Source organism: Haemaphysalis longicornis, unplaced genomic scaffold (genome assembly GCF_048455015.1).
Source record: "Haemaphysalis longicornis isolate Haplotype H1 unplaced genomic scaffold, Haemaphysalis longicornis Haplotype H1 scaffold_4, whole genome shotgun sequence".
In the NCBI taxonomy this organism is placed as follows: Eukaryota; Metazoa; Arthropoda; class Arachnida; order Ixodida; family Ixodidae; genus Haemaphysalis; species Haemaphysalis longicornis.
In genome coordinates, this window is record NW_027526361.1 from 38,216,316 (window position 1) to 38,288,404 (window position 72,089).

The window sequence follows — 72,089 nt, forward strand, 5'->3', positions numbered from 1 at the left end:
TTTCTTGGAATGAACTGTGCGCCGCATTTAGTTTTTTTCGGGGCAGTGGCAAACATGGCGCTTCGTAAAACGTCTCTGAATACGGCTGGAACGCTTTTTTTTTTTTTTTTTCATAAACCGCCTAATTCAATTAGAGCTTTCAAACTTTTTCCGGACACCAACCCTAAACTGTCCGTTATTGCTTCTATATTTAAACTCTGAACAGAACTTAGCTGTCCTTTTCCAGAACTGCAAGAAACGTGCGTTATAACGCTTTAAAATGTTTTGTTAGCATTTCTTAAAATAATACAACTAAGACAGCTGGGTAAGCATTCACCAAAAATCGGCCATAAATTGTCATGAATTCCGCACCAGTATGAAGCGTCTGGCACGAAAATAGTCATTAATCATTGTATACGCTTCGTAAAACGCCTCTTAAGGGGCAAAGCGCACATTAAGTAACTTTCCCTGAAGCGCCTAATAATCCTACCAAATTGAAACTTCGTCAACCCATAGCATCTACCGCTTTTCCTTGAATTCTGAACGCTGTGCTGCATTTACTTTTTTAAGACACGGAGAGTAACATACGTATAATTGTTGTATTATAATTATACATACGTATAATTATACATACGTATAATTGTTGTTAGCAATGCAAATGCAAAGCATTTGCATTGCTAATTTTCGGCAGAGCCTGTAATTTCCCCATAACCCGTGAAGTTTTCGCGCACAACACCCATACCATGGCCGCTGGCCCCTGCAAATGTAAAGTTGATGCCAGATATACTAAGTCCAGGACACCTTGTAAACAATCTACGTGCACCGTGACTGACATGTGCGTCAAACACTACGGGCAGTTTGATCAGTACTTTTTTTTAACAGCGAAGCCGTTTAGCAAATCGTAATTTTTCGTGTCCGCACTTAAAAATACCAAGAAATTGCCGAGCGAGCGCACGTGAACGCGGGCCTCGCGGCCACCGCCCGGCAGTTAACAAAACCACGATAGTGCCTAGCGTTCGTGTGTGCGTGCCTTGCGACGACCGCCCTGCGTCCCCTGCGCACGTTTGTCAAGCCAAGCATACCCACTCAGGGAGATTGGCCAAGATTGGCCAAAAAACTGCAGCGCTCGCCGTAATCGTGGAAACACTTCCTCAGAACGAGAAAGACAGGTGGTAACGTACAGCCCTCCAAGGCAATGTCCATTCATTATCACTTGAAAAAAAAAAAAAAACGAAAGAATCTGACACTTATAGCGACAATGATGGAGTAAAGGTCGTGAGACCAAGCCAAGAAGAAGCAAATCGGCTGCAATCGTCGTTATGGTCGTGAAGGTTGCGTACAGCTTCGCTGTCTTCAATTCTTACGCATCACTGTGAGCTTCCTTCAGTTTTAGGGGCGAAGCTCCTCTTGCTCGGGCCCTGTCCCGGCCGTACACGGCAGAATGATGATGATTGTGGCAGGATCCCCCTAGGGATTGGCCAACCAAAGATTGGCCGAAGAGGTCAAAACGTTCAACGCGTTCGTTGCTACCCAACAAGGAGGAGAGGAAGAAGAAGAGGTTGTCGTTCGTCGCCTGCGAGCTCAAGACACTTACCGGGGGTACGCGACAGAAGACGCTCTGCAGAAGGCGACGGCCAAGGTGGCTAAAATGTCACACACCGAATTCGCAAACTTACCCATTGAAATTCTCATCGTCCCAAACAAGCCCTACATAATCACCACAAACATCAACGTCGTCGACGGGCTTGTCGACGGAGCGGTGGAAGTCTCAAGCTTTGCGAGCGAGGAGTGGTGGTCTTGACGCGGCGGCGCCCGGTTTCGATCCCACGACTCTCTGGCTGCGACGGGAGGTACGTGGCGCAATTCCCACTGCGCTACAAACCGAGACGCGAGCATGGCAACGAACGCGCCTTATGTCCTTCACTCATTCAGATGGTGCGCGCCGTCAAGAAGAGCTATAACAATGTTTGACTGTTTTACCGATAAGTATTTTAGATTCACCCTCTCATCATCAGTCACTTCGTGAAGATGGCGAGTTTTTTTTTTTTTTTTTTTGCGGAGGCAAGAACAAGAATGTCTGTTTATCATGATTCCAACGCACGTTTAAGATCTCCGGTTTGTGTAAATTAGCCCTAAACATTCCTTTACGGAGCACCATATAGCCGAAGTATAACTTCGGCGGGAAAACCGCCCGAACTCTGAATTCATATTTATGAACTCGTTTACTTGCGATTACATTTTTGAAAATTCAACACAACCCTCCACGGTGGCGAGCGGCTAAGGCCTTGTGCTGCTGAGCCAAAGGACGCGGGTTCGATTCCCGGCTGCGGTGGCTGCTTTTCAGATGGGGGCGAAAAGCGAAAACGTCCGTGTGTCGAGATTTAGGCTCACGTTCAAAATTCCCAGGGGGTAGAAATTATTCCGGAGCCCTCCAATACGGGGCGGCTTACTCCCCATAGCTAGCTTCGGCGGGCAAAACACGCAAAATTTGAAATGTGAAAAATTCAGTACAGCAAAAAACTTTTATTTTCAGGCAGAAAACCAAATCCGCAATTTGAAGGCGAAGTTGTTGCTTGGTAACGGTCGAAATCACCGGCATCGCGCAGTAATAAATCCGTGCTTCGCTTCGTATCCTTACCGACACAGCATTCCTCTTTATGCAGAGCGGATGGAGAAAAATTTCGCCCTGCGCGTTTTCGCCCTGTCCACAGGGCGAAAACGCGCATCAAATGTAAACTTGTTACATAACTGCTTTCTTGAAAGCGAAGGGGGACAATGAACCGAAAGGCCGGGGAACTTAGCACGTGTTGCGCCCAGTTTGGCACCCTACATTGGGGGAGTGGGATTCAGGGGAGGAGAGAAAGGGTTTCCAGGGTGCAGGGAAACGCGTATATCGCTTTCGGGAGCTTCTTATAGTCACAATACCAGCTTCGATGTAAAGTGGCTCTAGCGGGTAGTTTGTTCCACCAAACAGCGTGATTACGAAGAAGACAAGTAAACACCACGGGACGAGACACCGCTCAAGAATATCTGGTTTTAATGGGGGCATCTAGCAAAGGAAGATAAGCTAAAAACGCTACCCCCCCCCCCCCCCCTTTCTCTTGTGTACCCCTTTAAGTGTTTAACCTCCTATGCCCTATGAGTTACCTGGACCAGTTTCGACGTCTCTTTGATAAATAAAAAAAATTACATCATCTTCCCGTAGAAGAACCCTGAGTAGTATGCAAAGCAGCCATGGGGTCGATTCAAGTGCCCATTAGTTTTCAGTTCGTCGTTTCCGTTAGGTTGAGATCACTTTTTAAGCTAGGATTAATCGCTGCACAACGGGGGCGTAAATCATGCGGAAATCAGCTCCGGAGAAAACGGAGGTGAATACGCAATGCGGAGGGCCCTTCGACACCCGAAAAGCGTTCGCCGCTCTCGCTACTCCAGCGCGTCTTCTCGACGGCGTCCCAAGGGCGGGACGCCGTCTATCACTCTGTTATTTCTACATAATCTATATTTCTATATTATAGTACATGTAATCTATATAATCTATATATCTATATTTCTATATAATCGCTCTGTTATGTCCTTGAATACTCAGCAAGGTGTCGCGTAGGCGCGAACATCCTGCTCTGCAGATGCATACGTTGAAATTTCATTAAACGAAGATATTAACACATTGCATCATTGATTATTGAGGAAATTCAGTATGTTCACGCTGCTCTTCCTTTTGACTGCGGAGTCTGTTGCCGTGGGATTTTTATTACCCTAGCCATGCTCGGCTCCGATTACTATGGAAACCCAATATTGTTGTCATATCTAATTCTTTCAAATGTTTAAGCGCAATACCATCTTAATAAATCTACATCCTAACAAATCTACACTATAGCGCGCAGATAAGTTATTATGCCCGAGAGTACGCGGAATAAACTATAGCCAATAAAACGACTTCCGTATGAATAGCGATATAATTGATCGCCGTGTATGTACCTGTATTAAAACGACGTAGTCTTCTAATCACTCAGTGTAAATATCTTGAGCAAGAGTCCCCCACCTATTTCCACTTCCAACCAGGTTCGGCATACGTAAATTGGAACCTCTTTCATTGCTTCACTTTTCCGGGTCCCTCTTCCTCGCTGTCCACATAATTGCTTAATCAGAATCTATGTCCTTCTCCCGTACGCCTTTAGCCACTAAGAGAGGAGAGCAGGAGAGTCCCCAGATTATGATTACAAGGAACGTATAAATGGATGTACATGCTTAGGGTCTTCTCTTCCGTCTTTTCTTTGCCTCTCTTTGTATTTTCTTCGTGATGTCTTGCTTCCAAGGGCGTACTGCGACGTCCAGACGTGGGTGCCTTGGCCTTGCATTTGCTGTAATTATACTGCGTGCACATTCCGTTCCTTCGCGTGGTACTGTCTCCGTATGACAGGGGAGCTTGGGTCACCGCAGCCCATTGATTAACGGTCGTTTGAATGCACACACCACTCTTGGAACGGAAACAGCGCCCGCATGACGGGACCCGCAGATGAGAGTTTGCGGTTTCGTATAACAGCCACCCTATCAAGATGGCGGAGATGTGTGGGTTGGAGGCACAAGGCTGCGTGAATCCTTTAATGGCACGGCAATCAGGCGGGAACTCGTCGCCTTCTGGGTGCTGTCCTTGCCTTTGTCTTTCGCGGTGACGTTTTACTCTCGTCTTGAGCTCGTCTTACTCTCGTATCTGCAAGAAAATACTTCGAATGTACTTGCGGCTGTAGCCGCACGATTATGATCGCTCTGATCGGTGAGTGAGTGAGTGAGTGAGTGAGTGAGTGAGTGAGTGAGTGAGTGAGTGAGTGAGTGAGTGAGTGAGTGAGTGAGTGAGTGAGTGAGTGAGTGAGTGAGTGAGTGAGTGAGTGAGTGAGTGAGTGAGTGAGTGAGTGAGTGAGTGAGTGAGTGAGTGAGTGAGTGAGTGAGTGAGTGAGTGAGTGAGTGAGTGAGTGAGTGAGTGAGTGAGTGAGTGAGTGAGTGAGTGAGTGAGTGAGTGAGTGAGTGAGTGAGTGAGTGAGTGAGTGAGTGAGTGAGTGAGTGAGTGAGTGAGTGAGTGAGTGAGTGAGTGAGTGAGTGAGTGAGTGAGTGAGTGAGTGAGTGAGTGAGTGAGTGAGTGAGTGAGTGAGTGAGTGAGTGAGTGAGTGAGTGAGTGAGTGAGTGAGTGAGTGAGTGAGTGAGTGAGTGAGTGAGTGAGTGAGTGAGTGAGTGAGTGAGTGAGTGAGTGAGTGAGTGAGTGAGTGAGTGAGTGAGTGAGTGAGCAGATGTGGTGCGTGCAGTTATCCTAGTCGGCTCGAGAACATGTGCACACTTCTCATCAGATCAACCAGTAACTCTTGAAACCACGTAGCAAACTACAAAGGAGCTATATATATACTATGCGGAAATCAAGAGAAGGGGGAAAACAAAAGGGGGAACCCAAGACGGGCAGGTGAAATTTGAGTACTAACGAGCATTTATACATTCTGTCACAAGCCGGCTACAAGCATCCGATAAGTCCTCTCGACTTGAGAAGAGGGGCCCTACTTCAGTTTTACTCCGTAACGTAGACGCTCGGACCTGTGTCGCAAAGCCTTGTTTTCTGTGATCGGCTAACCGACCGCACACATATTACATATGGCGCAAATGGCATTGATGATCTGCTTGACATCACGGCCCTCGCCACTAGCCATTCTAGTAAGGAATGAGTAGGAAGGTTGCCATGCTACCCGTTATTGTACTTATATCCACTTATATCCACCTGAAAGCATAGTATTGACATTTTCAAAGTTTAGGGTGTTTAACTCTTTAAAACTATCCGTGTGTGCCAATAGCAATAACCCCCCCCCCTCCCTCCCCCTTCCCTTCCCTTCCGTGAGTAGAAGGAGCAGCTCAGTCCGGGAGGGAACTGCCTGTTATCTACCCCAACGACGCAGCCGCTGACTGCTTAGTACAGTCGTAACATTACCTGGTGTTGATAACCTGCCAAACAGTTGATAGTCTACTTTAGGTTATCGTAATCCAGAGAAAAAATAAAACACGGCCTCATCTCAGACAGTGTAACTTTCGAAGAAAAGCTTGCTTCAACTTGTGAGCTGCGAACCCAAAGTCAAACAAGATTCTTGTCTTCGCGCATTTCTAGCTCTGCCTTTCAAGCACGACCCCACGCTTTCCGTTCGAGTTCTCGGTACAGTATTTCTCTGGTATAGTACGCTGAACATCCGATGACAAAATCTGCTTGAGATCTGACTCGCGGCATTTCTTGAAACCTGACAGCGATGCTTGTCTAGTCTCCCTAATAAGAAAGCAGTCAATGTATAAGGTCCTATCTGGCATGTTTTGGAGAAGGAAAGAGAACGGCCAGGTTTTCCTTTGAAGCCGCTTATCTTCGATTCTGTTTCCGTTTCATCGGCATTCCTCTCTGAATCATGGCGGCGCAAAAGGTCGCCGAGTGGGGAATCCTCGGCGATTCTCAGAAAAAGAAGTGCTGCGCCCGCTTCTACTTTGGGAGCCTGGACAGGAGCTGCTTCGTAACACCTTTTGGCTCGAGCTACTGGTCGAACAAACGGCGAAGCGCAAAGGCGGCGCCTCGGGGCAGTTACGTACCGCGCAGGAACGCGAAGGGGCGGTGGGCGTACGGGACGGTAATTGCAGCGACTGCCGCCGTGCTGCTTCTTCGAAACGGTGGAGCCTCGCGGCTAACGTCGTCACGGACGCACCCCTTGGCTGCAAGAGCCTTGTTTGCTCTTGGCCGCTGGCGTGCTGAAGTTTGCCGTACGAGACGCCTTGTTTGCGTGACGTGCGCGGATGATGTCTCGCCGAGTTCAAAACCTCCATCAAAAGCCGCCACGACGCCGAAGACCTGCTCCTCGATCGTTTTCAGAAGGAGCCGTGCACGGGGACTTGGCCAAAAGAACTTCTTGCCAAACAGACGTTTGGAATTTTACACGTGTTTCTCAATATATAAGCTGTTTCTAAAGATGGCGCCGTGGGCTTACCATTGACAAATGTTATCTCAAGGCTTCTCTGTGGGTAATTAAATGCAAACAGAGTATACCTACCGTGTGCACGATTACATGATTTCGAGTTACTTCAGTCATTGCCGCAGGCGTGGCGAAACTTCTAAGATTTGCTATCGATTTCGACAGCTCTACTATTCGAGTTATTGGTGCCAGCACCACGTGAACGTTTCTATTCGCTTTTGTAAACGTATTATCTTTAAACGACGCACTTGCTCTGCTGTACTCTCGTTCTGTGCAGCCGCAAGAGTAGATAGAGGCGAGGTAACACAAATTAGTGTAAGAAAAGGAACGTCATTAGCAACCCTGCAGATGTGCGTGCAAGTGTGACCTACCTTACTCACCTACCATAAAGCGCCACCTCGTTTTAAGAGGCGTACGCTCTACTGTGTCCGTACCTTCATTAGAAATTTATTCTCGTTGACACGGGCAAGAAAACTACTTAACACACGAACTCATCTGCAAATGATATATGAAATTATAACACACGTGTGGCTAAAAAGCGCACGGAAGGGAGGCATGCGAAAAATCTTCCGCACCTACTCAGTTATACAGTTGTCTAGAATGTGAGCGGTGTCGAGGAATAAAATGTTGCAAAACCTACGCCCTAATTACACATAAAGGCCTCTTCTTAGGTTCGATGAAAGAGCAGGCGGCTATGTAAAGTTGTACTCATTTTTAAAATACCCCTATCAGTGAGGTCTGCGCAAAGCAGGGTGTAGGTTACAACAAAATTCATTATCAATGTTCCCACCTGTAGCCAGCAATTCATCACTGAGTACAGTAGCAGAAGAGCGACCGAGGATTACGATGGGAAAATGAAAAAGGAGGTTCTTCCCCCGCATGTCGCAAAGTGAAGACTTGTCGGGGCACCATTATTTCTTAGCGTCAGCTGTAATATTCTTTGTGTACCATGTTCCAAGTGTCCTCGGCGTCCGCACGAAGCTTTTCTAGGCGATGGCAAGTCGTATAGGGGACATGCAGTGAGTTCAATGCATTCTTAGCTGCATTAAACTTGATCATGGTACGGCAACTAGCCATGCATTCACCTGTCCGGGACCCTCCAAACTATGAAGTTGGCTTACATCCGATGCTGACTGCTGTCATTAATGACAGATTAAGCTTTAACTCACAAACGAGACGCGAAACACTGAGATCACGTAAAAATACGGTAAACAAGGACATCAGCTTGGATTGGATGAACTTTTAGGTTTTGTTGTGTTGTTTTGGCATTAGAAAACGCCTGGGCGAAATATATTTGCGTTCCGGTTACACCCCCCTCCCTCTCCCCAATGTCCCCACCCCTTCAATCTTCCAAGGCAGTGTGCTGGTCGCCCCTGTTATTGTTCTGACGCAACTCCTCGCCAACTTGCACCAATTAACACAAGGCCATCCTGCCGACGGCTGAGTGTAGGTCTAGCTCCTCCTTCACGCGAATGCTTCTGTGAAGTCAACCGCCACATAGCGGTTTCTATTCCCGGCCGCTCGCAGTGTCGGAAAACCTGGCGTACATGGACTACACCTGCGTGCAACCATGCCGATGGGGTGCAACCATGCCGATGGGGTGCAACCATGCCGATGGGGTGCAACCATGCCGTGCACAAAGATGAGGACTAGAAGCTATGAATGGTGGCCGCCGAAGCCTTGGTCAAGCTCTAGCCGACGGACTCTGTCTATCTACAAGGCAAGGGGCTCTGCTGCTCCGGGACCTTGCTGAGCACCAAGGTAACTGAGTCGACTGCATACATACCCTGCATTTCAGTGCCGTTTCCACCCCCTCCTCACCTCAAATAAAAACAACCGGGCTTCTTCAAAAAATGCCCGCACCACCAGAGGAGTTTTCGAGCCCATATCCAATTTAAACGCTCTGACAACCTGCCGCACTACCTCATCGTGGAGTCTCTCAGCAACGAAACACCAGTTATGGATACGGGTCTTTATGGCAAAGTTCATCGAGGCCATTTTTGGTGCAACCTACGAGGCCAACAATCTAACTTCAGAAAACATGTTCAATGCTAGTAACGCTGTACAGTCAAATAATCTTTCCGGATAAACTAGAATCGCTGGTATCTAAATAAGAGTTTCCCTTTTCGGAACACTGAAATCTTGTGAAGCATCATCTCAAGTGCAGCCGTCGATAACAAACTCAAGCACATCAACGCAGCCACTGTTTAAGGCAGGCGGTCGGAAGAAGCAGAAGAGGCTGCAATTTTTGCAATTATTAGTACCAGAGCAAAATTTATCTTCACCCACTCCAAGACGGCTGTGCGTAATTTTGCGAAGAACAAAATTCACGAACCGGTATCTCAAATTCTATTACGAAATCAGTTCGAACCCCGTCAGATCCAGGTTATCTGGATTCCTGCGCACTCGTCCCATCCAGGGAACGAGGCGGGCCACAGTTTTGCCCGTGAACTCGTCAACCGGGCTGTGGACCAATCGCGCCTGCGAGGGTCAAAGAAGCGTACGGTTACTTTTCAAGAGATTACGTGTCACTACAGAAATGAAAGACTAGTTTACCCTGCCCCTCATTATTCCCTAACGAAAATCCAGCAAGCGACATGGAGCCAACTTCAATCTCATATTTTCCTGTATCCTTTTAATTGGCCCCAATGTACCCACGTCTGTACACCCCAAAACGCAGAATGTGTGAGGCCGAAAAAGCCGACCTAGCCCACATCCTATACGAATGCCCTGAGCTCCAACCTAAAGCCGAATGGCATCTGTCTAACCAAATGGAATGGCAGACTGTGGTGACCAGCTCCGAGCGTGAGACCGAAATTCAGGCCGTGGACTGGGCTTTGGAAGTCGCCATGAAGCAAAGTCTTCTGGCCACCTCACGGAGTCAAGAAGAAGCCCATCATTAATCAAACAATTCAATGATTGTCGAATAAATAAAGTTGTTCCTCCTTCTCCTCCCCCTTCTCCTCCTCCTCCTCCTCCTCCTCCTCCTCCTCCTCCTCCTCCTCCTCCTCCCAAACTGAGCTTATGAAATCGCGTAAAAATAAGGGAAAGAATGACAGCAGCTGGGATTAGATTACCTTTTAGGCCATATCCTAAAGGACAGCGTGGCCAAGGGGTCTCAACCCGTCGTAACACTGTTGAATAAGACAGCTAAAAAATTCAAATAAAGCATCTCATACCAACACTTCTTCGCCGGAGTCCGTCACCGCGAGCTTCCTCCGCTGTTAAAAGATGCTTTGCATCTCAGACAAACACAGCTGCTTCTAATTCGAACGGTATGGACGCAGCACTTACACATGCCCCGGGGAACTACCACGAGCCAAATACTCCCAACGCGGCCATACCACCGAAAACTGCAATATTAATGAATTTACACGCCCCGACTACACCGCACCCCGCCCAGCGTATTCACGATCATGCAAAATGTTCAAACAAGAGAAACTAATGACTAATCATTTACCTCAAGGTAACGGGAAACGTCATGAAGAAGTCAGGTCTACAACTGATACGAGCTGCGGTACGTCCGGCAAGCACTCTCGAATAATGAACAGTAAACTGCATCTAACTGAAAATACGTTCATGCAGCCGATGTGTATAGACGATGGTTACTTGTGGGTGAGAAACTTGGCGAATTGCCGAGCATCAGAAAATAGAACATCGGCAAGCCTAACTGGCGAGGGAGATAAAAAAATTACACCATCTTCCCGTAGGGGAACCCTGAATAGTATGCGAAGCAGCGATGGGGTCGACTGAAGTTCCCATTAGTTTTCCGTTCGTCGTTTCCGTTAGGTTGAGGTATGTAGCTACCAATATATTTACCGTTTGGTTTCCATGGTAACTACCACACTTTTCACTTACCGGAACTACGAAATGGGAAATTGCGTTGACCCCATGGCTGCTTCGCATACTACTCAGGGTTCCCCTAGGGGAAGATGGTGTAATTTTATTGGAGGGGGGGGGGGTGTTAGAATGGAGAGGCATGAAAGAGAGAGAGAAAGAGAGATGTTGTACGTGGTGTTAGTTTGTCTTTATTTAGGCATTATCATCATCATGTTCAACGTAGGTGACATCGAGCTGTGGTTGGCGTTCCGCTGTGATTATGACCGCCTTATGGTCTGTGAAATGTAAAGTCAAGGACTGATGTAGTGGATGAACCCAAAAGTTGCTGAAGATGAGGTCGATGCGCGTTCCCCGGATGGTTGTGGGCTGCTTGTAATCACGGCCCGCCGTGACTAGCCGACGCACGCCGCTACCGACGACGATGAAACGTCGAAGGCGCGTGAAGCGTGCTCGTCTCGTGCCCGCCCAGGAAGACACTGGCAACACTGTCGCTCCAGGAGCCATTAAAGGGTAAGACACCACCGGGCGTTCAGCAAGCCGAGCATGCGCAGTGGGGGTGTTTACGGCGCAACAGCGACAACAAGGGAGGGACATAGCCCCGACCATGAGATGCTTCGCATCTAAAACAGAAGTAACGCTTAGGAAATGGGAACGAGGGCACATCGCAGCTGAATTGAAGACAGAGAACTGGACATCGGATGTACATGTACGCCCAGATGACGACCGGTAGGCCAGCAGGGTAACACAGTTGCAAACCGATCGAGAGGAGAGAGTAGGAGGGGAAAAAACCTTAACTTTTTGAAAGGACGAAACAGAAAAGTCCGGGAACAAAAAAAAAATAGCGCAGGGCAGGAGCGGTTTGAGGTTCGTGGTTGAGGCTTTCGCTCTGCAGCGACATGAATAAGGGGATGATGCTAATGATGCCGACGGCTTTCAAAGTTCTGACAAAGCAGAAATCGTCACCCGGATTTACACTGCTTCAGCATAGTACATAGTTTCGCAAACCTGCGCATATGAAAATGAATCCCCGTACCAACAATATTCTTGAGAATCTGTGAAAAGCATCATCTTTATTGCGAATATTCCGGAATCACTTTCCTACTGTATTTGCAGAGTAGTCGCAGTGGCAGTAGCAGTAATTTCGTGGTATGGGTAGTAGCAGTAGGAGCAGTATCAGTGAAAAGCGTCTTTTTTTTCACTCCCGAACACTGATTGCTTAGGGCACCATAATCCAATCTACCTGCCAGTTCTTCAAAGCTACATTTTAGTATTTAATGAAATGGCGGGCACTGTTCTTACTAAAACAAACAAGCTTTACGAAACACGTCGTAAATCTCAAGTCGAATCTCCCCCGACGAAGCCTGGCACACGGAATGCCGAGCTTCAAATTGGCTATTCTCCTTGAGTACACAAAGAGCTCGCCTTCTTTATTACCGGTCAGAAGACATCATCCTTCGCCTCCATCTTCGCATCGCGTGTAGAGATATAAGTGATTTTCTTCCCACAGTCTCTGGGCGGCGCCTCTCTCGGCTTTGTTCATTAAAGCGGAGGGAAGAAAGCAATCTCACGCCGCAGAAAGGTGAAGCAAGATCGGGCTTATAACGAAACCGTGCAAAAAGCCGCTGCGCAATCCAAGCGGCGCGTCCAAGAAGGTCTCAGGCCCGCTGCAGCAGCAACGCCTCCTAAGGCGCGAGCCGTTCAAACAACGTCCTGGCAATGATATCGCCAACTCTATCTCAGAGAGATTCTGAGATCGAGTAAAAGTACAGACGTGAGCGGGAGGAGCTCCACCAGTAGCGAAGAAACCGAAAGGCAGAAGGAAGATTCATCAGCTTCCTCCTCTAGTCGGTGTTGACCGCATCTTCCATGCGTATCTATCTGCCCACGGGAGCGAAACGTAAGGTTTATTGCGCCGCCCTCTCTCCGGCGCGCGCGCGCGGTGGACCAGCGGCGCACATTTCTTATCGGCCTTCTTCCTTTAGGCTTCATTTAGCCTGATTTGCCGACAGGACCACATGCCTGCACCATCGACGTCGGTGGCGCCCATCGCGCCCGAAGCAGCCTCCCTCCCAGCGTGCTTCTCTTTTCATCCGTGGACTTCGTGTATGAAGTAGTTCCACTTCCCGCGATGTTTGTTTATCCGCTTGCGGTTCCGCGATACTAACAGCAATCAGGGGGAAAGCTAGGGCGGCCGAGTGCCGTGCTCTGCCTCTATAGCTCCCTCTCTTGTTCGTTGCTCCTCATCTTCTGCAACTTTCGCCGCGCTGACCTTTCTCTCGTCTCTCTCCCTCCTTCGCTTCATTTTTTTTAAGCAGCCGGCTGACCCTGGCGCGTGGTGGGAGTAATTGACCCACACGTTATCTTCGGCGGTTCCCCGCCAGAGAATATTGACTCCGTGGCTTTACTCACGCCTCGCGCTGTTTATCTTTCTCGCCGACCTCGAGGGAAAGAAAAGAAGAAAGTAAGGGATACTGCACAACGTCGAACCAGGCTGCGGCTAAGCCCGGTGGCTGTCCTCCTTCGGTTGCCTAACCAGAGATATTGGCGATGACAAGAGCGAGCAAATTGTACCGTGGTTCCATTCCCTCGCCTTTTCTTCGTCCCCTCCATCTTCCCTTTCTTTCCTCTCTCTAAACAAAGAACATGTGTTTCGAAAGCTTTCGGCCCTGCTTATTAAAAGGCGGCATGCGTTTCTCTGAAAGTGTCCAAGCTGAACGTGATCCCGAAATACAACATTATTTTCAGAGGCGCAAGAACAAAAGATGACTACAACGATTACCAACAATGTGAATGTGTAAGAGAAGCGAGTAAAATGAAATGGGATAGAGGTGGTAAAGGACAACAGAAGAACAAGAAGACGAGTACTTAATAAAAAAATGCCCTGCTTCGAAATAGCCAACTCAATTAGTATCGAACCGACTGTAAGTTGTGGCTCCAGACAGACAGGTTACTCTTTTTTTTTCCCCCAGTGCGAAAAGCTTGCGAACGCTACGAACGTCCTCTTTATGTATTCCTTTCGTGAGCAAACACTATTGCCGTACTTCGCCGGCTTCGCGTGAACGGGTTTAAGCATCGTCCGCGAACCCTCCGGTATTTTCCAGCGTATAGCTCGCTAGCGCAATAGTTGATGCGCAGCAGAGAGACGGGGCGACGACATTAGGCCTAAGTTCACACTTTGAGGTCTAACGTCGTCAACTGGTACCCGGAGCTCGACGTAGAAAAAGCGCGATGTTGCTTGGTACTTCGTAAGGCTGACGTTGATGGTTAAGTACCGTAAAGCCTAAACGTGACGCTTCGACGTCTAACGACGTCAACCAGTACTATTGGGGAAAAAAATTTATTTCACTCATTCCCCATAAAGCTGCGGGTACCGATGGATGACGTAAGACCTCAACGTTATACCTAAGCTTTGCCTCTAAATAAAATGTGAAAGGAACAGACGTCGACGACGCACTCAAATAGATTGACACGTGCAGACAAGGTTCGGCGAATGACATTCCACGAAGTTTGGCCTTCGTGTATTTACGAAAGAGCGCAGCCTTTTCTAGCAACATCCGAACAGATAGAGAACGTCGATGAAGCCCGAATTATCTAAATGAGTGACGAGCGCACTCAACTCTTTCTCTATCAAACATGACAGCCGGGCGCGGTCTGACGCCAGCGAGAACAAATGGAAACTTCACTTTTTACACAGGATAAGATATGAAGAGGGTGGCGGGGTCTTTTGATGTTCCGTCTTTCGCTTGTTCGCCGGAACCGTGCCTGTTTGAGACCACGACAAGAATATTTAAGCTCCATTGGCGGTGGCTGTAATCTTGTCATTGAGTTGTATATATGCGCTGTACATAAACCACACACTGATCCAAGTTTATTCAGGATCGTTCCTCCCGACGACTACGACACGCGGCGATGGATCCAAGGGAACCAAACGACCTATTATTACTCCGACCGGTAGCGAACTTTCGAGTCATTGTCCGCCTCTTAAGAGTCCAATGACAGCGGCAATCATTGAAGTGATTCGTGATACATGTGGGGGGAAAAGTCGGCTTTAACCTTGGGTCTGTAAGAGTCTTCTGCGACATTAAGATATGAAGACGCTCTTCAGGGAAGAAGACACGTTGATTATCGTATATATTCATATTACTCCTGCCTAGGAAATTCATTTTAATGTTGTTTACTCGTTTTAAGCTCTGGACAGGTGTTTATGATTTATATTCTATTTGTTACTTTAAAACATGTTGCCTTTGCCTCTGACGCAAGAAGCCATAAATCCCAAGCGAATTCCAGTACCCACAATACCTTAAATGCTACACAGAACTATCAGTTGTGCAATAAACAAGAATAAGAATATTTGACCAGTTCGTGGTGAATTGTCCTTTAAAGATTGAAAAAACTGCCTTTTCGTAAGCATACATTGTGAGATAACAGCCCATAATGTGAAAATCGATGGGTGGAGTTCCAAAATTGTAATTCGAGTATAAAAACAACATCCACATTATTTTTACAGAGTTAGAACGTTCGCAAAGTAACGCATCAATAGCTAGTCGTCCTGCAACTACCAGTTGTCCGTAGTCTAAACATGTTTCTAACTAGATGCAGTGCTCAGTTTAATATACATTATGTCTACATTTTTTCCTATATCAAATACTTTTTTTATGATCGGCGTGCGGGCAAGATGAAGTTCAATTTTCCCTTGGTCTTCCCAAGATTACTCCTCTACGCCCAGACTGGCGCGGCATCACGTAGCAAAAGTTAGATTCGCTTCTTGTATAACTCATCTCCCGTCGTCGCCGCGTTCAAATTGAACGCATTACGTGATTAAGCGCACGAACGGGAAGCCGTGACCGGCCTAAGACAGTTGGGTGTCCGTGCCAGCTTATACGTTACTCTTCGTTCAAGGAGGGAGTGTCCGTGTGTTTGGCGTGTACACGGGCTCTAAGCGAGCACGTACCAATTTACCGGTTTGATACCTCGCCCCTAGTGGATTTTCGTGCCGGAACAAAGAAGGGGCACGCGGAATGAATGAGCTCGTGGCTTCGCGGAGAAAGAATTAATGCCGAGCCAAGGGAAAGAAACAGAGGAGGTTGTTTAAATTTTAGAAAGCCTAGATTTCTCTCGCTACCTCCGGCGGCTTTCCCGCGAGAAACAGTTATCTCTTCATCTTGCGCAGAGAAAGACGCTCCCGTGCGCCGCAAGGGGAGGCCGATTTATTTTCACGGCTCCGACCCCCAGCAGGCATTCTCTTATTTATCGAGCCAAATGATCTCTCGCGTCTTTTCTTTGCCCGCGCGTCTTTTCCTGCAGCAGATTGTGTTCTTTAATGCGTTTACAGAAAGCTCGATGTGCGGCCTTAAAGTTGCATCGCGAGGCCAAGTCAATCGCTCAGGTCTGTTGATGGACGGCGCATTTCCCCTACACTAATTATATCGCAAATAGAATGGAGGGAGAGGAAGACGTGGGAAGGAAAACAAATTAACAAGTGAGCAAGTAGAGAAAAAACGACGCCTGAGAGGCGTCGAAAGCGTCAGCTGGGCAGGCGGCGAACCTCATTTGTAAATGTCATGCTTTCTTGGGCAGGATCAACACGACGACGCTGCTAGAGTAAGACTTACTCCACACAAAAAAGCCCTTGTCTACTTCGGGCCTCTACGGCTGACGTCACCCCAAGTCCGCGTTTGCAGATTAGATCAGAGTTATCCCCGCATTTCGGATCGCAGTCGGCCTCATATGGTACAGTCGATCCTATATAATGCAGTTCGTATAAGAGGCGGATGCGCAAGTGTTCGCAAACACTGGCTCATGGGTGAGAAGCAAACAAATTTAAAAATTAGCAGGGCCTCTTATCCGGCCAGTTTTCGCGTGAAGTTTGCCCAGCCGGTGTGCCTCAGCCTCCTACAAGTGCCCCTCTCCGCCTATCTCTCTCTCTCTCTCTGTTTCTACCCGCGACTCCTTTGGGGACATCCATCAGCGCCATTTGGAGAGGCCACCCGCTGTGAGTGGTGGCTCTGAAAGCGTTATTAGCGCCGTCCCCGAGTGGTTAAGCGGCACCCGCCTGCCTTCCACAACACCTCGTGTCGCCCCCCTTCTTCCTCGAGCAGGACGGCCGCCTGCATGGTGTGCATTCCGGACCTGTCAGCGGCCGGACCATCGCGAGCGCGATTGGATTTACGGGAATAATGGAGCGACAGGTCGGCGGCAAAATACTCAAATGCGTTCGTTTCGAGGGCCGCGTTGCGCGACGCCCGGTGTTGGAGCGAGAGTCCTTTCAGGATGGCGCTTAATTCCTTCCTCGCCAGGGGAGCGGGTACTGAAGTGCTTCGCCGCTGGTCTCCCGAGCCAGAAATCTTCCTGACAAGCCTTAATTCGGGCTGGGAGCGGCTGAACTACCGTCTCGATGCACGTGCCACAGAAATCGCAGGCCGAAAAGCTTGTGAATATGTCTCCTGATGGGTGCGGGGTTATAATCGCGCGTTTAATGTCTTTGAGTCAAGATGGCAATTGACTATGTTTAAGTCGGCAACAATGTGGACGCACTGAAAAGTAAACTGCTCTACAAAAATAAAAACGCTTTCATTAGAAGGTGTTCAAAGCGCCAAAAGATCAACGCTGTTTTTTAATGTGTGCGCGCCTGCGTGCGTGTGCAACATGCGTGCTTTCGGGCGGGCGTGTGTGTGCGTGCGTGTGCGTGTGCGTGTGCGTGTGCGTGTGCGTGTGCGTGTGCGTGTGCGTGTGCATGTGCGTGTGCGTGTGTGTGTGTTTTCTGCGTACAAAATGTGTGTGGCGTGTGGTTGAGTTAATTATGCATAGATCTTTAACGCTGGTTATCACTTACACTCGGTCGTTCTCGTCCGGTTTGAAGTCTAGAGGAATTCCCATGCATGAACCTTTTACCGAGCCAGGGTGAGTGTGAACAAGTGCTTGTTCTCCGGTGCCAGGTGCTCGTTACCAGTAACGTTATTTCTGTGGGTCCGAAATACAGTTGTCCAGCGGGCTTTTTGAGCTTCGACTACATAGAATGCCTCCTTAGTCTAATACCAAAGTCGAGCTATTATGTTTTGATTATGTTTAGACGCTACGCGACGAATTACAGCGATGTCAGCAGTAGTGACAGTGCATCCTGTTTCGTCATCGATGGCTTGCAAGATTACAGCAGAGTATTCGTGGGGTATTGTTCAGTTGGGCCGAGTCTTTCTGACAGTGGCCGATTTTCTTTTCTCAGTGCTTTGTTTGCGCAGTTAAGTAGCGTCTGTTCTTTTTTCAGGTCGTCACGAATCTGATTAAACGCAACGAGATTATCTTTCACTTGTTCCCCTTGTCACGGAGCACGTATACTCCACGTGCCAATTTTTCATTCCTAGGCATAAAAAACGCTAAGTACAAATCTTGGCAGCAGCAAAATGGGGCGGATACAATAAAAAGAGCGACAAAAAAAGTAAACATGCGTGTTCGAAAACGCACAGTTACGCAGTGGCGTTCCTGCGCAGATTATGCTGCTGGTAAAAACCTCAATTTTCTTTCCCTTTAGATGTGTGCTCGGAGCCGCGCATGCGCCGTGATACCGGCGACGCGCCCACACGGATATGCACGCGTGGATACACGGGCTAACGAAATACACACTCCGACATGGAAAAGTGCCGCTATAATAAACTATTGACAGCAGTCAGTGTTAAAGTAGGATGGAGGGTGACTGAATACGAACACATACTGCGGTGTTTCTTGGATATCTCCCTACACCGCAGCTCTTCCTTAACAAGTGTAGTCTGCTCGCGATAGCCAAGTACATGAGCTTGAGCGATCTACTGTCACTGACGAGGGGGTAGTTTTTTGAGAACGGGGATCGATGTAGCTCTCCAGCGAGCGGCACCTGGTGCGGGGTGTCTTCAAGGAAGGATGATGCAAGCCGACAAGGCCGCACACGGGGAGGCATTGGCCGCAAGTTTCAGCCCGCTGGTGGTCCGTATGGCGGAAGCCTTGGTATCACCCAAATAGAAAAAAAAAAAAAGAAATTGTAATGCTTGCAGCATATCTCGCCGAACGTTTGTAAAATACTCAATCTATTTTATTTTCCTAAATTCAGGGCGCACGTATTAGGAGAAAGAAAAACGTTTCTAATCAGGCGCTCGCACCACATGCGGAGTTTGATCGGCAACGCGATACGGCTTTTCCTTTCTACTCGTATTCGGCTTAGGAAAGAGAACCAAAGAAGAAGAAAAAAAAACAGTGAGAGAAATAGAGAGCACACACATATGAAGAGGACTGCGATTTCGGTTGTCTGATCATGAATTCTCTTCGCGCTGCGTGCCTCGGACCGCAAGAATTGAGAGCGAAACCAAAAGTACCCCAAAAGCAGCGGAAGTTCGGCGGCGCTTTACTGGGGAGCCTGGGAAAACACCCACCATCGTTTGTCTGCATGCGACACCGTCCGGGAAGAAAGATTAGGGCTTTGAAAGATGAGCATTGGAGCCATTTATCGTTGAGCCAGGAGCCTTTTGATTTTAGCGAGTGTCGCATTGACGCTAATAGGTCCCCCAGGCCGGTCCCAGAGCGCCACTTCGACTTTGACCCCCCATCCCCCTCTTAAACCATCACGGTCGCGCTCGCCGCCTTCGACGAGAGGAGCCGGACGAAAGTGGAACGAAACGCAGAAACCAAAATATTGAAAGAGAGAAGAGAAGGACACGAGGAGAGGCGGTGAATTCTTAACGCGACTGCGGAAAGCACCAACGTATAGCAGAAATAATATTTCGCGCCAGGAGGGAATCGAACAAAGTGACACCGCGCAATCCGTTAAAAAAGGCCATATTTCAGCCGTGTATGGGCCTATATGCTGCCTTCCATCTATTTCTCGATACTGTCTTATGCGGGACGTTCTCAACTTTTGGTTGCTCTTTGAAGCACCTGGAAAACTAGTTGTGTGAAGCTGCTTGGCGTTGTTACACATGTAACGGGTTCCTCAGCGTCAATTTAGCCAATCCTGTGACGTTTTCTTTTTAATAGTTTTTTAAAGATTTGTAGTTCCTAGCGTGGATTATGGCGCAATTTATTGCGTGGAGTAAGTTATACCTCAACTTCTAAAATTATTTTATGAGTTTTTGCTCACTCACTCACTCACTCACTCACTCGCTCGCTCGCTCGCTCACTCACTCACTCACTCACTCACTCACTCACTCACTCACTCACTCACTCACTCACTCACTCACTCACTCACTCACTCGCTCGCTCGCTCGCTCACTCGCTCACTCACTCACTCACTCACTCACTCACTCACTCACTCACTCACTCACTCACTCACTCGCTCGCTCGCTCGCTCACTCACTCACTCACTCGCTGATCTATCTTCTGTCCCCCATTACCCCTTCCTTTTCCTGCCCCAACCACCTTTGTACCACTACCTCAACCCATATTTCTACTTTCTCTCCCTGCGATACATATTTGGTGCAGACTGGGAACCTCTTTCCCTCTTCCAGTCACCTCCCCTCCCCTCACCTCACTCACTCACTCACTCACTCACTCACTCACTCACTCACTCACTCACTCACTCACTCACTCACTCACTCACTCACTCGCTGATCTATCTTCTGTCCCCCATTACCCCTTCCTTTTCCTGCCCCAACCACCTTTGTACCACTACCTCAACCCATATTTCTACCCCCTCCCCTTCCCTTTCTCTCCCTGCGATACATATGTGGAGCAGGCTGGGAACCTCTTTCCCTCTTCCAGTCACCTCCCCTCACCTCACTCACTCACTCACTCACTCACTCACTCACTCACTCACTCACTCACTCACTCACTCACTCACTCACTCACTCACTCACTCACTCACTCACTCACTCACTCAAATTGGGGATGAGTGGTGGCCAGAAGGATAAGTGATGCGAAGGAGGCGCTATAGACGACACTAGTGGCTCTATCGTATACCAAGGGGAGGAACCCGCAACAGAGGAAGTCAGGCAAGTATGGGAGGAAATATTATATAATTCCGGTACAAACATTCGGATTTGGGTGACCCGAAATAGCTGTAGATGGAAATAATTGCCTTAGCACTGAAGCGGGAACCCAACGGGTGTCAACGATGATGCGAAGAGGATGATGATAACAATGTACCTTTTAAGTCAGTTTGCACTGACTTGGAAACGGAATGTCGAAACTTTTCAGTCACAGTCACGGATGGTGCGAGTATTTTGACGATGACGCTACATTATAGGGTATGTTGAATGTATTTCTATAGGGCGCCCTTACAAACTTCCGGACCAACTGGTACAAATTTGGCTGCATTATAAGAATATTGCATTATAAGAATAAGAATATTATAACAATAAGAATAAGAATATTAAAAGAATATATAAATGTGGAGGCTGGCTTTCATATAGGCCCAGCTTTAAACAAATCTTGCATTTTATGAAATTTTCGAGGGTGAACTTTCCAGCACTTCAAAGCATGGGTACTACCTGCAAAATCAGTCGCATATTTGTGTAGCTAAGAAGACGAAAATGGGACACATCGGTAGTTGGGTTGCCTGTTATAAAAGCGTAAATGTTTGTTATAAATGTTATAAGAGCGTAAATGAGCGCAAATAACTCCGATCGAGCGATGCGACAATCTCAAAAACAGAATACTCTTTTTAATAAACCAGTACATTTTTTTCTTCTTATCGGCGCGCTTATTAAGGCACTTTACAATAACAATGATTAAAACGATTTCTTTGGTTAGGAGGTACGAAACTATGCTTAGCATTTTGAGGTTTTCTAAATCGTAACTTTCGCTTATTGTTTGAAAAAAATTCAGATTATGTATGTATGTATGTATGTATGTATGTATGTATGTATGTATGTATGTATGTATGTATGTATGTATGTATGTATGTATGTATGTATGTATGTATGTATGTATGTGTATGTATGCATGCATGCATGATGTACGTATGTATGTATGTGTATGTATGTATGTATGTATGCATGCATGCATGTATGTATGTATGTATGTATGTATGTATGTATGTATGTATGTATGTATGTATGCATGTATGCATGTATGTATGCATGCATGCATGCATGCCTGTATTTTCTACTTCATTAAAAAAGAACTGTAAAAACCAAATATTTTAAACGCTGTTGATGGCAAGTGTACGTGGAAGGTATTGCGTTAGTGCGCGAGTAAGACTTTTGTATTGTAGCTGTGCATTATTTGAGCGTTTCTTACCCTGACTTCTTCCGTCGAGAGCGTCGTGCCTAGGCAAGGGTTATGATGCACGAGTGTGAGTGCCTCGTGCCGACCTTAATGAGATTGTGGTGCTCGGTGGTTTACAGGTGTATGTACCGGGAACTGCAACGACCTCGTATATCGCAGTTCATTTCATGAGTGTCAAGCTGCATCGTCATTGCTTCGTATTAGTGCCGAGATATTAGAAGATATTTTATTTTTATCCGCTGGCAAGCACTTGGTGGGAGTCTTTCTTACATCGAGCAATTTCGACAACAGATCGAGACACTATTCGATGATTATAAAGTTAGTTATTTTTCACCCGAATCACAAGAGAAGTGCGTTTTTTTTTTTTTTTGTAAATTGCGCTCCACGAAATTTTTGTGTGCGCCAGTCCTGGATAATTTGCCCGTGCCATAACGATTACTCGCTTCGCCCCCCACGCGTCCTGCAAGTTCTCAGCGCTCAATTACTTTACTCAGCCATAGCAAGGTGTATGAATAAATTTAAACTTTAATACGCCATCCAGCCTGGGGTCGCCGCTCAGTGAAAATTGGCCATAATCTAATTATTTGTGAGTCCTGAGCTACGCATTCCCGCGGTGCCTCGATACGGCCCCGCCGCCTCGTTAAGCGACCAAAAATGGCTTCCCAGCCCCATTCGATATTACGTGTAATCACATAAAGATCGAGCATAACTTATGCCGCCCTACCAAATGTCAACAGCGGCCACCGGGGTGGTCCGACCTGACTTAGGTAGTGCCTGTTCGATAACACGTTGCGGAAAATGGGACGTGGACATGGGCAAGGGCTCTCTTCTCTCAGCGGATTTATGTAAGCGCTTATCATTGGGCGAAGCTGGTGAATGCCATTAGCGTCCATCGAAAAGATTTCCCCTTCGCGCAGAGATGATGCTGAGGTTTACGTAACGATGCCTTTTCATCGTAATGGAAGTCGTCAGGTCGCTTCGTTTTCTACGTTACCTTTCATTGCCGCAAGCAAGTGAATAATACCTGACTAGTCATCGATCCTGCTTTATATTACAGAAAATGTGTTACTGTGGAGCTTTCTCGGTGTGCTACCTTTTTTAGCACGTAGGTCTTAGGTATGTCTTGACCCCTCGAGAAAGCGAACACCTGAGTCTTGCGGCGTATTGAGCCATCTGAACGAAGTGCTGAGCGCGAACACGTTGGCACGACACCTGTGAGGTCGCACTTGTTGCGCTGCCAACTGAATTTAGAGAAAGTGCTGGTATATATAACGAGTAAAAGTAAAAATGTCTTGATTTGCAGGGGTACCTCTACGAATGGGCACCGTAGCTATAGCACTATCCGTAAAACTTTGAGACATTTTATCCTGTTTTTGCATCCCGGCCACAGCGGCCGTTTTTTGGTAGAGGAGAACAGTAAGAAGCCTTTGCGTCAAGATTTCGCCAAATCATAAAGCCTGCCGGGGGTCAAAATTAATCCGGAGGTTTTTCGTTAAGGGGCGCCCCACAGCTCGAATTTGAATTTCATTCAAGTTTGCTCGACTTTCATTCGAGCTTGCCATTCGGTTTTATTGTCAGTTTAAATGTAGGGCCCAATTATCTGTCTCACCTGAGGCTTTGATCAATTACGGAAAATTTGCTGACAAGCCGATCACCCTGAGTTTGGCCCAGGCGGTATCCGAGATAACTGTAAGTATGGCTGAACAACGTTTATTCACCTATCAATTGGAAATAAAATTTCTAGTATAGTCGATGTAAGGAACGCTTTGCGAAGAAGAGGAGAACCTTGTTTCCGCTTCATCACATATCAAATTGCGTTTTTACATATCCGCTGAAGCTGCGCCTCGGATAATAAGCGCAGTTCAGTGAATATCGACATTTTAATTTAGAGCACCTGGGGATCTCCAACGTGCGCGGCCGAGATCTCATACATGCTGGCGTTTTTTTTTTTTTTTTAGCTTTCATTAGAAAACCAGCCTTTTGTCTTTGAACTCATACAGTTGCGCTCAGTAGCGCGAAGCTTTTGTAACTGATCTACAGCGCCTGGTTCCGCCTTTACACCGGGCTAACATTAATGGCAGATTCTGTAGATACGTTTTTTTTAATATCAGTCATAAACTTGGGGAGCCATAATCATATCTTCTACCCAACTATAATGATGCCTTGAAATCTAAGGTTTGACGAAAACTCGTCTGGTCGGGTTTGATACATAGTTGAAGAAAGTGGTTATCGCCGACCAAAGGCTTAGTTAAAAAGGATAAAAAGACGTTTCGGCTTTCATACGGAAGCCTTGTTCACTGCGCGGAAAGGCGCGAAGCTCGAAGCTTTTAAGAAGTGCGTCGAAGTAATCGCCCCAGGCATCTTGCATACGTAGGCGGGAGATTGCCTGCATTGTGGTTCAGTGTTTTTTCCGTAGTTTGAACAAGGCTTCCGTATGGAAGCCGAAACGTCTTTTTAGCCTTTTTAACTAAGCCTTTGGTCGGCGATAACCACTTTCTTCAACAATATAATGATGCCTTGCGGAAACGTTTCGCTCATCTCAAATGCATTGGCCCAAGTAAGTCGCCCACCAGTCTTCAAGCCGAAGAAAAGTCACGAATAATCGGGCTCCTTTCTAAGGTCCTCATTCGATTCGCGCCGCGTAGCACTGCCGTCGTAAACGCAGACGATTCGAACGCCACCATCCGCTATCCGCCAAGCCTGGTACGTACGTCATCTGGACGCATTCCCCGCTAGTTTCCTCATTAAACGAACATAGCAACGCAAACCCGTGTCGTTATCCGTAATGGTCGTAGCGAACCCTTCCTACAGCACAGCCGGGCCGTCTTTACGTTTAACCTGCGCTTTTGTTCTCTTGCATCGAGTCTCTCTTCGAGTTGCGATCCCTCTACCGGGAAGACGAGTGGTCGAAACTCCGGCGGTGAAATTCTCGGTGATATTTGTATGCGGCCCCAGGCCGTTCTCTAATGGCTGGCTTTCTGTTGACGGCCCTAAGGGCCTGCGAACTGGCATGAGGTCCGGTCGGCCGATCTTTACTACACGACTGCACGCCCGGTTTCCTTTCCACCGAATCACTCGCAGTACAGCACGCCCAGTGTATACGCGCTTTGTTTCCGCTTGCCGGGCGCCGGCCCGCACATATATTCCTCGGACGGCATGCATTCGAAGATCTTGCCCAATACTCCCGTCTGGACGGGGCGAATGCCTCTTGCCTGTTGCCTCCCTTGACGGCTGTACGAGTGCTTTCACTGCTTTCCGGCGGTAGCATGTGTCCCAACCCCTTAATGTGCAATACGCTGCCTTCTTTAGCTCTTTCCACGTTTCTTCATCTTTTTTGCATTGTGGCTTCTCGTTACTCCTTCGATGCTGGGCGTGGAAATGAATACTAATCGCAATCATTGAATATTGATTTTGCTGTCCATTGTCTGGGTTGCGAAATGACCTTTCCTCGGTTTGCCATTAAAGAGTTCGCCATGGAGGCCTTTTGTCTTGGTTTTACTTTGGGAAACCAGAAGTTAGACCCCTAAACTTCCCAGATCTCACCAAACTTAGTATACCGAAGAATCATGTTACGTGAGGTACGTACTGCGGAGTCGCGGCTAAGGAAGCAGATGCCGTGGGAAGGGGGTAAAGCAGTTGAAGTAGAGCCAAAAATCAGAGAAGAGCCAGACGGGTCTTGAAGTACCGCTGGAGGTAGCAGTTTTTCTTACTCAAGGTCATCTTGAGTTTGTTTTGCCATCAGTGTCTAATCTGAGCGCAATGCATGTCCCATGAGAGCAGGAGTTGGTTATCGACGCGAGGGTGATCCCCTGTGCGAGCAATCTCCTTCGTGTGTTGGCAGATCATAGCATGAATAGCGTCACTCTAGATGTCGGGGGACAGATGGCCTGTTGCAGTCGCATCCAAATCCACAAAGATCCTTTCGCCACTGCATTAGTTTTTAGCCCAAGGACAGTAGGCGCTAGTGTGGTGATGATACTAATTCAAACGAATATTAATTTTGAGAATCTAAAGATCACCCACAGTTAGTCTTCAGGGTTCTTCCTAGTCACCTTGAGCTGTCCTGAGTTCATGCGATATCTAAGCCTGTATCTATTTATTTTCCCGTTCAAAGTCATGCTGGGGCAGATGGTTCTGTGCGGAGAACGAAGAGAGGGTTATTGACGAAACAGACCAATTTACGGCCTAGTGGAACCACGCAATTGTATCCCCAGGTGGGATGAGGGTAGTTAAAATCAGGGTGTCGAACCGGAACCGAACCGAACCGTAAACCGGAACTGAACCGATATTTTTGCCGGAACTGAACCCGAACCCGAACCATTATTTTTTGAGCGCGCTGAAACCGAACCGGAACTGAACCGAAAAAAGAAATAACGGTTACCGGTTCATGCCGAAACGGTTCGACCCTCTGTTGTTGATATTGCACAGTCAATGCAATTCAGGCCTTTTTTTCTTTCACGTACCATCAACTTCGTACTTGCTCGGGTACTTTCCCCTCCCGACAATTGAACACTATCACGCTCTATGTAACAACAGGGGAAATGAATTAGCACCATTGTAGCAATGATCTGTTGCTGCTGGAGGCGCGAGCGTAGTGCAAGCTGACCAAACGAAATGTCATTCTCGGCAGCTTGCAGGGGATATAAAACGACTTTGCCCTTCTCTAGTTGCGACTTCATTGGAGCAATCAGGCTGCAGGAGTGCTCCACTGCGCAACAGCGAAAGCTCACACCCGATGTGTGCAAACTTTTTGCATTTCATAATTTGTTTAAAAGGACCGACACCTGCAAATTATTAATACTTGACAGGTGTGACCGCAGGAGCTGCTCAGTGGCTAAGCCGTTTGCTAAGCCGTTTGCCCAACTCGCTACATTGCTTCTACTGCGACTCGTTCCGGAGGGGAGTACTGCTGTGGACGAATTAAAGAGCGTCTACCCAAAAAGTCCCATCTCATGCTCCGCGTGACAAATTTCCCTTTCATTTTGTAACCGCATTATCTGTTATAAGATTCCGCAATGTAGCACACGGAACGATGGTAGGGGTTCAGGCGGTACGATGACATACTGATTGTAATGCACACTTTCGGTATCGCAAAAGGAATTGCAGTGGTCAGAGCAATAATGCAGTGACTGAGCATTAACTAAAGCTTACTTTTAACAAAAGTGTGGCTAACACATTCGATAAGGTGACAGCTAACAAATTATTCAGGGTGACCAAATATTCTAATTCATTGGTAGTATTTATGTGCCTGTTGTAGGATTTTTCTGTTTTGTTACAAATATAAAAAAATGTGCGCCATTGGTATTAAGCGCTGGTATTTGAACGCGCCAGTACGCAGGACTAAATTTAAGGCTTCAAGGTTAGCGTGATGGGTGATTGCATAGCGACGATTGCGATTTCAACAAAAAAGGAAAGGACAGAAAATATATCCCACCGTCATATGTCTTGGCGGTGGCTTTATGAATAGTCGCTGGTACAACATAATGTCTGAGCGAGAAAGAAGGTGGTAAATCGTCGCCACTTCATTTGTTTTTCTAATATCTCGTGATTGTTTAAAGTTTGCTTTGCAATTGCGCCACTGCCCTTGGGGAACAGCAGAATTTTGAATTTTTGTTTGTGTTTTGACTTGACGGTCGTTTTAAACTAGTAAATGTTTTTTTCTAATTTCAGTGATAATTCAACTCGTCGAACCGGTTCGCGAACCGGTTCAAGCTCCCGAACCGGTTCGTGAACCGGTTCGGTACGTGATTTTGTCGAACCGGAACTGAACCGGAACGAAATTATTTCACCCGAACCCGAACCGTAACCGAACCGGTATTTTTTTCGGTTCGACACCCTGGTTAAAATAAAACAGAAAAAAAATCCCGGGCCATCTCCACTAACGTGAAACCAGGGGAGGGGCGAAGCATGCAGTTTATTCGTGTATTCTTGGCGCCTTGTCGTTTTTGCCAACGGAGATGAAACCGTTGGGGTAAAGGTGTGCAGCGTTGCTGTGCAAGTCTCGTGTCTTTGAAGCACGAAGCGTTCTAGCGCGAGGAGTAGGCGAGTGTTGCGGTGTTTTTTTCAGTACGCGTTATAAAGCGTTTCAGTGCGAGGAGCAAATGCATGTCCCGATGTCTTTTTAGTTCCCGTTACGTTATAGCGCGAAGAGTAAACGAGTGTCGCGGTGTTTTAGTACCGTGACTACATGAGACGACGATTACGACGACGACGACGAGAGGGGACGCCGACAGCCAGAACCCATAAGGGGCATCGCCCCTAAACGGGCGGTACGCACTTGAAATGGGCATGAGCGCTGGAAGCGACGGCAGAGGTAATGAGAGTTATTAGCGCGCCAATATCTATTGACGAGGGTTAAATGGGGTCACCACAGAAGTTAGTGCAGGTGCATTATTCTAGCCTCTGTCTAATTAACTAAACGGTATCTTGTTTGGGGATAGTGGGGTCCTTGTGCACATAAGTGACTGTGATGGAGGGTGTGGCACTGTTACCCCAGGTGCCTTGGCAGCTGTGAGTGAAACTAAGCTGTGGATACTTATTATTTCCCCGCAGGAAGAACGTGCCCCCGGATTCTTGTGTGGCTGCATACCAGAGTGAGTATGTATGAAAGCTATATGCTAAAGGAGAAGGTGTTTCTTCCAACTGAGCGTTCGCGGCAGCTCCACTGCCCGACGATGAGACACCGGGATGCATGAAGATGGTACGTGCCAATTGATTAACCGTACACTGTTCATAAACGTGATGTCTTAGGCTGATTTGGTACAGGCTAATGAGGAAGGCGATCATTTTCTAGTGAGGCAAGACGGGTATCGACGTCTTAGAGGATGGATAGAATAGGGGTGAAAGTGGAGAGTCTTGCGGGAGGACACGAATATCTCTGATTCAAGGAACTCGACTGACACGTCCCGTATAACCCCCAGAGCATTACCGGTGCTGTGGGCCTTGTACGGGATGGAAGTGGGCGATTTACCCCGGATGGGGAGTTGACAATGCGCTGGATGTTTGACAGCCACTGAGCCGCAATATACTTGCATCACCAGCAGATTTGGACGGCATCGAAGCTTAATGAAGGTCTGAATACATTCTAATATGGTCAATTCGGCCACATATTAGACTGTTGGTCCGCTGGTGCTGGTATTCCCAGCAGCCCTGTTTGTCGGTAAGCTTAAGGATTACGGTTCAGGTTGAGAGTAGGTGGCACAATGTGTCCAGCCGGCGGTGGTTAGGGGTCCAGTCGGCGTAATCACTGGTAGTGTCTGTGGTGAGGCAAAGTAAGGCCACGGTCACCACAATGGGGAACCAGAAAGAAAGACGGTGAGGGACAGGCTTTGCTTAAAGTTTGCAGAAGCACGGGCTGACCCCCTCAACATCACCTGGTGGAAACTTCGGTTTCAGGGTACTAAGAATGCATTAGTGTTCACAGAACTCTGGCAGAACGATGAGAATTGTCCGAGTTATAGGAAGGGGAAACTAGTGTTTTTAGGGCGGGGCAGGAAATTTAAACGGAGAGCGCTGAAGTTTACGAGACAAACACGCAATAAAGAGACGAAAGGAAGGGTTGATGCGTGGTCAACCGCGTATCGAGCATTCCGTTCGTCCCTTTATTGTGTGCTTGTCTCGTCAACTTCAGGGCCCTACGTTTAAACATGTACCGACACCAACTAGCCCAACAGCAAGCTTTTCTCATGGATAGCAAGCTGTCGCTGCAGGCTCGTGAGAGCTCGCTCCCAAATCCACTAGGCGACGTCTGCTTTAAACTTTACAGGCCAATCACCCCAGAGTGTCATTGGCTTCAAAGTGAATGATGCGTGCTTTTGATTGAGCAAGTATCAATACAAAAAAGAAAGCAGCTGGTGAAATATGCAAGAAAAGAAGAGGAGAAAGACAAACGATCCCAGTTGACTGCACCCTATTACTAATGCAATGGTCGCCTCCCAGGCACTCACCAAAAGCTTAACTTAATAACGTCGCTAACGAATTATAAATCTTGTTGTGTATTCTTAAATCTTGACGAACAGAATAAATACTACTTTTTACGCATTTTCTCGCCTGAAAATATCCGCTAATACGGAAGAAACAAACGGATTTGTTTAGGTCGAAATAAAGAGATAGTAAGTGACCCATGGACGCCTATCAATCAGCCGACACGCACGTGCAGAATACGTTCCACCCGGAGGGGACGTTGAGCGAATTGCGGAAAACCTGGATGTCACTCTCAAGCAGACGGAACGAACCAAACAAAATTTCTGACGAAAAAAAATTACAAAATGTCAGGTAGAGAAAGAAACAGCTGAATGGTAGGAAGGAAGGATGGGAGGACAAACACTCGCAGACACACAAAGCTCGGTAGCAACGCGTAGAGCGCACCCGGTACGGTGACGCCGGTGGTGCACGTGAAACGCTTACACGCGCTGAGCCCTGGGAACTCCATCCATCTCTGGTCCGGAGCCGTCAATTCGCGAACCGAATCAGACGCGCCGGTAGCGGCGGTGGGGGATTGCCAGCCAGAGGAAAGGGACTCGGCGCCTTCAGTAGCACATGAACTGGGCGAGCGAAAGAATCACCTTCGAACCAGAGGACGAAGCATTCGAATGTATTTTTCTCGTCCTTGGTAGTTGTTAACAGACAGGCCGCTGTCAGCCTCAGCCTCCAACGCTGACGCTTCTTGACATCAGCCACTCAGAGCCAAGCTACGGCGTTACCTGCCTCCCGTTTGCGACGCCGGCCTCGGGCCTATACTTACCTCTGCGGGGAAAAAGGCGCAGCCGCCCGGTAGGCGGCAGCGGCGCCCGACAGCGGCTGTAATTGATTTCGATGCCCGGAACGATCTGGCACCCGGGAGCAGTGGCTCGCCAGGACGCGGAGATGTATGGCCTCTTCGACAGCCCTTGTCGCTCCTTGTCCGTCTGTCTGTCTGTCTGTCTGTCTGTCTGTCTGTCGGCTTGCCTCGGACACGAGCAGAGTGCTACTCGGAGGCAAGGCGGCGTGTGCATCAGCCTCCAAAACAGCGGGGACAACAACAGGCTTTTCAGCTGCACTTTTTTTCTGACGGGCCTGTAGCGCGGGAAGGGTTCGCTGTCTCTTGTACGGAAAAGAACATAAGAACATCGACACGCATAAGGGGCTTTAGCAAATTTTCCCTTATGTTTGTGTATAACCAGAGAACGGCGAAAGATCTTTCTTCTCATTTGTGGTGAGGATGCAGTTTTCACTGTTAGGGGAAGCACGTGTAAAATAATGTCGTGCTGAGCCTGAGGACTAAAAAGCTGGAAAAGGCTAGTAAAATCTGTTTAGCCCTCTTACACCAATAATCAAGCAACAACAATTATTATTATTATTATTATTATTATTATTATTATTATTATTATTATTATTATTATTATTATTATTATTATTATTATTATTATTATTATTATTATTATTGTGGTTGTTGTTGTTATTATTAGTATTATTAAAGCACAATACTATGGCGGAGTAAAGCGGACAATGCGTATTAGCCGGTCTGTCCTGATGTTGACTGCAGGGAAAAGATGACAGACACGCTTGCACAAGTGGAATGCACTAATGGCTCATTGCTTGATGTTGTGTAGGCTAGAAATTTAAAAAATACAAAAGGAGTTAACGAACCCCTACCCTCCGAAAACATAGATGCACGCGAAGCTTGAACTCACTGAAAACAAAAACAGCCAAAATCGAAACGCAATGACCGCAAAACGAAAACCGAGACACCTCCGCCAAAATCAAAACGCAATTATCGAAATGAAAACGCAAAACAATTGATTGATCAAACCGAAACCCTTTCATTACGCTGAGATTTACCTTAAAGGAGCCATGAAGAGAAAATGCAAGTTGGTTTTATTCGAAAGATTTAGTGTTTTATAGTGCCCCCAGCGCTTGTCCGGATACAAACGGTGCTTTATTCACTGAGAAATTACACAATTTAGGTTAAAATTTTGATTTTCCCGCTCAATCGTGCGTTTTCGTGGTCCCAAATGACATCACAGGAACCGACCGCTCTGCAGCCTAGAGTACCTTCATTCACGCATCCGCCGTACAGGGTAGAGACACGTATACGCTGGCGCCGCCATTTTCGGTTGCTCGCTCGCCGCCGAAGCAAGTCATTGTGTCAAAACCGCGCTAAAATTATCGCCGCAACGCGGTTTACTGAAGAAGTTTGAATCATATTGTCTGTTTCGCGTTGCTAGGTCTCGTGGGAAACGAAAAGAATAACGCGTTGAGCCCGTTGGCCCAATTGCGGCGGCACGGGACCGTTCAAAGGTTGTCTCCACCCTGTACAGCGGTGTTGGTTTGTTCCCGCGTTTCTTTACGTTCCGTAACCTAGATGGCGCCACCATACCGTGGCAAGCGTCTGGTTTGTTTTTTCCCGCATTTAAACCTGGCTTGTTTTTGTTCTGGGAGAAAATATTCGTTCCCTGAAACAGTGCTCGCTCGACAAATGGGGTCACGTAAGACACCGTTGCTTGCGTCAATCGGCCAGTGTCGTCTGAGACAACCCCAAGCACCGTAGTGCTGTGCAGCTAAACCAAGCATGCTGTGCGCAGTACGAACAGCAGAACGCATCAGTACTTCTATGTTTACATGTGCTTTCGTAACTTCCACTGTTTGTTCCATCATTCTTATTGCCTTGTAAAGAATGTGCCCTAAATTTAAGCGCAAGTCGCTCATTCGTCTAGTTTGTAAGCTCTACCTAATTTGCGTCTGCTTCTGCCAGCCTCCGCCAATCGCAGAGCTTAGCTCATGTGACATCACAGGTTCTGTTGCGGGAAATGAGCTGGTGGGTCGCATGACCATTCCCGTTTTTCCTAATTATGTAGCTTATTTGAGCGAAGTTTACGTTAAAAGTGGTGTCAGTATGATTCTAACGAGACAATCTTTTGAATGAACCAAACTTGTGTTTTCTCTTCATGGCTCCTTTAAGTCAACTGTTTGGTATGCTTCGTTTTAATTACGAGCGATTGCCCTACGGGATAACAGGAAGTTTTAAAGTTCCAACATTACACCTGTTTCACGCAGAAATTCAAGAGACCGGTGCTGGTGTCCCCATATTCAAAGCTGAAGATCTGGGGATCCCCTAGGATGAAGCCCTGTGCCTCGGAGGTGTTGCATTCGGGCGTTTCTAAGACCTAAGCAAGTCGTCAACAGGTGTTCGACGTCAGCTTCTGACGCAGGGGTCACAAAGAAAAGGCAGGTGTCCATGAACGGGGCGTGATATCGGGCAGGTTAAGTGTGGGTAACTGCTGGGGATAACGCCACCCCAACTCGAAGCCTCCGCAGCAGGACCCCTTTCCAGCGAGCGAGCCCGTTATTGTAGGTCATTCTCCTGCGATTATCGCGAACTTTTACGTTCTCGCAGGGCTGTGGGGCCTTCCGCGGAGCGACCCATGCGCGGCCTACCCATGCCGTGCCAGAAGGTGAACAGTGCGACAAAAGCGAGCAACCACACTTGCGATGTGGCGTCATGCAAGCGACGACGCTGACTAGCTGCCATTATGGCCTGATATAGCGTGACACTTGAGCGCGCACGCCCGCGCTAGCTGCAAACGGCGAGCGAGAGCTGCATCCCAAGTGCACGAGGATAAAGTTAGCTCTGCCGTAAGGCGTTTCGCCATAGGTCCCCACCGACGGATCAAGTCACCCAGTGCAAGCTTCGTTCAACCTATAAGCTCCAACAGGGGCCCAGTCAACACTTTCTATCTGGCCAATCCCCTGAATGGGGATTACACCATCATAATCGGCATTAGAGCACTTGGGTAAAGCTCGCTTTGCCACAAGGCGTTTACGCGTACGCCCCTACCGAAGGCACAACTAAGACGATGAAAGCTTCATTTGAAAACAGAAGCTATCGCTCTAGTATCAAAACCACAGGAAAAGATCTTTTTACGGTGGTAGATAAAGTGACGCGCCTCTTTTCCTGGTTGGAAACAGGAAAGGACGATCCATTGCGAACGTGTGGTCAACCGGATGAGAAATATACGCGGTAACATTAGCTTCCTGCCTCAAATAGAAGCAAAACTACGGGACGTTCCTTGTAGAAATTACCTCTGTTACTTTGAAGCGTACCTCATCCCTTGCCATATTGTTTTTTTTTAGTTTTGAAGACATTCAACATTAGCGCTTAGTATTGTTTATTGGTAGTATTGTTTATTCGGGCAGTTCCGAAGAGAATTAGCAACAATACATGATGGTACGCACAGTCAATTTCGTTAGGTTTTTTTACAGTGACATCACAAAGCGTACTTTCGCAGGATATGCTTTTAACGCGAACCTGTGTGTAGGTAGCATCCAGCAGATGTTTTCCGCGTACAAACGGCGCGTAGAGAAAAGTTCGGAGTAAGTAAAAAAATTGCAAATAAATAGACATGTCCTGGGGCCTCTATATTTTGATATAATACGGCTCATATTGCCCCTTAAAAAAAGTGGCTCCAGCATGCATTTGTGCTCGGTGAAGCATTGGTGCAGGCTCAGTCTTTGTAACCCGGCTTTCCAACATAACGTGACGCACAGGGACGAATGGCCACCTACGGAGGGAGTATGGTTAAAGCAAGGAGGTTGTTTGGGTTAAAGCCGCACTTTATACGCCGTCACCGCCTCTACCCCTTCTCATTGCGCAATGCCGCGCGCTCTTCGACGGTCACCTGTGCTGCGCACTTGATCCTGGGCCGTGATTAGTGTAGCCGCGCTGTAATAACACGTCATTGTCTCTTCCACCAACCATCTGTGACTATAGGCTTTGACGTATAGACCAAGCCACCCTCCTTATAATTCAACATAGCAAATCCCCAATATATATCTGAACCCCAACAAAGCAATTCCACAATATATGTAAACCCCAACAAAGCAATTTCGCTGGAGCTCCCTCTTCACAGGGCGGAAGGGCTTGATTTTTTTTTCTCCAACAAATCATAGGCACGCGTTTCACATTCAAGTTCTGTGGTCTGTTGTAGTAGGCCGAAGAGAAACTACCATGCTGTGTAATTTCGGAGCAAGTGCAAATAAGAACACAGAAATGCATGTCATTGCTGCCCTACCTCGATGTCGACGAAAACAGCGCACATACCCACAGTGTTTATTGACCAAAAATGGCAACGCCTATACTTTACCATTATACCTGGAGGAACATCTGTCCCAATCAACAGCTCTGCTTCAGGTCGTGCCATCTTGGAATTTCGCCCGAGAATATTTTTTTTTCTTTTTGTGGAACAGTGTTTCCAATCGCTTGTTAGACCACACAATAGTATTGAATGAAGAAGAGGTGCTAGCGCTTTTATTGTTTTACTGGAAATTATTCACGCTATTTTGGCAATTGCTGAAATCGAAAAGTTGGACCATACCAAAAGCCCTAGCTGATTAATCTTCTGCAGCTTTTGAGATCAAAATGGGGCTCTCGAAGCCGTTATTACTGCATTTGTCGTCTGACAGGTAGTAGCTGGCCACGCCCTCGCTGGAGCGGACAGCTAAAATCGCGCACCGTCGATACGCACGAACGTGCTCTTGACATGTTTGCTATAACAGCGGTGAGCCCAACTGCATTGCGATCGCGGTCTGAGGGAGACTGCTTTAACAGGAGACATCTAAAGAGACTGCACCACACTTCAACATGGAACTGTGTATGCTACAAACACAGCTATGGCACCAGAGGAAGCAGCACACTTCCAGGGGCAACCACGCGAAGCCGTCGTGCGGTTGGAACCAGTCATGGGGACGTCGCCAGTAAAACGTAACTGTTACAGTTACAGTTACTGAAGCTAGAAAAGTATCTCTGTCACAGTTACAGTTACAGCGTTTCAAAAGGTAACTTGTTAACCTTACAGTTACTGCAAAAAGTAACGTCGTTACATTTTCGTTACTGTATAAAACTAATAGATCGTAAACAAATAGATTGAGTTTATTTAATAGAAACCTACGAAGGCGTGCGGGTCCTCAAACTTATTTGTACTAAAGCGCTACAAGAAGGGAACCAAAAAGAGAGCGCACTCAAGCCCAACACTAACAATCGTTGTGTACGCCTCATTTTTGTTAATGCCCCCTTGGTGTTATTATGGGTACCGCGTTAAGTGGTTGGCCCCTCTGCGGTGGTCTTTCTTTACAAGAGTGGGCCATTACCTCCCCGCTCATCCGGCACACCCCACCATTTTTCTTGTTTCCATTCGAATCAAGACGACGGTAAATTAAGTTTTAATAAATCACCCTAAAGGCCGACCTCTGACTTCGGTCCTCTTCGGGGAAGACAATCTCCTAGCTACGTCCTCTCGTAAACTGCGAAGGGAGCCTTGTTGTGGAAAGGTGTAAGGTGGAGAGGATATAGGAAAAAAGAAAGTCCAAAAAAGTGGAAAGCGCAATCTGTACGTCGGCCTTTCACGAGTGTTTCTGTTGGATTTTATTTTATAGAAAAGGAAATAACTGTAAATGCATTTCCTGTTACAGTTATCCTGTAAAAAAGTCAGCGATACAGTTACAAGTTCCTCTGAGTGAAAAGTAATTAGTTACAGTTTCAAGTTACTGAAAAAAGCAACCAGTTACCGGTAACGCGTTACGAGTGACTAGTTACTGCCCAGGACTGCGGAAAACCTGCTCAACGCTCCGCTCGCTTGGAAAGTGTTCGCGTAGCGATGCACGGTCGTTTTGAAGGGAGCACTCAAGAAGAACGCGAGGCTCTCCCGACCGGTGGTTATGGTCGTGGTACAGCGTTACAACTGCAGCGATCGCTTGAATTCACGTCACTCCTAACAGTTTCTCTAAAATACCTTTATAACATCCCCACAAAATAACTCCCTACATGTTAGTTGATTACTTGGGTCGTAACAAGAGAAGCGGTGATATTTTTTTACACGACAGCATCGCTCAAGATAAAAAATTGCTGATTCTGTGCATCGCAAGGCTGAAGAAGGAGCTAAATTTAAGTTAAATTTGTGGTACCTCCTGAACTAGCTGCATTTATTTATTTATTTATTTATTTATTTATTTATTTATTTATTTATTTATTTATTTATTGTTTGTTTGTTTGTTTGTTTGTTTGTTTGTTTTGTTTGTTTTGTTTGTTTGTTTGTTTGTTTGTTTGTTTGTTTGTTTGTTTGTTTGTTTGTTTGTTTGTTTGTTTGTTTGTTTGTTTGTTTGTTTGTTTGTTTGTTTGTTTGTTTGTTTGTTTGTTTGTTTGTTTGTTTGTTTGTTTGTTTGTATTACCGGAAGCGCCGATAAGGCATTACAGCAGGGGTGCATACACAAATACATGAATATAATTCGTCACAGGGAAAAAAATAAGAGAGAAGAGGGTGTGCGGCACAAATCAGCACAATATCGCGTGAAATGTACAAGCAATGCCACCGTCGGAAAAACGAAGAGCGTGGCATTAAACAAGGCTCTACTGTTATAGCGATGTTTATCTACTCTCAGTTATCTAACAGCGCCTGCTTGCTTGCGAGCCTTCGCTATACTATACAAAACTTTTTTTAAAGCCGTACTGACTTCCTTCGCCGCTTTCAGGATCCCCCCCCCCCCCCCCCCCCCCAACATTCACTTTTTCACGCTTTTTACCGCCTGCATCGTATCAATTAAGGCAACCGTTAGAAGGAGCAGGTCCCTTGGGCGCTGAGATTGAATGGGCGAGAGAAACCAGAGAAAGATAAATTGTCAAGCCGGTACGCTTTTGCCAGCTTCCCGGGCACGGCGTAAAATCCGCCTTCAAAAAGGCTGCGCTAAAAATTGCCTCCGTAGGTCCCTCTTAGCGCCTGGTTCGTCCATTCAGCGAGCATAAGCCATTCTCCCTAGCGCGCACACGCCACTTTCATGAAATTAATTGACAGGCTCCGCGGTTTTGCGCCACCGTCGGACCTTTTATGTCATAGCTCCCGCGGGCGCTTCGGCTGCCTCGGCGAGCCGGTGTCGCGCACTTTCGGCTTTTAAAGCGCACCCGCAGTGCGCGAGCCCGTGTGTGCAATGTTCGAAGTTCTTTTCAGCACACCAGGAGTTGCCGGCACGTTAGCACGTCCGGTGAGCAGAGCAGAGGCGATATATAAATGGTTACCAAACCCCTCCTTCTGCTTTCGCATGCAATCAACAGAAATCGAGGTAGAACCACTGTTAGGGGGACATAGACGCTTATACTAGCTGAATTCAACATCATAGTGCAGAGGGAATTCGGACTGTTAACTTCCTGGCAATCTACCTCATGCCTGAGCTACACGATAGCTTTCAATTGACAGTTGGACTCTCGCCCACAATTGCGTCGTATGTATTTAGAATGGGGTAGACGACAGACAATTAATTTAACGGACTTCGGAAGGCCTTTGAAACAGCCGTGTAGCACAGGCATTACTCACGGTAAGTTTGCATTCTAGATTAAATTTTCTGAAGCTAGCCTTTTGTTGAGGTGGTAAAAACGACAGATGTGGGAATGTTCTTCTTTATTCTGGTGGGACGCGTAGGCTGTCTTCAACACTAACGGCCTAAATTAATTGCTGGCAGGTGTTTGTTTATTTTGTGTGCTAAAGTATGAAGAAAACACGAGGTAGAAGGTTTCATCCTGGGAACAAACTGAGAAAGGGAAGAAGGGTAAGAGGGAGGGAAAGTTGCATATTCAGTTTGTTTTTTTGTGATGCAAAAGTAGTGTGAGAACGTTGAAGAGCGAAAAGCAACTAATGTATCGCAGGTGTATTTAGCCGACGAATCCAAGGTGAGAGAGACGACAGAACATGGCTTCACACATAAATATGTGCAGAGAAAACAAATAACCTGTGTTTGTTTACGTAATTCAGTAACTGCGGGAAGCAAATGCGGGATTGCGCAGAAAGGTATAGCAACAAACATTCCGCGGCTTTTATGTGCTGTCCATCATCTCTGTTTTGCACTGTTTTTGCAAAACATACAGTTATGCGCAAATGAAAAGCGGGCACTAACATACCAATCGTAACGCACTAAAGCGCGCTTGTCGTTCGTAGACGTCAAATATTTGTTTGGCTTGGATGCATTTTTAAATTGCTATTACCATCCTTCCTGAATGCAACTAAGCGACTGGATGATCCAATTCGCAGGGAAAGAAATCGCGCAACTCGTTCGTTCTGTATGGTTCCTATTCTTGCGTGAACGTTTATTCAAGCTTGATTTAACGTGTGTACATCTCATCTTTGATTTCTTTTGAGCGCCAGATCGCGTTCGTGAGCTGCGGATAACCATTTAGCATTGCATACACAGTAATTTGTTGCGGCAGTCTGCACCCTCCAGCTTTCATTGATCGTGACAACAGCACCTACATGATATATATGGTCGATGTAACGAATTACTGTATGCAGTATGATAGTGTTATAGCACAATACAATACTGGTCCCGGTGCGGCCCTAAGTTCACTGTCGGGGCTGCGACACGATGCGTACGTGGGGGTGTAATCGGGATAAGAGCCCGTGTACGCATGCGCATTCGTGCGGTACTGTCAGCGAAGACACCCTAGTTTTTGCAAGCGCTGCTCCGAATTAGACATAGGTGGAGATGTAAACGCCACGTTCCTGTTCTCAGTGTCTTTCTATCATCCCACCTCTTTTTTATCAACTTTATACCGCCTTTCTATGAGGTATGCACACATTGAACTTTTTCCGGTACGACGTGCCTGCGACGTGCACCCCGCGGGTAAAATCCGCATCATTGGCAGGAGTTGCTTGTGAGTGAGCCGCGATCTTTCAGGAAGTTTGACAGCGCTTCTGCCACTTCTCGTGTGTGCACGTCACTGGCAGAAGCGGCAAGGACGGGGTGGACGAACTATCGCCAGAAGCAGTACCCGGCCGAGAATTTTTTTTCATTTTTTCACTAAGGCTGGCTGTAAATGTAACCAGCGGCACTTTTAATCTAGTTATAAATATAATCGTAGGACGGAGCCACTGCTCACCGCGGAACTCTCGAGTTTGATGAAGTAAGGGGAACGGACGTGGCCACTACCTTTGACTATAATTAAATAACATCTAACAAGAAATATTTCTATGCAAGTGGTGTACCATTTGAACAACTTCCGCGGACGCGACATCCGCTCTCACCCCAGCAGTCACTCCCTCCGCAATGCATTAAAAAAAATCTTAAACACCAGGCGAAAGGATGTTTCAGACAACGTTATCTGCATACCACAGATTTCGTTTTTGTTTTAAATTGAATTCTTGCATTTTCCTTTCTTTTACAGCGAACCTTACATGGCTAGGGTTTTCCGTCTAGATTTTTTGCAAGTCAGCTAATACAGAACTCCCTTGAAAACAGGAGGTGTCGCTCAACTGTCAAAACCACGCAAAAGAATTTAAAGCAGTATATTAAGTGGCGGTGTATTTTTCTTGTCAGCGAACGAAAACTCCCGAGGTTTCCCGTGTCATTGCAGCGCGAGGCGTTGCAAATTGAACGTCCCGGTGTGTGCTCTATCAGCCCGCGTTCGCCACCAAAGTCGCACGACGCTCAAAGCATGATTTGGACCTCAAGCTTAAACGTATAATCGCTTGTATATGCATCTTGAGTGGATTAGTTAACACTGTGCTCCATTTGCAAGATATGACTTCACCTGAAGCTTATATGTCTCAGCCCTCGGAAATGCATTCGGAGTGGGTATTTATCAATAGGTGCCATTTTCAAGATCAGTAGAAACAAAATAAAGTTGTGTGCGCGTTTGTATGCCTGTTTTAACGATGTCCGCAGTCATCTATTAAGAGAAATCAAGCTTTCCCATACCTTTTACCTAAATTCTGTGCCGTCTCCACGCCGTGCGCTTAAAATCTTTGCTGGTCACTTACCCTCACACAGTGGATTTTTTTTTACATCCCCTCCTATACATAATAGCCTCCCTCTTTTATTTCTTCCCCCCGCCTCCTTCTCCCGGAATGAAAATCCTGCGCACGTCGCGGCTCTCTCGAGCAGCTTCGAGCAGCGCGCGTTATTGTAGTGGATGGGCTGTGCTTCCCCGCATAACACACAGATGGCACTGTCACTCCTTCGCTGCCTCTGCGGAATCCGCGCTCCATCTCGACCGCGCAGAACTATGTTGGCGGGGAAAGCGTTTCACATGGGCGACTTGTGCCAGTGCAGATTGCTGCTACGAAGCACTCACGTCCGCTCTAGGTAGAAGAAAGGGCACTGGCGTGCAGGTTTATTCAACGTCATTCGCACGCCGGCGTACAGCAATGGGCTCTGAAGAGTTTGTCTCGCGACAAAAAGAGGTATTCAGCAAGAAATTACTCTACACACTCGCCTGCACTGGAAACGGATTTTCTGTTCGTGCTCGCGCTTTGCGTTGTGCCACTGAAGACTAGGAGCTACTCGCACCAGTGATTGCCGAAATACAGAATAGTATTCCTTTGCTCTGCACTGGAAACATGGTTAGCCGTAAAGGGCTTACGGCTTTGGTAATGGGAACAGACAGTAGCGACTAGTCGATAAAAGCCATTTGTGCACGGACATGCCTCTGGAGGTGTCCAAATAACTGGACATAAAATAGGCTGCTTATGATAATGATGATTATAGATGACTTTCTGTAGGCGCCATGTGGGGGTCTCTTTTTAACAGAGAAGCTGTTGAGAAAATCGTTTGTGTATGGTGTCCGCACATAAAAATACCAAGAAAATGCCGAGAGCTCGTGCATGCGTGCTGCGAGCGTGCATTTGTCAATCCAAGCATACCCACTTAGGGAGATTGGGCAACATTGGCCAAAAAAAAAAATACTCCACCGTTCACCGTATCGGGGCAACACTTGCTTGGAACGAGCAAACCGCGTCATAGCGTGCGCCCCTCGTTTGTTCGTTCTCGTGTAGTACGTCGTGCGCATGCGCTCTGTACCGTAGAAGAGCTGCGTCTTGAATGTCGAAGCTGCTGTAGGTGATCATTGACTCCACATGGCGCGGACTTGGATAGTTCGCACAGCCGAGGAAAAGGCCCCGCTTCGAGAGCCTCGGCGTGCAAAGCCTCCCTAGAGACATTAAGTCGCGCTTGCAGAGTGGCGTACGAAAACGTCGACCAAAATGACGAGCTCACTCTGGCCTTGCTCAGCATAAGGTCGTTGAAATGCCATGCCACTGACGTTTACCACGACACCACAACAAGACTAAAACTCAACTTTGTGTCCGTGAATGATCACCTACAACATTTTCGCAATTCGAGTCTTGCGCATGGGTGCAAGCTTCCCTGAATTTTTTTTCCGATTGGCAGCGGAAAAAAGAGATTTCTACAAACCTCATATTAATCCTGCTGTTAAAGGTATTTTTTAAGACAGGGATTCATGTCATAACAAACCCCAATTTTGATCGTAGTTTTCAGGCTCTAAGCAACAGGAGAGCAGAGGAATCGAGGTATGGCAGATATGTCGGAGGACTTCTTCTCCCCGGTGGTTTAGTGCAACTGGCTTATATGAGCAATATGATCGAACTTCATCAGTATTGCTTCCCCTGTGGCCGACAGTTGAGCCAGCCGTGTCCGTGTCCAACGTCATAGGACGAAGCCCTAACAGGACGTGCCGTATAATGTTTTGTCTGTAGAATATAACACCTTCCGTAGCTCTCCAAGTGCTTGTTAGATGACAAACAGTGATTTGTTTTGATATAAATGCATCATGGAAGCTGTCACTTCACCTTACGTTAGCCCGTCACAAAATGTTCCGCCTCTCCTCCGTCGAACCGGAAGAACCAGCTATCTCTGAGCCAGCGCCGGACATGGCTTTGCCGGTCAACACAGTCCTGCTGGCTCTGCGGGCTCTGCTGAACCTAGCTGACAAACACAGCACACACCTCAACTAGCGTAGTCGGTTGTGCTAATAATCTGGTTGTTGTCTGTGCGCCACCGTGAAAGTACACCCCCACTTCTACGCGCAACCATACACTCAGACAGCCCTTCAAGCCCCTACCCATTAACGTGCCCACCCCCAACAATTACCAACTGAACGTACGCCACACTGCGCGAATGCACGAACGCATTTATGCACTCACTCGTACCACCCCAAGAACAGAACAAAATCGAAGACAACGTTTTTACTTCAATGCGAGGAAGTTGCAGTGTTTGCTTTATTTCGTTTGCAATCGCGAAGACTCAACTTCTGCTTTAGCCGTCTTCAAGAGGGTGCGTCGTACGCGTCAACCACAATCGCTTAGATCTCTTGACGGGTAGCTTGGACGCTGTCTACCACGATAGGATCCGTCTACCACGAAACGTCACAAGCGATGTCCGATGCAATGTCCTGATTGCAACATGAAGTGGGCGGTACTAAAAATGACCGCAGAGAAGCGAGATGTGCCCTTAGCTCGAAAGTAAAAGTGTGTTTTATCGTGCCGACGTATAGGGATGCGCCCGCAAGGTGCGTCCATTGTAATTGATGAGTATTGGCATGTTTTGTCATACGAAGAAAATATAATAAGGCCCCCAACAACGAAAAATGAGCTGGACTAAATATAGTTGACTACCGCACGTCACGTCAAAACGATAAACAGAATGCGCTTAGTCGTTTCTCATTCCGGCCACACCGGTTGCGGTCTAATTTTGGGACAGAAAACTATTTGCGGGTGCCGTCAAACGTTTTTGGAGCATGTTCTCGCAATTTCACAGGAATTTCTTCGTCCAGGAACTGCCTGGCTGCATTGTTGTTCGTTTGAAGGACTCCTCCTTAATAGAAAAAAGCTTTCTATAAACTCTTAATGGCTGCCATAAAGCCAGTGAGGCAAATATGTTGCGATATTCAGAAATCCTTGTTCCAATTACTTATGACGGAAGGCGTAAACTGCGCTAAGGAAGACGCTACACAGAGAGAGGTACACAAAGACAGGCACAGACTTGCAACTGGAGCAGGCGCAGAGTTGCAAGTCTGTGCCTGTCTTTGTGTACCTCTCTCTGTGTAGCGTCTTACTTAGCGCAGTTTACGCCTTCTGAGAAAATGCACCAACTCGCCCAACAACAAGTCCTTCTAAACTACTTATGACGGCACGTGTACAGGGAAATTTTTTTTCTGAGGCCGGGGGCGAGGAGGGAGGGCGACAGGTGCTATCTAATCAATGTACTAATACTATCATGACCCAGTGTGCTTCAGGCTTGTCTAGGGCAAGCGATCGCGCGGCTCCGGAGCATGCTGGGGGGATCTGCTGGTGGCTGCTGGGTTGGAGAGAGCTGGTCATTGCGCACGTACGGTTCTCACACAGCGTCGGGCCAATCGTCGACCTTGTGCATGGGCTCGCCTAATTTGCAGACGCTACCATTCACTAGGGGTGTTTATCTCCTGCAGTGCGCACACGTGAGATAAGCCCGTCGTCTGATGGGGTGCGGTATCACCGCAGGCAGTTATGTAATCGCACGAAATGTTCGAAGGAAAGCGCTGCAAGCTATTCCTTGTGCGTGCTTTTCGTCGGCTACGCGCAAGATTCAGAAGATTAGCGCGAGACGGCTTGTGCGATTACGTAACGGCGCGGTGTCAAACGACCCGCTTATCCCCCGTGCCACCGCTTGCCGCTGCTGCTGCAGAAGAAAAGCGCCTCCTGTGGGTGTTTGCGTCTGCAAATTAGGATGTCCCATGCACCCCATGCGAAACGACGATCGGTCCACCCCTTGAGACACGCGCATGCGCAATGGCCAGCCGTCTGCAACGCAGCAGCCATCAGCAGATGTCGCCAGCATGCTCTAAAGATGCGCGCTCACTTTCCCTATAGACAAGCCTGACAATCATGGTACGTACCCACAAACGTGACACAGATTTTGTCGACCCAAACGTAAACCAGATCATGTGATAAAAGGGCTTCGTTACTATGATTCGTGCACACATAAACGGCACTTTGTCGGCTACACATATCGACAACGGTCACACCGCTCACTTTTTCCCCGGAAGTAATTCCAATAAAAAAGACCATTCTCAAGTTAAAATAACAGCACTTTCATTACCAGGCTATCCTTAGAAAATAAAAGTAGATGCGACGAACGTCGTTTGCCTAAAATCGATTCCTCTTGTTATCGCAGCAAATGGTCGTAAATTTCACCACTACTTTTAAAGTCATACAATTCTTCACCCGGTTATTTCGGCATGCGTTCAAACACTCAATCAGCGACAGCCCCAGCCTCTAAAGTGCCCATATGGTGAGTATCGAATGCGTCTAACAAGAATATGGTTGCCAAGCCGAAGAATATTCTACTGCTTAAGGCACAAAAACCAGCGCGGCGTCCTGATATTCCTTAACAACCCACTCAATGGCTGAGGCGTTGTGCTCGTAAGCCCAAGGTGACGGGTTCGATCCCGGGCGCGGTAACTGCTTCACAAATGAAGCCGAAAAGCAAAAATGCCAGTGTGCTCGAGATTTCTGCGCACATTAAAGGTCCCCAGGTGGTCAAAATTAATCCAGAGCCCTCCACTACGGCGCGCCTAATAACCAGTGTGGTCTCGGTGCGTTAAACCCCATATAATCAATCGAAATGAATTCTACGTCGCAAGTCCTTCTCATAAGGCAGGTACGGCCGGCCGTACGGGTGCATACTGAGTGGCCTGGCCCCGTTGCAAATTTTGTTTTGAAGTTGTTCATGTGCACGACCACATCAAGGTCGGTTATAAAACGGGCCCTTATTGTGGTCCCCCCTATAAACTCGCATGTCTGCCCCTTCCGCACCAAGGAAGTGGCCCTCCTGCCTCCGAAACATTCAATTGATCAGGTAAGTGTGTATGGAACGACTCATAACTGGTTGATGAAACCATAATAGGTTGATGATATGATCAATAATAGGTTGATGAAATTATCCAGTGCATAAATAAGGCACAAATGACGTCAATGCTATACCACCTTTTCACGGAAATCGGCGCCCCGCAAAATTCCTTTCAGAAAGTTTCTGCATGCTTTTCAAAATTTCGTCAAAACCGGTCTACCACAGCCTTGTTTAAATTCAAAGTGCGGACAGGATCCCCCTCCTTTAAGGCTTACGGCGCACCTATATCTGTTCAGAAAGGGAGTATTGTGCGGGAGGTGAAAATGCCAGAGAGACTCGGGAAAGAATTGCCCGTTCATCACCTTCTTGCTTCTTACCTCGATTTACTTCTTCCATTCCCTTAACATTCTGGAGATCCATGGTCTGGGGACCTGCAAGAGAGTTCGCTCTACACTTTAAAAGCTGCTAGGCATTACACGAAGTTCCATATTTCCTGAATGCCTGATAATATTCGCAAGTATACAAGTTTTAAGCGAAAGCATATGTGGCTCACAAAGCCAAAAAATGGCGTATAGGAGTCCGGAACCAAAAAAGTCCAACATATAATAAAAAAAACCCTGATTGGCTGGAGTGTGCCAAATGGCCTCAAGCAGGCGCCACAACTCAAAAGTTAAAAGGAAACACAAATGAAAAATCCCTTGCAATGACCTCATGCATAGTTATTAAAGAGCCAGCCAAATTATGTTGTGACTAACAAGCGGGAGCGGGAGGCACGGGTATGCGCAACCCTTACGTTAGGCCTAAATTTAGGCCTAACGATGCATTTTTATGGTGTCAGGACGCGTGGTTTCAGCACTAGCTGCGCCGAGCTTTGAATCCCATCACTTCTATCTGCATGCCTCAATATCCACGTCTACTGCTGCTCCCACATGCTTCACCCTTGAATGCAGCACAATGGCTCCTGGAACCAAACCTGTGTGCTAAAACCCCAAATGGATCTGGCAAACACCGCGCAGCACACCTGTGCTCCCTACTCTGAGGCCTAGTGCCCTCCTTTGCTTCGTAAACAGCTTAAACCAACCACTACAATGCATAACGTCTTTTCATTTTACAATGCAAGTCGACAGTGCTGAATAACTTGTTCGAGATAAGCGCAACGTGGTGGGTCCCGTTCCGACATTTTCTTCTTTGACTGTACTAAAGATCTTGTCATTTCATCAGGGAAACCATTTCTAGGGAAATTCAGGCGTCCGCATATTGGAACTCCCCTTTTCTTTCGGCGTCCCAAGTATTTCAGGACGACGAAGAGGGAGGCTACACGGACTACACGTGTACTTGGCCCACTTTGCATGTCTGGAGCGGAAGTTACACCTCGCGCCTTTCATGGCGCAACGCGGCGCTACCTTCCATTTCACTAATGCAGCCCTTGTCGCACTGTCAAGGCGCACGTCGGAGTGAGGTACAGCTGCTGCAAAGTGCGTGCTGCAGAAGCAAACAGAGAAGGAGAGAGAGTTTGAAAAGAGAGAGAGCGAGAGATAGAGACGTGGAGGAAACCGAAATGTGCCATCGAACGAAAGTGCTCCGTTGCAGACGGCGCGCTTCAAGCTGCAATAAATCACACCGAAAGAGGATGAAGGAATTCGGCGGTCGCATAACTTCTTTTTGCGCTCTCCTGCCCTGCCTGGCTATTTCATTTTCTTTTTAGTTTGTTTGTTTCTTTCCCGCTAAAGAATATGTGGCACTTTACTTGCGATTCACTTTGTTCCTTTCAGTTCCCAGTGTCGGCTCCAGATTTGGCTTTTTGGTCCGCTTTTTGTGATGCACCTCGTCCGTATCTCGGGCATCCTACCGCTACACTGGAGTGTGGCTGACACTTTGCCTTCCACTGCACCCGCCTGAAGTCCTTGCTGCTTTTCTTTATTTTCTGCAGCTCTCTGTGAATTTCTTTGATCATTTTTTTTTCCCTGCTGCTGTTCTTTGTATGTTTCCTTCGTTTTACCGCTTTACTCGTGCCATTTCTCTCTCTCTATCCCTCTCTTCACGAGTTTATGCTCCTATCGCGCACGCGGCAACCGCCGCTTTCAGCTGGTTCGCCACTTCTCAACCGTCTCCTCTCTTATGCCGCCCGTTGGAATCGAGGCCTGCATTCTTGATGTAACGTCCGCGCTTCTGATTGGATTTGCCGCGCAGCTCTGCGGCGAAAGTGGACGAATTATTCGACCGCCACCCTGACTGGAGGGCGCTAAAGAAGGGACTTTAGAGGGCGCGAGTGCGTCCCTCGCACTATCAGTGGCGCGCATCGTGCGGAGTGCACCGTGAGATCTACCTCTGCCTCTTTCTCTCTCTCTGTCTCTATCGCTCTCTCTTTGCCCCTTCCTTCTTTTTATATTGTTGCTTGCCTGTTTCGCGCGCACTGACGTCTGCGCCTGCGCGCTCACCATTTGAAGGAGAAGCCGACGTGCTCTGCCGCTGTACCTTGTCAGGAGATCGCAGTACTCGATAGCGTTGTCTGCAAACGGGATAAAGATATTGCTTTTTGTTTGCTGACGTTTTGATTGCGCGTAGGCGTGGCGAGTCTGCACGCGTGTCAGTGGGTTTGACATCTTTGCGCAACTAACCTCCCCAGCTTCACATTGGCCGAATTGCCGCTTTCTTTTCCTTCAACGTTTACACCGTCTGTGCTATCTTAATCTTCAGAGTCAACTCGCGAGCTTGCATTTTGGAACCCTTAATTTGCCACGACGTCGAGCAAAAAAAGCAAAAGGTTAAGGAGGAGTTATAAGTAAAGAGAAGGAGCGACAAAAAGTCTTTCCCGCAGCAGAGCGAATGCGCAGCGAGCTACTGCGTGAAGCACAACTCAAGCGATAACGACGGACAGGGGCTGCGGCGGGGATGGCGGAGCAGCGTCACCGTGACAATGGCAAACACCGGCCGCACGTTACTTCAAAATGGATAGGCTTCGCATCGTACGATTCCTGAGGAGCAGGCAGTGTACGATCAGCGACGCCGCGAAAAAAAAAAAAAAGTGCCGCGTATCTGCTCCTCTAGTTGCAAATTTAGACGAAAGACGATAGTCAACTGGCGCCCTTGCCAAGTAAATGCCTCCCTTCTCTTTCCCGCTCACCTCTCACGCTGTTCCTTTCCCGTCTTGTTCCTCCCAAGATAACACGCTAGAGGTTTGCTCAAGTCAATTTAAATGTACAGCGTTCCACTGCTCCAAGTCGGGTGCCTCGATGTCAGCGCTGCCGTACTGCGGAGACGCGAATGAATAGAGGCACCCTACTACAACGTTTATAGAACCATGCGGCCCTACTCCACTAGCGTGCCCAGAGGAACATGAAACCTATCTAGTGGAACCTTTCGTTACTGTTGCGGTTTGATTTCTTAAATGACGCCAGGAGCTATAGTAGCGCGGCAACAGCAGGCGACGGTTTTCTGCAGTTGATAATGCATTTCATTTGCTGTCGCAAAAACCACGCTTCTATAAATTTTTTAATAAAGAACACTGCAACAATTACTTATGTATTGATTTTCTGCCTTATATTTTCGTAGTGTCTTCTTTTTGTTCAGTAAGAAGTTTGCACATTGGCACCGGACTTAGACATTTAGATTTGGCTGTGGGTATATGACTATTGCGCTGCTTTTGTTTAACTTTGGCAGGGTGGCCGAATCGAGTCACATACAGACCTTGTCAACCCATGTAGTAGCTAACTACAACGGGTCCTAGCTGTGACTAGCTTTAATACATTCTATTTTCGACACACAGATATACAAACAGACCAAAATTTCTGCGTTTAAGTAGCCCAAGAAAGGCTATCGTCTTTAACAACGAGAACCAGCTCGTCTACTGTGTGCCGCTGCCGTAGCCCGAGCACAAGAACATGCTTTAATGAACCGTAAGGAGAAACACGTGATTAAACATTGTCTCGCTACAGCTTCGCTGGTTAATCCTCTGCACGCAATCCATGGCAGCATACTTTTAACAGCGGAGCTGTTGTAGCTGGACGTAATGTATGGCGCGGAACGCGTTAAAAATACAAACAGACAATGCCGAACGTGCCCGTGAGCGCGTGCTTCGCAGTGACCGCCGATCGTCCCCGGCTCGCGCGAAAACTTGCGAAAAGCTCGAAGAGTGCCTCGCGTTTCCTAACAACCAACAACGCCACAGCTAGCGCAGCACCCGCTCCACAGTACCTCGACGCGACTCTAGGAACACCACACATGCGTCGTGCACGTACGCGCCGCCGCTGCGCCTCAGCTGTCGGAAAGCGCTACCGCGCATGTAATGCTTGGCATGAGGAACACGACCATATCGATGCATATGGCGATGACCCCTATTTTCACAGTGGAAAGCAACGGCGCAACAAGTCAACAATTTCAAACTTGTACAAATGCGTGGTGATGTGTCCTTCAGTGCTCACGCACAAAGAAATCATGCTGCTTAGCTATGGTTCAAGCCTTGCGTGAACTAGTGCATTGATTGTAGGGTTTAACGCGCCGACGCAACGCAGGCGATGAGGCGCGCCGTAGTGGAGGGCTCCGGATTAATTTTGACCACCTGGGGATCTTTATCGTGCTCCGAAATCTCGTACACACGGGCGTTTTTGCTTTTCGCCTCCATCAGAAAAGCGGCCGCCGCGGCCGGGAACCGAACCCGTGACCTCATGCTCAGCAGCGCAACGCCTTAGCCACTGAGCCACCGCGGCGGGTCGTGAATTAGTGCAAGCTTCGCTAGTTTTTTATGTACGAAAGCAAATTTTATTGAATATTCTGAGACCGGACGGAAAGTTGAACTCGAAAATAAATATTCACATTTGTTCGTACGTGCAACCGCCCGTCTTCACACACAAATTCAGTTCAGAAGCCCGCCTAATTAGGTGTCTGAGAGTCCCGAACACCTCACAAAAAGAATTTAAAAAAAACATGATACGACCGTCTTCGGCGTTGGGCTAGCTGGCTCTTAGCACTGTGAGACAGGCTGGCACCGAAAAAAAAAACGCGGATGTAGAGCATGACAAACACGGGGCAAGCGCTGGTCTTCATCTGATTTTTACGTGACATACAAGGGGACCACCCACGAAGGCGCTGTTTCCACCAATACTCAGAACCACAACCCGTACTGCAAAGCACAAGGCTACAACAAACCTTCTGGTTGGCCCACTTCTACGCCCGGTGTTGAACATCCTATTATAGCATTGTTTCCGCCACCAACGCCAGAAGTTCCCCTCGGCACCTCGCAATGTCCAACCCGCCAACCTGGTGTTCAACCCTGACCACATGCATATATATATTGCACGTGCGATTTCGCGGGGAAAGACCGTAGGCTATTGACAATGATTCTGCTGTTTACAAATCTGAGCGCACCAAATCATAACTCAAAGCCAATAGGTCGGCGTACTCACTCGTGAGTACACTCATTTGTACTGAAATTCATGAGGTAAGTACGGTGATGAGTGAGTACAGACCCAGGAAAAATTGAGTACGATGACGAATGAGTACAGCTGTGAGCACATGTACTCGTGAGTACAAATTTGGGAGTTTGATTACGCACTCGAGCCGCGGCGGATGTCCCCGAGTCTCCCGAGTAGCGCAGCCAATTGCGAGCTCGGCTCCTCCCGACGTCACACGAAAACGCCACAGAAAATGGGCGAGCGTAAAGAGAGGAGGACAGCATATTCGAATTAATTTTTCTACTAAATAAAGTCGCGTAAACGCGCCCAGTGTGGTCGAAACATGGCCTGGGGACTCCGGACTACAATTTGCGCTAGTAATCCCGCAATGTTTACATATCACTTCAGTGTCCCTTTAAGGGGGAATACTGCGGCTCTCTCCATTCCCTCTTCCGGGGTGTTGCCACTCTCGACCACTGCTCGTCGTTGGGTTGCCATAATGAAAGGCCGGGTAAGAATGGGTGGCTTCGCTGCAGTTTCTTCTTTCAAATTGTTTGAAAGGGGTGGGGGAGGGGCTGCTTGCGTGTATACAACGCATGCGGCAGCCACTCTTTCTCAGTCTTTAGAATCGGTAACCAGAAAAGCTTTTGCCTGTTTCAGTTAGACAAAATGTTGAAAAGGGAACCAAAACTACCAACTGCTACGGGCGGGAAGCTTTGTTTAATTCTGGCTCAGTCGAGTTCAAAGACCTAATGCAACGCGTGAATTCAATTGATTCCGAGAAAAAATTACTGGAAACACTTTTGCATACGAGTAAATGTGAATATAGATGAGTACGAGTTTACAGATTATTGAGTACGAGTACAAATGAGTACAGATGAGTTGAGTACTCGTCAGTAAAGATCGAGTACGAGTACGCATGAGTACAGACCGAGTACGTGTACAAGGGAACACAGGTTGAGTATGAATGGGTGCAGATTGAGTACGAGTACTCGTGAGGACTGAGTTTGAGTACAAGCGAGTATGATTACAAATGCACATGTGATCAGTGAGTACGAGTGATTTTGAGTATAGCCGAGCTTTCTGAGTATAAGTTTGAGTGAGTTATTTCTGTTTTGCCAACATATCCTCAAAACATCTTTTTTAGCCGTGGCATCTAACTTCAGCAGGCAGGTATATAACTCCGAGCTAGCCGCTAGCAAAAGTACCACGCATGAACTGTTGATTGCCGCAGCCATAAACGTTGATTCCACAAACGGAGGACCCCACCCGCATCAGAATTCTTCTAGAACGGGCCACGCCCGCGTCGTTGCCGATAGTCGAAGTTGGAGAGTTATGCAAGATCGCGGTTTCCCGAAGGGGACGCGAGGCGAGTGCGAGAAGCTATTACCCGTAAGCCAGGGGCGCAGCCATGGTAGTGTTTCGGTTTCAGAACAACCCCAGAAATTTGAGCACCGCATCTCTCCCTCCCCCTACCTTTCCGCCCCCCCCCCTTTTTTTTTGACTGTGCTGTTTACACACTGAATCGATATACTATAAAATATGACCAAAATATGACCAAAATTTTGCTCGGGCGAAGGGTATCTGTTTTTTAGCCGGCGGCACCCCTCGAAAAATATTTATGGCTACGACACTGCCGTATACCGTACACTTCACCGCCCTATACTGCACGACAAGGAACCAGCAGTCAGGTGATAGAACAAGCACTGCCTCAGAAAGTCCCGACACAGCAAGTTCTCGATAAAATCTGATAATACAGGCATGTAACCTTAACAGTGACAAATAATAATAATTGATTAAACTGCTCGGCAGCAGCACATTACAGTAATATTTTCTCAGATTTCCGGATATTGTTATCGAGTTGTGATCTACAAGTCCTCCCACAGTGTCGATAGGTCACTGTAAACAAATCATGTTTGCTTTCATTTGATGTCACTGGCGAAAACCTGCGTGCGTAACGCATACATGGCGAAGGGTGATGTTGCTGAAGAGAAAGAAATGACTGAAACGAAGGCACAGAAACAAGTAAAAAGAATACAGCGGAGGGAATAAGAGGGAGGGGGTTGAAGAGGGAGAAGGGTTTTTATAAGCGAAAGCTACACGAACCGTAATCGTTAACAGGAGGGGAAAAGAAGGACGAAGAAAAAAAAAGGGAATGACGGGTAAGAAGGCGCATCCAGGGAAAAAACAGCAGGCGAGAGTGAAGTAGGAGGGTAATGGCCCTGCTTCACAAAAGGGCTCATTTACTAGCACGAAAACACCTACGAACGTGGGATGGTGCAACAGAGCTTTCGTCCGGTAACCAGAAACTAACACGAAAACCTTTTCCTCTGCATAAGTCCACCCATATTTTTAATCGAGCACGATATTCATATGTTGCTCGATTCTGCTATACCGAGGCATTTGGGAGCTTTAGGACTGTGCTCGAATTATAGTTAACGTGATTTGCCTCCAACTGAGCAGCGTAGACGGTGGTTTTAAAGACATGCCTTTTTAGTTAACCAGCAGAGGAGATATGCCACCATTATTCTTTCAAGACAAGAATATTATTTTTTGTAGATGTAAACGGAAATTGTCATGGATTCAAGCTATTTCAACCGAAAGCAGGCAACTTTGAGAAGCAAGCACTGTCACGAGTGCCTTTAAACGTTCGTGAGGCACGCCAAAGCAGCGAACAGCGTGCGGTACCGAAACGAGCTCGGTGTGGTGTGTCGCGGTGGCAGTGCTATTTAGTAAAGTTCAACCGATATCACGGGAACGGTATGCCTAAACCGTGTTGAGCATTTTATACATGGAGCGTGGCACGCCCTCCCAAGGTGCGGACAAGTTGCGGAACTCGCATCGCTTTGTTTTTCCGAGTAGGGCGGGAATCGATATTGAAGTGCTCGAAGTATTTTTCAGCGAACGCAAAACGGTGCTGATAAGGAAATCAATAAAAGATTCGTTTGTCCTGCGACCGATTGTCTGTGCGTGCTTTGCGCTCTGAAGGGAACACACACCGGCGGACACGTTTGTGGGCCTGCAGCCCTTTGACGGCGCGGGCTCTAAACCTGCGAGATAATGTCAGTGCATGCCGTTGCTTTCAAAACTCTCCAGTTTTATACGGAAGAAAAAGACGTCTCTTGAGGCTTGCCTTTCCTTTTTGCATCACAGCACAGAATATGTACCACAAAAAAATTGCATTTTCATAATTTTTTATGATATGGCGACGCTTCTCGCTTCGTTTGTTCAGTATGCAATCAGTTTTGTGAATGCAGACGGTTTGTAAATATGTGCAAAAAGTTCGATGCCCATTCAACTGCCACCCAACGCGACAGCCCTTCAACGATAAGCGACCGCACGACGTTTTACGGCGAAACTGTGTATGTCTAATCGCCCCCCCCCCCCCCCGTTCTCATTCAGGTGGGGCCACTTTATTCTCGCTACCACCCTTTACCTCCTCCTCGCCACCAAAGGCGCCTCTTTCACAATGCTTATACCCCTCGCCACCATTGACGCTTCTGTCGCAAGTTGCACAATCGGCCGATGACGGCATTTTCGCCGTTATCAGCCGGTGGGGACTGATTCATTCGACTCTCTATAGTACGGACGCGTAACGTTCGCTCCGGAAAGCCGCCCCTGCCGTACGTGCAGCCGCCGCAGGCGCCATCTCATGATCCACCTCGTCGAGTCGCTGCTAATCTCTCCCGGATGAAGAGCAACTTGCCCGCTTGGAACGCCGACATGAGCCATTAAATAAATAAATTCACTATACCAAAACCCCAACGTAGAAAAACACACCATACCTACAGCTTCTTTTGTGTTTACTTCTTCAAGGTCCCCGGGAGCGACGTTTTGGCCGGCGTCTTTCACATCTAAAGCACACGAACATCGCCAGTTTCCTTTTTATGCGTGCATTTGAGGGGATGGGGGGGGGGGGGGGGGGGGATCAACGGGGACGTCTCACAGTTCCATGTGACCTGACTGCTGTCCTCCGCGGTGGAGCGGTTTGGCTTGGTGAGTCCCACAGACAGTAAGATGTCTACAACGTGGATGGGAAACGGACAGACCAATGTTTGTCCCCCGGAGCAAAACCGTATACTCCTTCCAAGTTTCATCAGCTAATTAGCTGGGAAGTATGCTCAATCGCAAATTACAAGCAGATGCGTTTCGGTTCACGAACATACTCCTTGCACAGCAAGAAGTTTCGCTGGTCATCTTTCTTCACAGAGTGGAATGGCACTGAATTTTTGACCGCATTTGCGCCCTTCAAGACCACTCCCTTCATTCACAAAGTACGTCTAGAAGCCGCGAGCAGGGCATCCCGTGAACTTCACGCTGGATTCCAGCTGCCGCACCTTCACTACGCGGGTGTTGTCGTGCCGTAGTACCGCACCGCGCAACAGCGCGCGCGCGCGTGTCTTCCGCCGCAGCCAAGCGGCTCCCCCTCCCGCCCGCCGTCATCGTTCGCACACGCCTTTCACACAGCGCGCGGGAAGTGTGCATACGCACGCTGTAAGCGGCGCACGACGCGTTTACCGAATGAAACCGAGAGCACATACGCGTGTCACGATTTCGGCGCAGCGTGCTTGCGATCCGTTCGCTGGCCATTGCTGCCTCCGCCTCACAGCGCCATCACTTCACTTGGGGAAAGAGCGAGCTGGCACAATGGAGAGCATGAATTCCTCGTAATACGCTTTTAATGCCCACACCAAAAGGGAGAAGAATGTACACGACTCGGCGGCGTGGCGGAGCATGCACGACTCCCTTTCGTTTCGACCACAAACCTCCGCCGGCGAAATGCATTGCGGGAACACGTGATCGCGCTCGCACACCCAGGTTCGAGCCCACGCAGATCCATTTCGGATGCTCCGTCGGTCACGATCGCTGTGTATACGCGCGGAATTTTACACCTTGTCGCGGGCCCGCATAATGCCTGTCATTTTGGAACGCGCCGCTGCGGGGTCTCCCCCTCCGCTTCGCCGTCCCGCCACCCTCGTTCGAGCAGCGGGGGCGAGACTCTGTCATCACGAACAACGCGAGAAATCTCTTCGCCAACAACGCGGAACAAACGACGCCAAAATTCCACTGCGCGGTTTCCCATTTTTTGCTCCGAGGCTGTTTTCGACGCCCTCTTCTTATGTTTCTTGCTCTTTGAGGGGTCTCTTCTTTTCCTCTTGGGGCACTCGTCGCCTTGTGGTGTTCGGCTCCATCTGGTGAAAAAGAAGATCCGGCTCGGAAGGAGGTGCCGACGGGTCTGAAAATACCGGGCGGCTGTCGCCAGGGCCGGAGTTTGGTGGGTTCCTGCGTGTTAGCAAACGTTGGCACGCCTGTTGCTGGGCTAACCTTTTTAGACGCTGGGTCACGCTGTCAGTGACCTGCACGCATAACGAACGCTCATACTGGAGGGAGGTTGTTTCGACATGACTTTTGCTTCGGTTTATTGCACTTACTCAAGCCTACTTGAGAAATATGTCCTTCTGCAGCCGTGCTCACCAGATACACGAATGTCAGTGAAAAAGTGTGTTAATTAGGGCTTAAAGTGGAAGTCTGGGCCTGTTAGTTTATGAAGTTAAGAATAAAACGAGTGGAGACACGCTACACAAGAGGAGAGGCAAGAAAAGTGCAGTCCCTGGACTTACAAGAAAATTTTATTGAAGGAACTAACATAAATACTTGTTCACCAAAACGACGCAGGTGCAGATGCGTCACCCCTCACCCCTTCAAAAAATTTGTTACAACTCCAGTGACTGTCCTTGTCTTGCCTCTGCTCTTGTGTAGCGTGTTTCCACTGGTTCTTCTACAAAAATTATGGTTGCCTGTAAACACTTCGAGTTCGAAAAAACAGCGCTAAGGCACTAAGAAGACGAGACGATACTGGGTGCTCTCTCTCTCTCTCTCAATCTCGTTTCGTCTTATTTGTCCTGTCGTAGCATCGATAATTTGTTTTCGAACTTTGCGAATATAAGTGTTCTCAACTAGTCAAAAATAAAAAATTATTCTAATTGTTACTGTCGCGCGGACAACTTTTTTCACAAGCAGAGAGTGAACGACCCACGCGCAAAGTGTTAATATGGCTGAACCTATACTTTCCTCGATAAAGCGGTTGAACGCATAAAAATTTGGATTGCAGTTTGGGTGTGCGATACAGTGGCGATACTCACGTAGCTAATCCATGCGGGCGTAGGGGTGAACATCCCTGTAATTAGACGTATGCTTTTAGGCTTTCGCTATGACCACGGGTTAACTCGTCAGGTTGGGAGCATGTCGAGCTTTTAACTCATTAGTGTGAAGCCTAATACCTCACTGTCAGTTTTCCTTGCCGTGAAGGTGGAAGGGGCGGGGTGCATCATTTTCCGCCGGTGTAAAAAATTGTCGCGCGTACACAGGCGACGGGGGATGGCAACACGCGCTGCTTCCCAAAAGTTATCGCATAACGCAATCAATTTTGGATGCGGCAAACTTCCCGCGCCTTGCTGAACATTTACTCGGCGACACCAGACGCGCACACACGCGACCCGGTCAACCTGTCCTGGGTAATAACTACCCTTGCCCGGAAGGGCGAGCAGTTCGTCAATTAAAACGCACACACTGCTCTGTGATGAGGATAGACTGCACCATATGCTGTTCCCTATATATCATTTTGGTTTCATTTTCTTCCGTCGCGCGAGGGGACCTTAACAAGTGTCACCGGATTAATAACGACCCGGAGAGACGCTCCCGCATGCAATCAGGCGGTTAGCTTTTATTAGTGCTTCCCAGGCGACTCTTAATTTGAGCCTCATTACTCTTCTCCCACATTATTGATAGGGAAAAGAGGAGTACCACCCTGCGCGCGCCGATACGCCGCGAACCCGGCCGCAATGGCGACTGGGGGACGTGACTAGAGCGTACACAGAGGAGAAGAAGGGCTGGCGCCACGGATTCCACCGTGCTGGTGGTTGTGGCTCTCTGAATTATCGCCGGCCACCAATGAGAGGCATTCGTCATTGTCACAGAGGAGCCGAGCTTGGAGAGCACGCTGCCTAGCCCAGTCGGATATCGCGAGGCGATAATTTATCACAGCCGTCATTAGTAGGCAACGGAACACGGCCACCTCCGCCACTGCAGGGCCAACTTATCCCCGAACGGCGGAAACAGTGCCACCCCGGCGAGCGCGCGCCTTGTCGGGCAGCGTTTTCAGGCCGCTCCTGAGAGTGTCATTCGCGTAAGGGCGGATTTGGCATGGATAATGGAGCGAGCTGAATAGCGCACGGGGCAGACGGAATACGGGTTGTGTACGATCACTTCTTCCAGCTTCGTTCTCGTTCTAGAGCAGTTGGGACTGTGTGCGGGTAGTGCGGCGTCCAAAGGGCCATGTTTAATGCAGCTTCTCGGATTGAACTTTCCCGCGCTCTGAAGAAGCACCGGCTTTTGTATTCGTTGTGCGGAATGCATTGGAAGATCTTGGACTTCGGGTGGCAAAATATCGCGGACGCATGCACGTCTTGATGTGTGAGTAGGTCACTTCTGCGTTTTAACGAGTGCGGGCAATTTATATCTTCATGGTGTAAAAGCCTTTTCATGATTTCCTTTCGCTGGTTAAGCATACATTTCCGATGTCTTAAAGTTTATTTCATTTCTTGGTGACTACAAACGCTCTTTCTCCTGTCTCTTTCTCGTTTTTGCGCTGCCTAATGCCTGTTGACTTAATTCTAACAGCCGGTGTTCTCAGTTCGCTGATAATTAATTGAAACTATATTCGGCCTGCTTGGGTTGACATAGAAAAAGCCTATCTACGTGCGAGCTCAGTCGATACTGCGTAGAAGCACGTCAGAAACGTTTACGTTTCTTTTTGTTCCAACATCTTTGAGTGAACGCGAAACCGGGACGAAGCTGCAAACATCTTTTGTATCCTTGTAACAATACTGACACGACTAGGCAGTGGCCAAACCCGTTAAGGGGACTTTCCGGAAATGAATTTATTTACTATATTTGTTCGTTAAGTTGACGCTCGCGCGCACGCACATACACACGCATACCCAGCTACACCCCCACCCCCACCCACACACTGAGCATCCACACACACACATACGCACGCATGCACACCCCCCAAACACACAAATCCAAAAACACCCCCAAGACCCCCTTCACACGCACAGAGAGAGAGAGAGAGAGAGAGAGAGAGAGAGAGAGAGAGAGAGAGAGAGAGAGAGAGAGAGAGAGAGAGAGAGAGAGAGAGAGAGAGAGAGAGAGAGAGACGTGGGCTCGGCACGAGTGTGCTTCGCCTTGTCTGAGCTTTCGCAAGGAAGCTCACCCTAAAGCGTAAGACTTGAAGCTGTAGCGATGCTGTACGCAATTGCTTCTCATTCGCTGCCGCAGCAATCTTTACTACATCGTTGTTGCTATAAGTTTGAGCCTCCTTCTTTTTTTCCCCTTTTTTTTGACGTGATAATCATTGGACATCACCTTGGAGGGGCGTACGCTATGACGTGTCTTTCTCGTTCCGAGCAAGTGTTGCCAGGATTACGGCGAACACTGGAGTCTTTCTCGTTCCCCGCAAGTGTTGCCACGATTGCGGCCAATGCTGAAGCTCTTTTTGGCCAATCACGGCCAATCTCCCTAAGTGGGTATGCATCGATTGACAAACGTGCGCAGGGGACGCTGGGCGGTCGCCGCGAGGCACGCACACACGAGCGCTCGGCGTTTTCTTGGTTCCTTTAACTGCCGGACGGTCGCCGGAATCTTGGACAATCTCCCTAACTGGGTATGCTTGACTTGACAAGCGTCCTCAGGGGACGCTGAGCGGTCGCCGCGAGTCCCACGCTCACGTGCGCATGCTCGGCGATTTCTTGGTATTTTTAACTGCGGACACAAAAAATTACGATTTGCTAAACAGCTTCCCTGTTAAAACTTGTACCATTTCCTAGCCCATCGCTCGAGAGAAGGAGAGCTCCGTGAGAGAAAGGAGCGTCGTGCGGCAGCCGAGCGTCGCTGCTTATACGCAGCGGAGGCAGACGATAAGAAACAGCGGCGCCTACAAAATCTGCCCCCTTTTCTGTAGCTGGCATTGGGAGCCTTTATACAAGATGCTTTGCTCAGCGCGATAGGGTATACTGGTTTCTGCAACTCTCTCTCTCTCTCTCTCTCTCTCTCTCTCTCTCTCTCTCTCTCTCTCTCTCTCTCTCTCTCTCTCTCTCTCTCTCTCTCTCCGTGTGTGCGTGTGCGTGCGTGTGTGTATGTGTGTATGTCTGTGTGTGTTTGAGGGCGCACACAACTGGCGGAAAATCTGACCGAATATTCAGGGTTCTGTAGCCGTATAATTAGAGTAATTTACGAACCGGAAAGGCTGGATTTCAGGGAAGCGACATATTGGTTCTTGTGGCTTACTTCTTCCTACAGCTTCATTGTCAACGCGCTAAACTTGTAAAAATATGCACACTCACAAAATACTTATGTGGGGTATCATTAACTCAGCCCGCGCTGTACTCATTAAAAACCATAATATTAACGCAGGCTGAGCAATGAAACGAAGCCCTGGCTATAAATAATGACGGGAGGGTTCAAGGGCAAGGCGGCAGCGAAGGAGCCGATTTGTCGGTAAGTTACGGGCCTGCGGAATTTTACTTGGCGTTATGCACCATCCGGAAGCAAAGCCGCGCGTTTAATGTCCGATTATCATCAGATTCGTTTAATGCGCCCACCTCGCCGTCTTTGATGTATTCATGTTCCGGCAACACCATTAGCATACCGCTAATCGTAACACCCGAAACTTTAAGCCCGAAGGGGATTCGTTCCTTTCACCCGCACATGTTCAAAAAATTAGTCGAAGGTGCTCTTCACCCCCTAATTAATCAGCGATAGCCGGGTTTTCATTAACGCGGCTTTTAATTTGCTTGACAAACGACGTTTTTATGGACACGTTGGTACTGGAAGGCTTCTCACGAAAACCACGCCCCACAGAAGTCGGCCAAAGTAGAATCTGGAAAACCAGCGGGGTGCTTTACTTCTATTGCGGCAAAGCACAGACGCGAAATCGTGCAGCTCCCTGCTCGCTGACGTGGACTGTTCATTCTTCTTGGTTATCGAGCAGCGCATCTCAGTGAACGCGTCCGCTAAAAGCGGCTTAAAGCCGGGCTTCGTTTTAATAGCTTCCGTATAATTACACCTCTGCGCCGTTCAATCGAGAGCTTCTGCTGCAGCAGTAAACGTTGCCGCGAGGAAATTCCCTCCCACTTTTCGCCGGACTAAAGTAGTTTTCATCAGGCCGTTTCGCCCCGGGCGAAGATTGCAGTAGAGACAAGGGCTATTACGCAAAATCACTGCGAAGCGATCATATACGACCTAACCATGTAGCTGCCATAGATTACAATGAGCATTTGCTCAGAGGGCGAAGCCCGCTGCGAATATCAAAGTATATATATATATATATTTTTTTCCGCTCGGTAATGATGCTAGTAAGGTAATTAACAATTATAGCCGCATAGCTGGCTCCAACCCTACCTGGTCATGAAAATTCTTGCCATAGAAGACACTACGAGCATGTTGTTTTTTGAAAAGGGTTCGATGCAGTTCTCTGCTCGCGTCGGGAACGCAAGGTTCCAATTTCCCCTTGATTTCTTAGTAAAAACAATGCGAGGAATCAACATAAAATCAGATCAATGCATAAAACCAAATCAATATTAGATTTTCTAAATTATATAGAGTACTGTTGCTGTAACCGCAACGATGGCTCAGGGGTACAGCGCTCGCCTCATGCTAGAGGTACCTGGCTCGAATCCGCGTACCGCCGGGCACCCACCGGTTTCTTTAACGGGTACAGGCGTCCCTGGTCGAGTGCGGACCCTTGAAAGGGGAATCCAAGCCAGGAAAGCTGCCTTGACCCTTGTCCATCTGGCGGGGCCCCCGTCCATCATGCCGCATTGATGCATTGCCGGGGGTGAAAGAGTCTGGCGGGAATATGTCCTGCCACAGGCGGTTGCGAGTTGATCGTCCATCGTGGCTGTGGAAGGCACCGTGCATTCGTGTGCCTTGGTGGCACCGGGCCCCTACCGGGAAAATAGGTACAAGCGACTCCCTGGCCTGGCGCTCGGCCCTCGTGTGGGCCTACCACGCTTGGCAAGTTCACCTGGCTTGCACGGGAAATCGCCCCTATGAAAAGGGGCGGCTGCAAAAACGTTTTTTAAAATGAATTTATTAAATGAACCACCGTCGTTCACACGGTGAAATAAGACAAAAAATTACGAGGACCCCTAAGCTCTTCTTGCGATGTAGTGAGTGTGAAAACATGAGTGTCCAACTGCCGAAAAGATATATGTCGTAGCGCCCTGAATGGTCATTGTCGGCTGGGCCGCTGGATGAGGCAGCGACGTGAGTGCGAAACTTGGCGCGCATGCTGCTACACTGTTTTGCTCTCATATTTCACTCTTCATCCCTTTCCCTCTGCATCTTTTTATTCTTCGTTGTAACTATGACTCAGGGCTTCGCTAATCGTCCTTGTTAAGCCTGCAAGTAGGTTTAACGATAAGCGGGCGTAGGATTGTCTTACGATGTGCGAAGCAATGTCACGCCAATTGTACGTAAAGCTGTGGGCACCGGTTGGTACCGTTAGGACTCAAGAGCGTAACGTCACTCCTAAGGCCAAGCCGGTACATAGCCACGTGCGCATCGCCAAGCATAGGACATTTAGGGGAAACGTACTTTGCTACTCACGTAACTTACGTAGTTGTTGTCCTGAATGCACTCATGGAGACCTCAGCACCTGTCCCTAACACCCGTTTCTTGGTCGAAGGTAACAACGTGTTTACTAGTCAGCTTTAGTCTGCTGGAGCCAAGCAACCGTGTTCTCTCATTCAGAAGGCCATCGGATCAATTCCCACCGAGAACCAAATTTCAAAAAAAAAAAAAGAGAGAGAAAATTTGCAACCTAATTACTTTATTTTACTCTTTTTGCTCCATCGGTAATTTTGTCTGAAACGCTCAGTTCCGACGTCGGCGACGCCAGATTTTCGACATACCCATTCGGCTGACGATAAAGCAAAATTAGAGGAAGTTTTTTCGGATTTCTCACCCAAAATGGTGTACAAAATAAACTTGGCTAACCGCGGGCACTTTTAATGCTAGTGTAGAATGCTTAACAAAAATTTTTTTTATATTAAGCGAAAGCCTTCTACGGTGGAAGTGCGCCGAAACGAATCAATAATTAATTTCATTCTCTAATAGTAAAGCGCCGACGCCCTGTTTGCTATGGACCAAGAAATTCAAGAACAAACCCGCCAAGGGTTCAGATTTTCTTCTTCGCGTCCGACTTCACAACGAGAAAAGTCTTGAGGCGCTCCCAGCGAGTTTCGAAGACAAGCTCCCCATTTTAGGCTCGAAAAAACGCAATGAAGAATTTAGGCCGCGAGCGGCGGCTCTGCGGCGGAGCACGTCTAAGCAGCTCATTCCCGGCTGACCCAGGCTAAAAGGGAAGCTTTCACGACGCGTGCGCAAGCTCGCGGGGATTTTCATTCCAGGGGCGAAGCGAGTGTGTTCGCGGCGAAAGTGAGCCCGAGGAAGACGAAGCCCAGGAGGAGATTGATTACCGTCCTTCCGTGGAGGCACGTTGAAAGTTTTCTGCCTCCGCGGCCGCGCAAGGAGGCACGCCCTCGGTATGGGGGAGGGGGCGTTCTTCCCCTGAACGCCAGATCAAATATTTGTCGCCGGAGTCTGGCTGATTCGGCGCGCGGGACTTCATTAGTTTTCTAGTGCTCCGCAGAAGGCGCTCGGACTGCACGGTCGGACATAAAATAATGAAGCCAAGAAGACGAAGAGGAGGACGGGGGCGTACGTGCAAACGTCTCTGTTTAGTGGCGGAGGAGAGGTCGAAGGTATAGAGACCGAGCCCAGGCCAAGACCCACCGCCTGGGGATTTGTAAGGAGACCCCAGAAGACGATGGCGGAGCTTCGCTCCGCTGATGAAGAGGCCGCGGGGCGTCGTTTGCTTCGGGCTATGAGCACTGGGTATTGGACCCGGGTTGGCGGCGTGCGGAATTTCCGCACGTGGCTTTCGCTATAAAAGTCTCCCGCACGCTGTGTGCGAGCTTTTATTTTTGAAGCCGAGTGCACTGCGTGCCGGAGAATGAGAGCCGACCCTCAAGGGTTGGAGGTTTGCCCGGTCGGAGCTTTTTGCTCTTACGCCCACAACCTTTCGTGCGCGAACAACTAGCGCTGAGCTATAGAAAGACGGATGGGGTAGTGTCGCCAGTGTACATACTGTGCGACCCGGCCATCTTGGCATTTTGCTTGGTTTGCAAGACCTGCTCAAAGTTCCCAGCTCGTCAGCTGAACGTGCCGCCGTGTCAGGAATTTTTGTTTTCGTTTTTGTACACTTAACAGCCGTGTCGAAGCTGTTCTAATCAATACTACTTAAAGATCCCGCACAAGGGAACCGTGTAAGTCTTCGCTGCCTTAATATTTTATAAGTTATGCAAGTGTGCCGACAGACCTTCTTGTGTTTGAATACTTTGCGCTCGGTGCGATTCGGTTAAAACAAGAAGCAAAAAAGACAAGTTGGATCTTAGTGACACTAACAATGCCTTAAATAAAGGAAAACTAAAAGAATGCGTTTGTTATTTTCAACATTTTAGTTAACTTCTTCTTTTTTCTTTTACTTTTACATCTCATCTGTACTGTCTGTTGTGTTCCTATTTGCCTCAACGGTATTTCGGTTACCCTTCCGTTTCTTCCTAGAGCCTTCGACCAGAGACATTTTAAGAGACATTTTTATCTCCTTGTATAAGTTTAGACAGATCATCGCCTGCGCTGGTGTCCCAGCTGCAAATTTCTAGGCTCCCCCAGCTGTTTCGCTGTTTCTTCGCCCTGCCGCATTCGCGCCAAAATGGTCCGCGCTTAACCATTAAAAGTTCGTCTCCCAAGACACGTAGCTCCTGAGGGGTTGCAGCGCACTTCGCTGCACACCACCGTTTTGATTAAAGAAGGTTTCCTTCCAAGTTGCCTGCCCAGGGAATTCCTGCAAACCTCCGTTCTCTCTTTTTTTTAACCCCCAACATTCGCTCTCGGCGCACGCCAGGCGTGTGAAAGATGTACGGCTGTCGGGGTGCGAGCGCGTTTGCCGGGGGGGGGGGGGGGAGGGAAAAAAAACTGGGGCGTTAGTGTCTTGTTTGCTGCAGCGTAAATTACCTGTCACTGTTCGTGGAGCGTGGTAGAGCAGAAACGAAGCATAATGAGCTTTCGCGTCGAGATCTAGCGCCAGTGCTAGTGGCCTGGGGCCACGTTGTACTGTTCGTCACGCCGACTGCCTGCTTCTTGATGGCAACGGAAGCGAACTCTACCCCCTGTGGCACTCGGACTGCGTAAATTTAATAAATGGGGCTGCATGCAAGAAGCTTCCTGGAAACTGACAGGCGCAGAGGCTACCAGAAGTTTTCTTAATATGGAAGGAAAGTAAAAATACGAAAATAAAGCCATGATTTGTACAATGAGGTCATGTACAGGCGAGGATTCCAAGAATCATCTAAAAAAATATCGCTTTGCCATCTTCACATGCCTAAAACTTTTTTCACTTATTTGATGATTCGTTTTGGGGAGTCACGGGAAAACAAGCATATCTAAATTCCTTTAAGTTGGTTTACGTATGGAGATTAGCAGAAGAGAACGTCATAACGTTGGATCGAGCAGAACGTATACGATATATTGATCTGGAGAATACCGCAAAATCATAAACCCGTTATTATAACCCCAGAAGACTGCTAGTAGCCGAAAAAGAAATGCCAGATAAATTTAAGCCCACCGGGAGGGTGCTGCCTTAATGGTAACTAAATATGAACTTTTATACGCACTTCCGCAAAACTCAAGTGAACTAGTGACCCACTCTACATACTCTGAAATAGCAGACTCGATGTAGGAAAGGGTTACTCGATGGCAAACCCTATTAAAAACCCCTACCAAAGAGCCACGAAATCAGCGGAATACAGGAAACCACGGCATTTAGCCTTAACAATTTACGAAAAATGTTTTATTCAGTGGAAACGCGGAACTATCATGGAAGCAGATCGAGGCGATGGGTTTACCTAACAATTACCTGGCGCCCTCGTAAGTGCATATAAACAGTAAACACGGGCGCCGTAATATGTCAAAAAAAGCCGATAAGTATGCTACTACAAATGACCCGAGGCAGGGGGTCACTGTTCTCGAAAGTTATTTGTAACTACTCTTAGAAGCTGGGAGATTAGGGACGTCAAGAATAAGACTGGTGGGGAATATTTAAGCAAATTGAGATGCACTGGCTGCATCATTTTCAAGTTAGTGGTAAGCGACCTACAAAGGTTCCTTATGAAGTTCGGGTGTTTATAGACAACTGGGTAAAAATAAATTCCAAAACTCGCATTTACAGTATTCTGCAGTACATGGAGCCACCCACATCATGTCACTTTTTTTTCTTTCCGTGTGTATGTTTTTTATGCGTCTGTTTCAGCGGTTCTGTATATATCTTCCTCGCGGTTTTGGTATCCTGCAGGGAAAATGCTCAATAAAGAAAGAATCAATTTGAAAAACTGGATTAATATTACGCTACAAATGTGTTAGGTAGAGCTTTAGTACAGGTCGCAATATTTTGCAAAAAAAAAAATGTCACGCTTTGCGTTCTTTTCTTGGCTTTCCGCTTAGCATTCCCCAGTCCAGTTAAACTCGTGCGGGCGGACATTGCTGATAAGGTAGACAGTGGCTATCCAAGAAGCTCGCGTGTTTTAAGGCGTAGCATTCTTTGCCGAGTACTCCAACAGACAGAACCGTGTAACGCCCTGCATTTCCAGAAAAAAAATGCAGATATCGTGGAAGTCACACCTGTAATCGCTATAATGACGTAACTGTAAATAATTGGTCGGAGAGGGTTATGAAAAAACAAAAAAAAATGGCTGTAAGAAACTCCCACTCAAGACAGGCGTCATAAGAATGCTACGCATGAGTAGATAACTGAATTTCTGCAGAATTTATTAGCCTACGCCATGGTCGGCCTCAGAGTAGAGACAGGCGAGCACACCGGCACGCAAAAACGAAAGAAGACAGACACAGGCAGCACGTGAGTCGCCGGAGCAGATGTACCCGCTAAAGGGTAATCCCTGTCACGATCGCTCCCTGTTTTGGCAAAGTTTTAGCCACGGTCCGCCGTCGCGGCCGCGAGAGTGGTCGCATCGCTGCCCTGCGGATGGACCGAAGGACGGAAGAAGCTCTCCTCCCGCGACTGCTCGGACAGCGTTGTTGTCTTTGTAGGTGGTGCGCTGTTTTGGAAAGCGGATGCTGCTCTTGCAGAGCGGGCTAAGAAGACGGCTAGGAGCACGGAGGGAAAGCGGCGAAGCAGGGAGCACACAATGGCAGCGGGACACCCCGCCGACTACGCACAGTTCTGGGCAACGCGTCAGAAGCTTCGAGGACGCATTGATCGAAGAGCTGAGGGTTTTGTGCGTGGACGTACAGACCTGTTGAGTGCAACGGTTGATTGTGCTCCCGTTTTGAGCCTGCGAGTTTGAAGAAGAGGTTTCTTGAGGCGGCCATAAGTTCGTGTTAATGATGTGCGAATAGCGGATTATTCGGCATCCCTTGGGCAAAACTATAAATCACTCCAAGGCTCCAAGGTTTGCCCTGCAGTGCGCGGAAATAAACGGAGAGAGCACCACAGAAAGGAGGCCATGGAGCTGGTCCGGTCCGAGGCCCATTCGGGCTGTGTACTTCGGCAGGCACGGTACGGATCGCTACGGGACACTGCAGGGAAAAAAACGGGGCTTGTGGTGCGTGACACTCGCGCTCGCGTCAGCGGACATTGTCTTGACCTGTCCGATGTTTCTGCTGGTGCGCGCGTTTTGGTACGAGTACGTTCGCTGTAGCCCCTGGATAAAAGTCTCCAATTCTTGCAGTGACGAGGTTCCAACGCTTTCGGAGCACTACAAGGGGGCACGGTTTTGACCGTCGCGTGCTGTAGTTTTGTGTTCTCCTTCCTTTGACAGCTTCGATTCCTTTCTTCCTTTTTTTAAAAAATTAATTTTTTTTCTGTTTCCTTTACTTTTTTACCCAACATCGCTGCTCCATGCGAATGTTTACTAGAGGTCTCAGTTCCGTTGTATAATATAGTAACACAAAAACATCCCTACAACGGAGCATATTTTCCTGCAATCGTTGATGCCTTTTCTTAATAGATTTTTTTCTGAGCTGCCTAAGTGTTTTAAAGAGTTAGAGACTCTAAGCCGGCTTAAACTGGAGGAGAACAAGGTTAAAAAACAATACCGGGCCATATCCACAAGCGTGAAACCTGGGGAGGGGCGAAGCATGCAGTGTATAAGTGTATTCTTGGCGCCTTGGTGGTGTTGCAAACGGAGATGAAACCATTAGGAGGTAGAGGTATACAGCTTTGCTGTAAAAGTCTCTTGTATTTGAAGAACGAAGCACTCCAGCGCTAGGCGTAAACGAGTGTTACGGTGTTTTTTTCAGAACGCGTTACGTTCTAGCGCGAGGCATAAACGAGTTTCACAGTGATGAGACGACGATTACGACGACGACGACAGGAGACGCCAACAGCCCCATCCCCCAAGGGGCTTCGTCCCAAAAATGCCGCTCGCGTTTGGTTGCCCCATTAGGTATTGCGGATAATAAATTTCCGACTAGCTTAATGCACGCTATGAAGAAAAATTCCTGGGGGTCATTCACCTGACGACGTACTTTTAGTGTTTCCTTTGTAACAAGATGAAACCTTTTTAATAACGTTGGTTGGTATAGGTGCAAATAAGGACGGAGGAATGGGGAGGGTGGTGTCTATAAACGGATTTTTATAGAAGGAGCATTGGCGTCTCTCATAGACCTTACTTTTAGGAAAAATCATTCGGAGAGAGCGCTCGTCCTCTGTTGATCGTCCTAATCGTGCTAGTCACAAGCCCGGTTAACTACCTCGATTCGCTTTGCTTCAGGATTAAAAGTGACCGCAATACTAAGAGGAACGAGGTGTTTCATTGTAAACGAGTCAACCATTTTTGTTCCTTTACCGATTTTTTTATGTGATCATTGGACTGGTTAATTTCTACATTTCTACGTGCACGAACACCCCGCACTCAGGCGTCAACAACACTGCTCGACAAATTCATACACAGAATGCAGAAACATACATACAGAAAGGCTCCTATGCGCACTCACACGGGCACGCACTTACGCGTGCTCAGATTTACAAACCTCCCGCACGTAGCTGGCGTGTACGTCAGAGTTATTTCTTTTTGGCCTCGACTATATTTGCACTCTGCTTTTGTATAACTTAATCGTACTATAAAAGGTGTTCTCCTGTTCACTTCTTGGTACTGATTCCCTTACTTCTCTATCTTTCCGGCGGAATGTGCACCATCAGACCAGAATTGCTTCTGGCGGGGATACAAACGTGCGCTAGCGTAATTGTAGTGGATCTGGTAGCATGTTGGACAGCATTGTGAGTGCTGCGTTGCAGCGCTTTATTTTGTTTGATAACTAGTTTTACACAGATATCCTGCTCTCCCCAAACCGGCTCCACATCAACCGGGTTTTTCTTATTTAAGCTTTGTATTCAATTTGTACGAGTGTTCCAAACCCGAGTAGATGTAAAAAAAATTATGTGGTTTAAAAAAAAAGTTGTTACTGACAAAAATTTGCCATGTCACCAACAAATCCTCCCTTGTCACTAACAACTTTTGCAACAACAATCACGACACTTACACCTGCGTACGAGCGTTGAATACAGAAACATTCCGACTTGCTATGGTAATACGTAGGCAGTCCTAAGTGTTTCGAGAGGTAGAAGTTTTGTGTTCTTTTATTTCATTTCTGAATATTTAGGCGCAGTTACCTTCACTTAACATGAGTACTTCCCTGAATTCATATCCGTGGCTAGGGTGCACCTGTTTTTCTTACGCACCGTAACGTGTACTCCCTACGCGCTACGCTCCGCGAGCGTTCTTGGTACCATCCGATGTGGACGGTCAGAAACCCCGCCGGATTTTTATATTCACGAGGCGTGTATTTCCTTTGCATTAAACAAAAAAAAACCTAATGAAGACATGCATTGCTGTCTCATTTGAGCACATCTTTTTTATTGGTACTAAAAAGGGTTTCACAGGATTGATATTGAGCGACACGCGCACAGAAGAGAAAAAACCAGCGGAATGGAGTGCTTTTCATTAGCTTTATGACTTCAAAGAAGGCTCAAAAGAACGGTTCTTGTTGAAACGACAATAAAAAGAGCGAAAGCAGAACGGGAACGGCTTTTATCTCCCACCCAGCCCACGTATGCATATGCGCGCAAGTGGGTAAAGGGTGCGGAGGTAATTATGGCAATGGGAGCGCCACCGAAGATTTTATAATGTGCGCCATTGATTTTGGCCCGGTCGCATGTTTAGACTGCAAAAGTGGCCGTTTTACAACGTTCTTTATAGGACAGCTGCATGCGGTATTGATTGACCGAATGATGAATTGGTAGAAACTGGACGCTTTTACATGAAGGTTGGTGTAATGCTTCGCAAACAAGCGTTCCCTTTTAACTGACAAAAGGAACTCTTCCGGCAAAATGCCGCCGGCTGCGCCCCGTGCGTAGCGGAAAACAGCCGACTCTGTTATCGAAAGTCAGCGTTTTGCACTCAATACCGTGCCCTTTATGGCTACACGCACGCAGACAAATCCGAAATAAATGAACAAGCGACGGAAGGAAACGATGCGTTTCTAATTTATAAACTGTAGTAGTCGAGCTTGTTCTCTTTTTTTTTTTTTTTGTCTGTGCGGGTTCAACAGATTCGTCAAAATGAAAAAAACGTTCGTTTATCTCGTGCGTTTGTTACGCACGCGGAAATGCGTGGGTGTGTGAATTTCAGAAGTGAAGCACAATTCATCGAATGCGAGAAGAAACGTGACCTTTGTAATTTAAACAGGAAGGATATGAAATGAATTTTAGGCCAATTTAGCTGCCGAAACGTCTACCCAAAAGCTTCCAAGTGAGAGCATAGCTCTCGCTTGCATTTGTCAACAGTGCGGTACAAACTTTTCGCGGGGGTATCGTAGGGATGCTTTTGAGGATATATACTTTGTTATAAACATGCATTATAAATCCCGTTTGTACATCATAATGAATATTTTGCGGAATGCATATAATAAACACCCCTGGGTGACATTAATGACGTCCTTTACGGCTGGTTATTGGAGATGAGATAAAAAATTCCGGTCCATCTCCACTAACGTGAAACCTGGGGAGGGGTGAAGCCGCAGTGAATAGGTGTATTCTTGGCACCTTGGAGTTTTTCCCAACGGAGATGGAACCGTTGGGGGGTAAAGGTATGCAGCTTTGCTGTCAAAGTCTCGTGTCTTTGAAGCACGAAGCGTTCTAGCTCGAGGCGTAAACGAGTGCCCCGGTGTTTTTTTAGATTGTGTTACGAAGAGTGCCAGCGCGAGGCTTAAACGAGTATCCCGGTTGTTTTTTTTAGTGCGCGTTACGTTCTAGCGCAAGGCGTAAACTAGTGTCCCGGTGTTTTAGTACCGTGAATACATGAGATGACGGCTACGACGACGACGACATGAGACGCAGACAGCCCGAGCCCCTAAGGGGCTTTGACTCTAAAATGACAAATACAGGCATTTTGTCTGTCTTCTGAACTGTGTCCGCCATGTTCGGGCCTCAAAGTTTTGGACGTCACTGTTATATGCAGTTTCATATCGACGTCAAATTGCAATTTTTGCAGCTTTGAAATTCCGGTAGCGACATTTATGCAGAAATGTTCCGTCCCTGCTGTAGAACATTACTCGTCAGACTTTCGTACTCACCCGTAACCAGATTACGCGTCCTTAACTTTCATGGGAACGAGCCACAACCCTGCAAATACTGCGGAGGCTATTCCAGTGAGGGCTGCACACTTTGCGAATGCCCCCGTATTATTTTCGGAATATCTGCAGTACACCTAGAAACAAAGCAGCGCACCCTTCTGACTCCCCCTGGCTGACTCAGGCTACCGCCCTTCCTGACCGGCTTCTTACGGTAACCCACATCAAGGAGCTCGTTCTCTGCATTTCAGAAGAGAGCCTGGACTAGCGCTGTTGCGATCACCACCCTCTGATCCTGAATAAAGTTTAC